Consider the following 72089-nt stretch of genomic DNA (forward strand, 5'->3'; position numbering starts at 1 on the left):
ATCCAATTTATAAGAATCTGGCTGATATTCCAGCCACAGCTTGATAATGGTTTATTTTAGACAGGGGAATGGATACAGCTGCACTGAAACAAAAATGGGCCATTTTGTCCTAGGTCGTCTCATGCACACTCCCACTATGCTAATACCAGGCCTGTTAATTTTCTACTGTATTTTTCATATCTGTTATTTTGCTCTACTTACATACAATAAGTCTTAGTAAAACTGCTGCAGTTTAAAGTGTCTTTATTTTTGGTGTTTTTAGAAAGAGGATATTGAGAAAATCAATTTCCCATGATGTGGCTATAAATATATAAGCAACTTTTGTATAAGAAATGAAGCAGAGAATGAACAAAACTGCTTCTAATATTTTTTTTTAGATTTTTTAGATTACTGCTTTTAAAACCCGGATTATAGAATATCCTTATAATTTGTTTTTCCTCAATGACAGAGGGAGTTAGAACATAAATCATTTAAGTTGTAAGGATATATGTTTTTGGATTTTCACACCCAGTCAAAGTATTTATATTTATAGGTCAATTATTTTAAATCCTTTTTTGCATATGGTGTCTCTTTAATTCTTACCTTAAACCCCTGAAGGTGACTGGTCTTACCAATCAAGCCTTCAAAGAGAATCTTGAAGCTCAGTCAGTGAACATTTGTCTCAAATACACAGCTAGTGTACAGAAGACCCAGTTGCTAAGATTAGTTTTCTGTATCTAAATCCAGTGCTCTTTTGAGTTTTAACACACTGCTTTCCCCTATTGAATGAGGTAGTCAGTCCTATGAATAAGTAAAGCATTATAATGATTATTCTTATAAGCATCACTATGGTAATTTTTAATGTAACAGTACTGAAACTGTGTTTTAGAAATATTTTCTTTTTGTAGAAAAATTGCATCCCAGGAACTGTCTGGTTCAGGCCAGTATACAGAGGATAACGTCACATGGTAAACACCATTTTACTCAGTTACAAAGGTGAAGAAGGTGGAAGATGAGAGTATGTACTCTGGCATCAAATTACCTTGGAATCTACCTTGGCTCTGCCAGTTACTACATGTCTGATGTGAGGCAATTACATAATCCCTCTGTGCCACAATTTCCTCAACTGGAAAAGAAGAAGTTTCTATGTCGTAGCATTTGTAATGAAGACTAAGCTAGCTAATCTATATAAAGTGCTTAAAACACTGCCTGACACATAATAGATGCTCAAAAAAGCATGTGACTGAAAATATAGATGAGACTGATTGCGTGCTTTCAATTAAAAAATCTAAAAAGACTTTCAGCCTATTATTTGCTTGTGTAACTGAAAATGAGTTCACATTTGGCTCATTGAGATCATAATAGAACTAAGTCCTCTATTCTGTTTGTTGCTATTACACAATACATGAATATGTACTCAATCTTGAAAGGCGGCATTAATCAGAATAGTAATTACTCTGAGAAGGCTATAAAAACAAGAGTTCATCTTTCTTTTATCAAGGAATAGCACAACTCTCAGACATTTTGAGGTCTGCCTCAACTTTACTGAAGTAACAATATCAGCAATGAAGATACTTTGTATTTTCCTGACCTTTGTCTTCACTGTGTCTTGTGGTCCATCAGGTAATATTTGTTAATATGAAAAAGGAGGGAAGAACAAAATGTTTTTTATAAATGCTTTACTCTGGAAAAAGTCAAACAATTAAATTGTTGTTAGGAGACTCCACATGAACCTATAATGCAATTCACTCTATTTTACATGAAAGAAGAAATGAATTGGACTGATAGTTGAGAAAATAAAGGGGGAAAAAAAATTCCCAGGATGTAGAATTAAATCTGTTTGTTATTTTGTTTGATGAGACTATGACTTCTTACATACTTCCTACTGCCTTCTCTTTTTAAATGTGACTTAATGAACTGATACTCTAGCTGTTGTCAAAATTAAGCTTTCTACAACTGGTCCAGTAATTTTGTGGGGAGAGGGGTGTTAGAGGTAGATGGTTATTTAGAACACAAAACAGGTAGACATTTTTTCCACATTTTTTTCTCTTTACTTTTGAGGAAGCATGCACAGATTAGATACTTAATGATATTCAATTTAAAAAAAAAGCTAGTGGCAAAGGAAATATTGTTGGATAAATAAGTATTTATATTGTCACAATTTGTAGGGGATAAAATGTGAACTTTTTAATACAATTGCCTGGACATGATTTTAGAAACTAAATGGTTTACCTCTATACTTTAAACAACTTTATATGCTTGTCTGTCTATCTATTACCTATCCACCTATTTATGCAAGGGGATTAGATCTGGATTTATGATCATAGATACTTTTTCTTAGTTTCACAGAAAAAAACAAAAGAAGATGTAGAGAGAAAAAGAGAATGTTATCTTGTTCGTGGTGCTTGCAAGACTTCATGCAACAGTTGGGAGTACATATATAATTACTGCAGTACTGAGCCCTGCTGTGTTGTACGGGAATACCAAAAGCCAGTCCCTAAACCCATCAATACCACAGGGGATATACTGTAAATTATAGGTCTACCATACTCCATAACACTAACTTGTAACATTACTATTAATAAAAATGAACTTTCTACTTTTTATCCATCTATTTTCATGTGGGTGTCCTCTGGCCTTCTCAATTACACAACTATATTATGGAGGCTAGTGAGTTCAATGCTGGGTTAGGTACAAGAGATGTAAAGAAGAGTGGTAGCTTATTTATTAAACTGGCAGAAGTTCTCCTCTACCCACATGACAAACACCTTTCATCTTTAATGCTTCCCTCTACCTCTGGCCTGTTTATTTGCCCTGTACAGTAGCCTTGTTATTTTCATATGATCTTTTAGGCATCAGTCATCAATCATGGTTTATTCTACCTTTCCATAATTTCAGCAAAATGTGCTTGAGTCTTAGACACAAAGTCATAAACACCTTAATCACATAATAAAACACTATTGGTGATGTATTTATAAGAACAATCAAACAAAACTCAACAGGGAGTAAAATGTGATGAGAATAAAAGCAAGTTAAAAACACTTTTAAAGGATTTTTTTTTTCTTATTATAAAGTATAAGAAAATTTGGAAGAATACAAAATATCCAAAGATAACAAAGAAAAGTCATTTCTAATTCTAAAGCTAACCTTTTATCATAATTAATTCTGAACATAGGCAGCCAGTCCAAGGGTCTTCTCTTCAGGTCCTTAAGAATTTTATTTAACTTCTTCATATATAATTCAGCGTTTAATACTTCTGTCCTTGTCCCTATCTTCAATGAACTCATTGTGTTTCCAATTTTCCACATTCCACATTAATTCTACCATAATATTGAATTAATATTGACATGACTTTCTTATGAATTATAAATTTTTCTATCAGCAAATACTTGATGTGTAGAATTTAAAGTCTCCACTGAGTATATTTTTTACCTATAGCTACAGCACAGATCTGGAAGATACAAAAATTTAGGTGAGAATTCTGATCTAGAGAAAATGTAAGAAGTTCAGTGAATTTGAGGTTTAAGAGGAAATGATAATTCCAAGTTTTCTTACTTGAATAAAATACTGAACACTGCAATCATTCACTAGGAAATATAGCAAGAGACATAGATTTTTGGAAAGGAACATTTATGGCATGTTGAGTTTAGACTTTTTAGCTGTATACAGGTGTGAAGCTTGGGACAGAAAAATGTGCTTCAAATATAGATTTCAGGAGCCATTAACAGAAGCGATGGGATAAAATCACCCAAAAGACTACTACAGATTGATGAGAAGGAAAAAAATGTCCAAAATTCTAAGGAGTAACATTTAAAGTATGTTAAGAAAAATTAGACTCCATAAAGGAGGGTAAGAAGGAGAAGCTAACCAATGGGAACTCACTCCCAGTCTTCATGTCTTCCCAGATGAGGTCTCAGACATAGAAGAAAAGAGGCAACCTATTGCTATTATGCTCTGTGTTAGTTTAGGGTTTTTTTTTAAGATTTTATTTATTTATTTGACAGAGAGAGACACAGCAAGAGAGGTAACACAAGCAGGGGGAGTGGGAGAGGGAGAAGCAGGCTTCCCACCGAGCAGGGAGCCCAATGTGGGGCTCGATCCCAGGACCCTGGGACCATGACCTGAGCCGAAGGCAGACACTTAACAACTGAGCCACCCAGGTGCCCCTCTGTGTTAGTTTTGACCCATACAATCAATGAGCATAATAAAATTGTTTTTGTTTTAAACCATCAAGTTTCAGGGTAGTCTGTGGCAAAGCAATATTAGCCAGAAGTGTATATAACTTCCAAACTATAAAAGTTTTTAAAAAAGAAAAAAGAAACAACACATAATGAATCATAGGCAAGTCTCCTGAAATGATGGAAAAAAGAGATCCAGAATTCTGTCCCTTCATAAAAGCAGCAAAATAGTGGCAAGAAATTGTCAAAATCAAATTTTCAAGAGTTCTCCAAATTAACCACAGATTTGCAGAAATCCAAGGAGCATTTATTGATTTAAAAAACAAAACAAAACAAAACAATGCTGAATCTCAATAAGAACAGCGAACTTTGTGGCAGTTCAACTGCCCCATTATTGTTCAACTCTTGCCTCACCAAGTAGCCTTGACAACCAGCAGCCGTCCAACCAAGGTAGCTGTGAATATACAAATAATATCGATAACTCAATAATAAAAACACACTAACCCAATTATAAAATGGACAATGGAGTTGAATAGACATTTCTCCAAAGAGGATATATGAATGTTCAGTAAGCACATAGAAAGGTATTTAATCTCAATAGCCATCAAGGAAATGCAAATCAGCACCACAGTGAGTTACCACTTCCCACCCTCTAACAGAGTTATTTATAATGAACATAAGACACATTAACAAATGTTGGTTAGGATATGAAGAAATTGGAACTCTCATATGCTGCTAGTGAGAATGTAAACTGGTGGAAACACTTGGGAAAATAGAGTTCCAGTTCCCGAAAAAGTTAAGCCTGGAATTTTCATTTGATTCTGCAATCCCACTCATAGGCATATATGCAAAAAAATTGAAAAATGGGTCAATGCAAAAACTTGCTCACAAATGTCCATAGCAGAATGATTCATAATAGCCAAAACAACCCAAATGGAAACAACCCAAATGTTTATAAACTGATGGATAGATAAACATTATGTGGCATACCCATACAATAGAATATTATTTTGGCAATAAAATGGAATAAAGTACAAACTCATGCTACAACATGGATAAAGGTCAGCAGACCTTTCTTGAGAAATATACAAAAATTTCCAGTAGAAGGAAAACTATAAAAGATAGAAATTTGGGGGCGCCTAGGTGGCTCAGTTGTTAAGCGTCTGCCTTCGGCTCAGGTCATGATCCCAGGGTCCTGGGATCGAGCCCCGCATCAGGCTCCCTCCTCAGCGGGGATCCTGCTTCTCCGTCTCACTCTGCCTCTCCCATACGCTTGCTCTCTCTCTCTCAATAAAATCTTAAAAAAAAAAGATAGAAATTTGGACCTTCACAAAGGAATAAATTGAGTTACAATTTGTAAGTTTGTGGGTAAATGTAAAATATTCTTTTCCCAGTTTTTAATCTCTGTAAAAGACAATTCACTGCTTAAAACAAAAGTAAAATATATTGTGTGGTTTATTGCATTGCAGAAAGACATGAATGAAAATAGCCCAAACTATGGGAAAGGGAAAATATTAGTATAGGATTGTAAGAGTTATACATGAAAGTTAAAGAGCTGTATTATAAACCCTACAGCAAGAACAAAAAAAAAAAATGTGTATAACCAATGGGGTAGATAAAATGTGATAATAAAAAATGTACATATAGGAGAGGAAGGAAAGGGGAACAAAGGAAAGGAGAACAAATAGAAAACAAATAACAAGGTGGCAGTTTTAAACAAAACCATATTATAATTTCATTAAGTGTAAATATTAAATGTACACATACCAGTTAAAAGATAGAGAATGTAAGGCAGGATATTATATTAATTCTTTTTTTTTAACAAATTATTCCAAGAAGTAACAGCTTTAAAAACCTTTATTTTCTCATAGATGCTGTGGAAAGCATTCCAGAAGCAGCTTAGCTTGGTGCTTCTGTCTCAAGGTCTCTGATGAGATTGCACTAAAGCAGGTGACTGGAGCTATAGACCTCTTGATACTCAACGAGGGTCAAAGGATCTGCTTCTAAGCCTGCTCATTTGGTTGTTGTCAGGCTTTGTTCTTGAGAGCTATTGGACATAGAGCTCCAATTCTTTATAACTTATTAAATAGAGGGTCATGGATTCTAACCAGACAATCTGGGCCACTCCATAGGAATTTTCACAACATGGTACCTTGATTCCCCCAGTACAAGTGATGAGAGAGAGAGAGAAAGGGAGAGAGGGAGGAAACAAGAGACAGATAGAGAGAGTGACACACACAAAAACAAAGAGACACAGACAAAAAGAGAGCCCAAGACTATAACCACAGTATTTTTAAGTGATTATAATAAAAAATAAGAGGGGCGCCTGGCCTGCTACGTCAATTGAGCACCTGAGTCTTGGTTTCAGTTCAGGTCATGATCTCAGGGTCGGGAGATCCAGCCCCTCGTTGGGCTCCTCGTTCAGCACAGGTCTGGTTGAGATTCTTTCCCCCTCCCTCTCCCTTCTCCTTTGCTCTCCCCCCCAGCCCCCCTTGAATGCATACAAAGGCATGCATGCTCTCTCTCTCAAATAAATAAATAAATAAATAAATAAATAAATAAATAAATAAATAAAATCTTTTAAAAATATAAGAAAATAAAATAAATAAAATCTTTAAAAATAAAATAAAATAAATCTTTAAAAAATATAAGAAATCTTTCAAACCAATGATTTAAGCCTCCATTTTAAGAACTTAGAAAAAGAAGAAAAAAGAATTTAGAAAAAGAAAGGCAAAATAAACCTCATTTTAGAAACTATATACCTCAATGAAGCCTTTATTTTTACTAGGCAGAAGGAAGGAAATAATAAAATAAGATCAGCAATTAATTAAATATGAAATGAAAAACAATAGGAAAAAATCAACAAAAATAAAAGCTGTTTTTTTAAAGGTAAAATATTGATTTTCAGAAATATCTAACCAGATTGATTAAAAAAAAAAGAGAAAGAGAAAGAAAGCACAAATGACCAATATTAGGAATGAATAGGAGAAAAGACAACAGATATAAAAAATACTAAAAGAACAGTAAGAGAATACAATAATCAATGATATACCTATACTTTGATAACTGTTATGAAAAGGAAAAATTCCTCAAATGATGTAAACCACCAAGATTCACACAAGAAAACATTTGCAACTTGTATAATTCTATATCCTTTTTAAATAATGTCTATTTACAAATCTTCCCACATAGAAAATACCAGGTATAGATGGCTTCATTGCTGAATTTTTCTAAATATTTAATAATGAAAGCATATTCATTATACACAGAACCCTTTGTATAATAGAATAAGAAAGAATATTTCCCAAATGATATTAGGAGGCCAGCATTATCCATAACAAAACTCAAAAAATGAAATTTCAAGGAGGGGCACCTGGATGGCTCAGTCAGTTAAGCATCTGCCTTAGACTCAGGTCAAGATCCCAGGGTCCTGGGATTGAGCCCTGCATGGACTCTCACTCAGTGGAGAGTCTGCTTCTCCCTCTCCCTCTGCACCTCCCCGGCTCCTGCTTTTTCTCTCCCTCCCCCCCTCTCTCTCTCTCTCAAATAAGTAAGTAAAATTAAAAAAAAAATTGTTTGGAAATTTACAAGCCCAAAAATAGCCATGATAAATTGAAGAATTGAGAACTAAGTTGTAAAGCTGACACTACTTGATTCCAGATTTTACTATAATGTTTCAATAACTAAGAGAATTTGGTATGGCCATAAAATAGAGATTGATCAACGAATCAGAACATAAAGTCTTGAAACAGATGCCAATATGTGTAGTCAATTGATTTTTTACAAAGTTGTCAAAGATACTCATTTGGATTATATCTTCATTTTTGGAGTTTCTACTCTAATAAAAACATTTCTACACACAGGAGATTCACTGTCAAACAAGAGAAATACTGTTCTTCCCGAACGGAGTTTTTAGTTTTGTTTAAATAAAACCACAACCCAGTTGAAGAAATCATGTGGAAAGGTCTAAGAGTTCTGGTACAGGAACTTGTGTCCCAGAAGAGTTCTAACCCCTCTGCTCACTTTATTTTTTTTTAAATTTTTTTATTAACATGTAATGTATTATTTGTTTCTGTGATTCATCAGTCTTACACAATTCACAGCGTTCATCATAGCACATACCCTCCCCAATGTCCGTCACCCAGACACCCCAACCCTCCCACCCCCTTCCACTCCAGCAACCCTCAGTTTGTTTCCTGAGATTAAGAGTGTCTTATGGTTTGTCTCCCTCTCTGGTTTTGTCTTGTTTCATTTTTCCCTCCCTTCCCCTATCAGTGATATCATATGATAATTGTCTTTTTTCACTTAGCATAATACCCTCTAGTTCCATCCACACCATTGCAAATGGCAAGATTTCAATTTTTGAGGGCTGCATAATATTCCATTGTAAATATACATACACATCTTCTTTATCCATTCATCAGTTGATGGACACTTAGGCTCTTTCCATAGTTTAGCTATTGTGGACATTGCGGCTATAAAGATTGGGGTGCACATGCCCCTTCCGATTACTACATTTGTATCTTTGGGGTAAATACCCAGTAGTGCAATTGCTAGGTCATAGGGTAGCTCTATTTTCAACTTTTTGAGGAACCTCCATAGTTTTTTCCAGGGTGGCTGCACCAGCTTGCATTCCCACCAACAGTGTAAGAGGGATCCCCTTTCTCTACATCCTCGCCAAAATCTATTGTTTCCTGACTTGTTAATTTTAGCCATTCTGACTGGTGTGAGGTGGTATCTCATTGAGGTTTTGATTTGGATTTCCCTGATGCCGAGAAATATTGAGCACTTTTTCATGTGTCTGTTGGCCATTTGGATGTCTTCTTTGGAAAAATGTCTGTTCATGTCTTCTGCCCATTTCTTGATTGGATTCTTTGTTCTTTGGGTGTTGAATTTGATAAGTTCTTTATAGATTTTGGATACTAGCCTTTTATCTGATATGTCATTTGCAAATATCTTCTCTCATTTGTTGGTTGTCTCTTGGTTTTGTTGACTGTTTCCTTTGCTGTGCAAAAGCTTTTTATCTTGATGAAGTCCCAATAGTTCATTATTGCCCTTGCTTCCCTTGCCCTTGGTAATGTTTCTAGGAAGAAGTTACTGTGGCTGAGGTCGAAGAGGTTGCTGCCTGTGTTCCCCTCTAGGATTTTGATGCATTCTTGTCTCTCATTGAGGTCTTTCATCCATTTCTGTTTATCTTTGTGTAAGAAAATAGTCCAGTTTCATTCTTCTACATGTGGCTGTCCAATTTTCCCAACACCATTTGTTGAAGAGACTGTCTTTTTTTCCATTGGACATTCTTTCCTGCTTTGTTGAAGATGAGTTGACCATAGAGTTGAGAGTCCATTTCTGGGCTCTCTAGTCTGTTCCAGTGATCTATGTGTCTGTTTTTGTGCCAGTACCATACTGTCTTGATGATGACAGCTTTGTAATAGAGCTGGAAGTCCGGAATTGTGATGCCACAAGCTTTGCTTTTCTTTTCAACATTCCTCTGGCTATTCGGGGTCTTTTCTGGTTCCATACAAATTTTAGGATTATTTGTTCCATTTCTTTGAAAAAATTGGATGGTATTTTGATGGGGATTGCATTGAATGTGTAGATTGCTCTAGGTAGCATTGACATCTTCACAATATTTGGTCTTCCAATCTATGAGCATGGAATGTTCTTCCATTTCTTTGTGTCTTCCTCAATTTCTTTCATGAGCATTTTATAGTTTTCTGAGTACAGATGCTTTGCCTCTTTGGTTAGATTTATTCCTAGGTATCTTATGGTTTTGGGTGCAATTGTAAATGGGATCACATCCTAGGTCATAAATCAGGTCTCAACCGGTACCAAAAGATTGGAATGCCACTGATTTCTGTGCATTGATTTTATATCCTGCCACTTTACTGAATTCCTGTATGAGCTGTAGCAGTTTTGGGGTGGAGTCTTTTGGGTTTTCCACATAAAATATCATATCATCTGCAGAGAGTGAGAGTTTGACTTCTTCTTTGCCGATTTGGATGCCTTTTATTTCTTTTTGTTGTCTGATTGCTGAGGCCAGGACTTCTAGTACTATGTTGAATAGAAGTGGTGATAGTGGACATCCCTGCCGTGTTCCTGACCTTAGGGGAAAAGCTCTCAGTATTTCTCCATTGAGAATAATATTCGCTGTGGATTTTTCATAGATGGCTTTTATGATAAGTTTAAAGAAGCCCATTCAACCTACATCCACAGACCTTACTATGAGAATTCCCCGAAGCAGAGGCTTTGGGGTAAAGACAAGGAAATCCCCCTGAGGTATTTAATTCTTCATCTTAGAACCAGTGCTTTTACAACAATATGTAAAAGCAAAGGCATGAATAAGTAAGATAACACCACCAAACAGAACACTAGATCCTGAGAAAACAGTTCAAGGAAAACAGAGTTTAATATGAACAAAACTCTCAAATATATTTGCAGAGGGATTCAAGAAGATCTTATATCTACAAAACAAAAACACTGCGCCATGGCAAAAGAATAATCAGAGAACAGATAAGGGCGCTTACATCCTAAATATGTTTGCTTAAAAAAATTAGAAAAACTGAAAAGTGAGGGGCACTTGGGTGGCTCAGTCATTAAGTGTCTGCCTTTGGCTTGGGTCATGTTCCCAGGATCCTGGGATGGAGTCCCACATTGGGCTCCTTGTTCAGCAGGAAGCTTGCTTCTCCCTCTCCCACTCCCCCTGCTTGTGTTCCCTCTCTCTCTGTCTCTCTCTATCTCTGTCAAATAAATAAATAAAAGAAAAAAAAAGAAAAAGTGAAAGATATTTAAATCATAAAGTAAGTAGATATAAAAATAAGATTTTTTTATAAAAATAAAAAAAGAAGAAAGAAGAAAATTTCAACGTCTGACTAAAAGAAATCCCCCAAAGAGGGAAGATAAATATACACATAATGAGGAAAAGGCTTTATCAGAGAAAGAAATAGAAAAAGAGAAGAGAACACAACATCTTCCCAGATTTGAAGATAGAAGCTCACCTGTGCCAGACAGAACTCATAAAAAAGAAGTTTACACCAGGAAATGTGTGAATCATGAGATTTGGCTACAAATTATGAAGAGAATGTCCTATAAGTATCTAGAGAGAGGAAAAATCAAACCATTTAAAAGGACCTAGCCTAGCATTGGAATTCTCATCAAGAAAACTGAATGGTAGAAATTAGTAGAGTAATGACTTCATAAATGATTTTGAGCCTAGATTTTACATCCAAACAAGCAGGTATGAGGGCAGAATAAAAATGTTTTCCAGCATTGAAATTCTTGTATTTCCTCTCTTTTTTGAGAACATTTCTGGATGGAGGGAAAAAAAAAGAGAGAGAGAGAGGAGACGTGAGATCCAAATCACAGTAGATTCAGTGTAGTTGAACAGGTTCAGAAACTCTTAGAATGAAGCAGGGACAGGTATAGCCTATGGTACTAGGGTAAACTTAAGGATGAGGAATGACCATTATTTATATTTTTCATCCACATCCAGAAGATAATTATAGGAAAAAATATTTTTCAAAAACATCATAACCAAAAATGAAACAACTAAAACCAAAAGACTTGAAAACATTTGAGAAAAAAAAAAACTAAGAAAGAAGAGAGAAAATAAAATAATAATAGTAAAATAATAGTAATAATTCACTTGACTTTGAAACTAGTATTTGTTTTTGGTTAGCACATCAGACACATTAAAAAGGCAATAGAGTTCATACTATTATTGTATTACAGGATTTCAATATAAAGCTTCAACGTCTCAATTCTGAGTGCAAATATTATCCTAGACAAGATAAAAGGAAATGTATGACAACAAGTGAATGAGATGTACAAAGTGGGGAGGAATGTTGGAGGGAATGGCAAGGGGACTAATGTCTTCATTTTAAATAGAGAAAGTTTAATGTTGTGACTAATGTTGGTGGGGAAAAAAACGAGGTATTTAAGTGTTTAAAGATAGCCTACAGAATTTTTGAAAATTAATATAACTTTCTAATATTTGAGGAGCAGAACAGCACAGGAGTGTAAGTGATCTGAATCCACATTTTTCTTTCTTTCTTTTTTTTTTCCAAATAATTGACTTTTATTTTTAAGGTTGACAAATTCTAGAGCACAACACTAAAGGGGGCCTCTTAAGGAAAAAGGAGGGCAGGAGACATTGAATTCTCAGGTGTCAGCAAGTGGTACTACTGACCAACAACTTTTGGTTTATTCTTCTCATGTAACAAGAAATCCAGAGGTTGGCAGTCCTTGGCTGGTGCAGCAGCTCCTCGAGGCGTGCTATCAGGATCCAAGTGCCTTGAGTCTTTCTACGGTACCACCCAGAGAAAGGATCTGCCTTCCTTAGGCCAAAAAATGGCTCCAATACTCCTAGGTTTCATGTATGTGCTCTTGGATGTAGCAGGATGTAGCGAGAAGGACAAAGGTTCTTGCTTACCAGATCTGCTTTCTTGTATCAAACACCTGGTAGCTTTATTAAGCAGATTTCTACTTATCTCTCTTTTTTATAGAGTTATTAACTACAGTCTCCATGTTATACATTAGATCCTCTCTTCTATCAAGATCCCTTCTATTAGAAGCTCACTTGTACAAGATCCACTTTATCTCTAAAATTGCCAGAGCTGTTATATGGCCACCTTTAGCAGGAGCTGGGGAAGTATTCTTAAATAGGCACATTATCATCTTCCTCCAAAGTGGGCTTCTGCTAATGAAGAAGATGCAATAGGCAATCTGTTTAATGACAAAATCCTCTGTAGCAATTATGTTAATTTTTAAAATTTTACTGATCTGGAAAAATGCTCAGAATATAATGTCATGTGAAAAGCAGGACAGAAAACATATGCAATATAATCTCAATTTTGTTTAAAAAATACATACCCCACACGTGGGAGTTCCAAAATGTTAATGGTAGTTAATATCTTCAGAGTTAGCCTCATGTCAAAAGGGTATTGATAGACAAAATTTTTATCATACTAAATTTTTTCTGAATCTTTTATAATGAACTTGTATTATCTTTAAATAGAAAAAAAAAAAGTGTCACTTTAAAAAACACCCCATATATTCTTAAGGACGACTAAGTCCAAAATATTTACACTTACTCAGTTTCATCTTCATTGTCAAAAGAAAGGAGGCAACTGTTTTTGATTTGCTTTTGTGAGTTCTTTTTAACTGAGTCCTGCTTATTTATTTCATCTTCATTTGCCTTCCTCTTTCTTAAGCTTGCTGTTAAACCTGAATATTTTTCATCCAAGGAACGTTTGACTGGTTTTCCATACATGATTCTTCCATCAAGTATAGCCGGTTCTTCATCTGCTTTGGCAGCCTTTATTTCTGCTTTAATTTTCATGACTTCTTCAACTGACAGGTCTCCCCTTTTTTTTTTTAAGATTTTATTTATTTATTTATTTATTTGACAGAGAGAGAGATATAGTGAGAGAGGGAACACCAGCAGGAGGAGTGGGAGAGGAAGAAGCAGGCTTCCCGCGGAGCAGGGAGCCCGATGTGGGGCTTGATCCCAGGACTTTGGGATCATGACCTGAGCCGAAGGCAGACGCTGCACGACTGAGCCACCCAGGTGCCCCAGGTCTCCCTTTTTTAAAACCACCACTTGGGGCTGTTCATCTTCTTTGTCACTGGGGTCACCATCTTCATCTGGGAGCTGAGGCTGGATTCTCTTGGTTTCCACCGTAGGCCCTTCCCTGTAGCCAACCTGTTCCTTGAAGCGAGCCAGGAACGTTGGTTCAGCTGGCCGCACGTACGAAACCTGGTTCCGCTTGCTCATAGCTGCTCCCAGTAAAAACAGGTTCCAGGGGCCGCCTGGAGATGGTACATTGGCGACAGCCTGAATCCACATTTTTCTTAGTGGAAACCAAAAGATACATTTTGTGGTTGCCACACAAGGACAAAATATTAAGCTAGATCCTAATTCTTATGCAATAATAAAGAGAAGACCTAAACATAGATTGAAAGAGGAAATTATTTCTATTCATTAAAGGTCTTTTTTCAATATTTATTGTGTGCCTATATTATTCTGATAAAAAAATTAAAATAAATGGAGACTAATTGGCCTTTTCTAGGAAAAAGCAGAGCTCCGTAAATATTCAAGTTGCATCTGAAAATAATTCAGTAAAAATTAATGACAAAAGTAAGGCTTACTCTCTGTCCTTTGGTAAATGAGTAATTTGGGGAAATCAATGGGATTACTGGATATAAGTAAGAATTGGGGATATATGGACATATTGATGAATTTGCATACCAAATTCGTGACTAGAGTATATTTTGAAAAGTAACCAGGAGTTTAACTGACAGAGTAATGTTCAATTGTTTCACATCTAAAATGGTAAATATTTCTCTTAAACCCACTCCATGCATGCCCATTGCATCAATGTTTAATTGATCACCATTGATATAATGGTGTCATGTGGGCAGCTATCTTCCACATAAAGTTTCCTCTCTAAAGATCAATAATTTCAAGTATTTTCAATTTGGGCAATTCTGCCCACAGCCCTAGTCAATGGTGCAAAGACAAGTACATCAGATTAAAACAATTTCCGGATAAAGAGTTTTTCTTCCATTAGAAAACTATAAATAGTAAATGTCTCCTGGCTTTTTGGAAAGTGTGCTACTCTCTAGATTTTGTTACCAAATCTTCCAGCAGCTTCTTTCTGCAGAATGAAGATATTTTATCATCTCCTCCATTTTCTGTGTTATGTGACCTTCATCCTACCAGGTAAAATAAATGCTTGTTTATAGAGCTTCTAGCTAAAAATAGAAACACCAGATTATAAAATAACACAATCAAATCAATTAAAGAAGTCTCTTGATTGTGTTGAATCTGTTTCCTCATTAGAATAGTGTTATACTAATGTACTCAACTCGTTTTCTTTTCTTTTCTTTTTTTTTTAGGATTTTGTTTATTTATTTGACAGAGAGAGAGATAGCGAGAGCAGGAACACAAGCAGGGGGAGTGGGAGAGGGAGAAGCAGGCTTCCCACCAAGCAGGGAGCCCAATGCAGGCTTGATCCCAGGACTCCAGGATCATGACCTGAGCCGAAGGCAGATGCTTAATGACTGAGCCACCCAGGCGCCCTCTCAACTCATTTTATTTTAAAGATTTTAATTTATTTAAGAGAGGGAAAGAGAGAGAGAGAGAGCAGGAGCAGGGGGAGAGGCAGAGGGACAAGCAGACTCCCTGCTGAGCGCAAAGCCAGAGCCCACACAGGGGTTGATCCCAGGACCCTGAGCCGAAATTAAGAGGTGGATGCTTAACCAACTGAGCCACCCAGGCCCCTTCAACTCATTTTGAAAATTAATATGGTCAAGGTAGATCCTCTGGTTATTTTAGGTCTTGATTGTTTCAGATACTTAAATTATTTTTAAAAATATAAATTAAAAAATTTATTTCTAAAATTCAGAAATGAAGATTGCATAATAAATTGGGTCTAGTAGGGGCACCTGGGTGGCTTAGTCAGTTAAGCATCCAGCTCTTGATTTTGCCTCAGGACATGATCTCAGTGTCCTGGGATCTAGCCCCCATGTTGAGCTCTGAGCTCAGTAAGGAGTCTGCTTCTCCCTCTCCCTCTGCCTCTCCCCCTGCTGCTTGCGTGCTCTCCTCTCTCTCTCTCAAATAATTTTTAAAAATAAATAAACAAACAAACAAATAAGGCCCGGGGAAGATGAATGATTGAGAATAACAGTAAATATCTCCTGAGATATCAATAATAGAATCTATAAAATGATTCAGGATATAGTATCAAAATATGCTGGGCAATGAGATACAGTAGGAATAAAATGGCAAATAAAGAAATATCATCACAAAAAATCCTTGTTGAATTAGTTAATACATTAGTAAAGAAATTCAGCAAAGGCTTTATGAATCAATTAAAAGCTTTTGTTTTGTTTTGTTTTGTTTTAGATTTTATTTATTTGCGAGACAGAGAATGAGAGACAGAGAGCATGAGAGGGAGGAGGGTCAGAGGGAGAAGCAGACTCCCTGCCGAGCAGGGAGCCCGATGTGGGACTCGATCCAGGGACTCCAGGATCATGACCTGAGCCGAAGGCAGTCGCTTAACCAACTGAGCCACCCAGGCGCTCTTATGAATCAATTAAAAATAAATATTTAAAATACGTACTGCAATGAAGTGCATGTTGGAGATTTTATGATATTCTTGAGAGGTCTGTCCTCTGAGGGGATCCAGGCTCTCTAACAATGAAGATATAAATTGATATCCAAAAGTGTTCTAATTTGGACCTAGAAAGTTGGGAATTCAAGAGGTGCAACATGTAACAGAAAGAGAACTGAACTGAAACTTAGAAGATCTAGATTTTATTACTAGCTTCCTACTTAATAACTTCTGAACCTTGCCACTCAGAGAACTTAAGTGATTTGCCAAAGTCTTTAACAATTAAAAAAAAAAAAGAAAATACAAGCAGAATCAATAACAACCACAATCTTAAATAAAAAGTCTGATATAAAATATTGTGCTTGCTAATTATATGCACCTCAAAAGACTGCAGTTAGGATTTAGCGTAATAATGTACCAGTAAGTAGCCCTACAAACTGAAAATTAGTCTACCAATTTAGATACTATTATAATTATTATAGTTGCTGATGTTATAGTTATTATGATTATCATTTTTTAAAGGTTTATTTATTTTAGAGAGAGAGAGACAAAGAGGGAGAGCGTGCATGTGGGGCAGGGGGGTTGCCAGTGGGAGAGGGAGAGAAAGTCTTAAGCAGACTTCGTGATGATGACCCTGAGATCATGACCTGGGCTGAAACCAATAGTCGGAGGCTTAACTGACTGCTCCACCCAGGCGCCCCAGATATTATAGTTATTAATAATGAAGGGGAACTGAGGAAGTGGGGACCTCAAAGATGATTAGGGAGGATGTTGAGGCCCATGGTGCTAGTGTGTCAATCAATAACCATGTAATACTGAGTGGCTAGTGATCTACTGAGCACAATGCTGGACACTAAGGAAACAAAAATAAAAGAAAGACACAGTAATTCTCTAGGCATATTAAAAGCTAGTTGAATAAACTCAGATAAATCAATGAATTCCCTGAATTAGAAGGCTTATAAAAGTATGCTCTAAATAGTAAGAATGGTGGAATTATGGCATGGCAGTTGTGGAGGTTTGGGAAAATGTCCTGCATTCTCTGATGAAGAGCTTTGAAACTGGGGATAAGACACTTGTATTTAGACCTTGGAAGGTGAGAGAAAGAAAGGGAAGACAAGAAGTAAATATGCGTGTCTAGCATGTGCCAAACCCCATTTAGTAACTTCTCATGTAGATATCTAATCTGACCTTCCAGACAACACTCTGAGATACCTGTTATTGCCTCTTTTTATACAAGAGGAAAATGACATCAAAGGAGAGAGTTTTTCAAGGTCACACCTATTATATTGTGTGATAAGTGGAATATAAATATTGGAATACAAAATCCTAGCATATTTGTTCTTTATAGTTCATCGTGCTTTCTATAGAAGACACTGAGGATAAAGTACAAGATGAATAGATTATTTGGCCAAAAGCAGTGAAGTCACATGGGAATATAGGTGTGCTTCAGATGTGTGGGGACTATACCATTTGCTGAGCATTGCAGAAAACTTTAAATAATGTAATGAAGACACTTAGTGTATGAGTATGACCACAAACTTTCCTTTACCTTTTGATCATTCAAACAGATACTAAGTTATAATGTGTACTGAAATGGACAGAATGCTCTACATTTGGCCTTTGCTGGACCAAAAAAATAGGAAGGGTAATACAAGGTATCAGAGTGAGTGGCTTTGAAGGAGTTTATAGAGTAGTACATATCAATTACACAAAGGTGTGGTTTGTCTATTTATAGAACCTTAAAGTCATTAAAGAAGCAATAAAAAGTATTCAGTCTAAGTGGATACTTTGTGAAGATGTAAGATGAGTGATCCAAGCAGAGTGATACCATGCTGGAGGGAGAGTTATAGAAAATTGATAGAGAATAATACTGACGATGGTTAAAACATGACAGAATGAGCAGTATTTTAGTCAGTATTTTAGTACAAGCAAAAATAATCCATAGAGATAGTGAAAACAGCATACTAGTGGTTTATAGAGTGAGCTTGTCATCAAATAGATCAGAGTTTATATTAAGGACCTGAGGCTCCTTTGTAGTTGTGGAGAAGCTTTAATTCCTTTAACTGTACAATGGAAAGGTAATACCATTAATTTTATAAGATTTTGCAAAGATTCAGAGATAATGTAAGCAAAACATTTATCACATTCAATATCATATTGCAGTATTTCAAGAAATGGAAAAATAGAAGTAGAAGTAGAAAACAGAAAAAGAGGAGAGGAAGTAGTTGAGAAAGAATACAAGGTACTGTCTCAGTATAGCCACTTGTTAAGATGTCTCAGAATGGACCTTAAATGACAGAAACATGGTGGCCTTAGAAACTTTAAGATGTATTGCTTGGTGCATGGGAGGCTGAGTCTAAAATAGTGGAGGAGAGACCTTCACCTGTGTTGAATTGTTGGTGGAAAGACAGTAATGGTCCCGGTGCTCTAGATTTTATTAAATTTAAAATCAAGTTGATTTGGTTACAAATGAGAATTACCAATAAAATGTTGGGAGAAAAGTGGAGCTCATAAAAATAAATAACCTCTTCCCATAGGCCAGGATTTCACTGACTAGCTAAGTAACTTCTCAACCAATCCAGAAAGATGCTATATGACAAATGAATACCATGTTAGTGCCTCTCTTGCGGCAATGATTTGTTTTTATTATTTTGTACTTGTTAAGGTAATTTGCAAATTAGTCTTAATATTTTTCTGTATGTTCATCCACCTGACTTAAAGAATTATACCTTCTTCAATATCCTTGAATAAGCTAAGGAAAAATAAAACACAAATATTAATATTTTAGAGCATTTTATGACTTTTACATGATGGTACTATTAATTGATAGGAAGTGTCTTCAATAGTAGAGATCCAGGTGCCAACCATAAGATAAGAGACAAGTGCAACCCTTACCAGACTGACAATATTTGAGAAATAGAAAAGAAAAAAAGAAAAAAAGGATTTAATTCTAAGCTCTGAATAAGAGGTCGGTAAGAGATGGGGAACAGAAGGTGACCTTAAATTCTCAGTTATCCAACTTTGAGTTAAGACATCAAAGTCAAGGGAACTGACAAATAATTCTACATAAAGGAGCTAAAATTATTTTATTTAAATTTGTCTAAAGTAAAATTTTTCTTACGTTCAGGCTGCAGAAAGGAAACCCACTTATTAAGCATATATAGAGTATATTAAGTATGTATTACTATTGATTCTTTGTATGGATAAACATATTCATCTTAATAAAATTCTATTTTGTCATTCAGTGCTCAACTTCTGATTTTCACATCTTCAGGTTCCTCCATAGTCATAAAATACTTAAAGGTCCTAGAGACAACGAGCTACCATAAGCAATATCAAATTTGAGACAATATCCAGATCTGTTGAGTGTTTGTCATATGTCACTTTCCAACTTTTTCAATGTAGAGGCCATGGATTACATATTTAAAATGCAAATTCTGGTTTGGAACAATTTAAGATTGAACCCTGGGTTAAGCATGTATTAGTTTTGCAACCTTGGGCAAATTATTTGGTCACTCAAAGCCTCAGGTTTTTTATCTGAACAGCACCAACCTCAAAGTTTTATGGCAGTTAAATGAGATAATGTATGCAAAATATTCAAAACAATACCTGACATACAGTAGGTTTTCAATGAAGGAAATCTATTTGTGTTATTATTGGTTTTTGAACTTAAACATATCATATGCTCTTTCAACTCTAGGATGAGAATCATACTACTTGTCTGACTGGTTCTTGTTCTTTTTATACTCCTCCTGTGCATTTGAATAACACTTGCTCATTTTTAAGGTTAAATTTTCATATCACTCTTCCATGATACAACACCATGACATTAAGCAAACACTTAATCTGTTCACACATTAGACCTAATATATTTCTCTATCATAAGTATCTGTACTTAATTAGCCTCTCTCTCTCTCTCACTCTCACTTTGGCTCAGTGTTTTGCTTTACCTCCAGAAAAAGCCCACCACCTGGTCTAAAAGTTGGAGTCAATAAGGATTTAATTTAAACTATAGTCTTTTTATTCACCATTAATTAATAACAGTTCTTAATCTGTGAGAAACTATTATGTTCCAGACACTATTGTACACCTGTTTATATGTTAATTCATCATGTTTCATAGAGACTCTGTGAATGAGATACCATTTTCTCCATTTTACACATGAAGCAACTGAGGCTCGTAGGGCTTACCCAAAGTTACTTAGCTAGCAAATAACAGCATTAAACTTCAAGCTTAAAGTCCATGGCTGTAAACTCTGCAGTTAGAAAAACTATCAATCTGTACCATACAAAGATTTTGAAAAATCAGTGATTTGTTGTTGACCTCTGAAAGTCGGGGACCTCGGGCTGTTTGCTCGGGGTCCCCTGTGCCTCGCTACACTGTCGTCTCTTTTTGGGGCGGTGAAGGAACTGAGAAAAAGAGACGACAGTAAAGCAAGGCACAGGGGACCCCGAGCGAACAGCCTGAGGTCCACGACTCTCTGAGGTCGACAATTTGTTTGCTCTACTTGATGTTAAAACTTTACAATAAAAATTATAGTAGTCTTGGGCGCCTGGGTGGCTCAGTTGGTTAAGCAACTGCCTTCGGCTCAGGTCATGATCCTGGAGTCCCGGGATCGAGTTCCGCATCGGGCTCCCTGCTCAGCAGGGAGTCTGCTTCTCTGACCCTCCCCTCTCTCATGCTCTCTCTATCTCATTCTCTCTCAAATAAATGAATAAAATCTTTAAAAAAAAATTATAGTAGTCTGTTTCGCATAGCAGCAACCTGATATTAAAACATAATATAAAATTGTAAGTTTTTTTCATATAGCCTCTCCCATGCACTGAGGGGGATATATGGACAAAAAAACAAAACAACAAAACAAAAAACACGAAACAATTGCTTAAAGGCATTACAGAGTAAATGGGTCAATTAAAAGTTACAGTGAAAAGATCAAGTTGAGATCAACTTCTGAGGCTAGAAGCATTCTTCTCCCTAGAAGCATCTGACTATTCTTAAAGACACAGGAAAGAAGATGAAAAACAGAAATCTGATAGCCTTATGCTACCACTGGGGCAAAAATTGTAATTCAGAGCCTGCAAAGGAAGGAGAACTATGGGAATACTGGTGTGCTTTGGCTGAGGATCCCAAAAAACTACAAACTAGGTTAAAAGGACATTAGTCCAGCCATCCAGCCGTCCCAGGAACTAATACCCACTTTTACATTATCTCAAGTTCTATAAATGGTTTAAGATTATCCAGGAAGGTTAGTTGGTAGCCTTAGCCATCAACAAGGAACAATAATAAATCATTCTGGAGAAAGATAACATCATTCTAGACCTCAAGTTATTTCTTCAATCTTTCATTAAAAATGTATGTGACAAAAATAATCAGGAACAAATGAAAACAGAACTATCCTATCAAAAATCAAAACCAGCATACAAGGGAAGAGATTAACAAGGAATCCAGATAATGAAGTTACCAGACCTAGACTTTAAAATAACTGTGCTTAACTTGTTTAAATAAAGAAAAACAAAAGTAAAAACTTGGCATAGATGTGAAGACTACAACAAAGAGCAAAAATAAAATTCCAGAACTGAAAAATTCATAAAGCAAAATTAAATACATATTGAATGTGTTAAATAGTTGCTTTTACATAATCAGTGAGATATTTAATGATGATGAAAGATGAATCAGAAGAAAATATCTGGAATGAAACAAGAGAAAATTAGAGGTTGAAAAATAAGAAAAAAGGTGAAGGAGGGCAGGAAGGATGAAGGAAAGAAGCAAGGTAGGAAAGAGGAAAAGAAGGAAGGGGGAAGAAAGAAAGAAATGAAGGAAGGAAGGAAGAAAAAGCATAGCAAATTGCTAAAAAACAAAACAAAACAATAAAGCAAAGCAAAAGTTGAAGAAAACAACATATCATTTTCAAAGGGTCAGATATTAAACTGAAAGTTGACTTCTCAAAAAACAACAAAGAAGTCAGAAGACAAGGTAGTGATATCTTCAGAGTCCTGAAAGAAAACAACTATAATCTAGAATTCTGTATCAAATGAAAATACCCTCTAGGAGTGAAGATAACATAAGGATATTCCCAAATAAAAACAGAGAGTTCAACATCAGAGCTCCCGTATTAAGGGAAATTCTTAAAAGATTGTTTGGCCAGAAGGAGAATGATTTTCTATGTGGAAGCTCAGAAACACAGGAAAAAACAAAAAACCAAACAAAAAAAAACAAACAAGCAATGATTTTTAATAAGACTTTGGTAAGTTGAAACTTCTAGCATAAACACAAAAAAAGAGTAAAAGATAATATAACTACACAATGGTAAATTATATGATGGGATTATAAAAAATAACCAATATATAGAAAAGAAGATAAGAAAAAAAATAACAGGATATATTTCATCCAATATATATTACTATTATAAATATTAGTGTAAAGTTAAAAAAATAAGAGTGAATCTTTTGAATGTAGTGAATATAGTTTTGAATGTACTGAATAGTTTATATGAGAAATATCTAATATATGAGAAAAGAGAAATTATAAAATCTAAAGGTTAAGAAAGGATATAAAACCCCAACAAAAGCATGGTGAAGTAGTTATATTAGTATTATATAAAGTAGACAGTAAGAAAAAAATGCATTACTAGAGACAAAGAATGATTATTCATAGTAATAAAAGATTCAATTCAACAGGATAATATTGCAACCATAAATTTAAAGCAACAAATAACTTAGTCTTGAAATATGTAAAGACAAAAAAAAGAAAGACAAAAAGAGTAGAGAACACCATAATAATGGGTGATGATAACACACCTTCCTCAGTTACACAGAAAACAGAGAAAAACAAACAACATAAATGTAAGAATAAGAAGATATAAATATGAAGATTAACGAAACTCAACCTAATTCAAAGAAGAAATATCAGTGAGTATTAGAAAATATCATCATCTGAACGGTAATAAAAATGAGAGCACAAAGCTCATAGAACACAGCTACAGTAGAGTTTACAGGGAAATCCATACCATTATATTCATATATCTGAACAGAATAGTGTGGTACTGGTCAAAGAGTAAACAAATAGATCAATAGAACAGGACAGAGATCTCAGAAATAGATCCCTATAAATATAGTCAACTGATACTTGACAAAAGAGCAAAGGCAATATAATGAAGAAAAGACAGTCTCTTCAACAGCCGATGTTGGAACAAGTGGACATCCACATGTGAAAAAAGTGAATCTAGACTAGTGAATAGGCTTGAAATGGCTCATAGATCCAGATGTAAAATGCAAAATTATAAAACTCCTAGAACATAACATAGAAGAAACCTAGATGTCCTTGGGGATGGCAATGACTTTCTGGATACAGCACCAAAGGCACGATCCACGAAAGAAAGAGTTGATAAGCTGGACTTCATTAAAACTAAAGACTTCTGCCCTGAGAAATATAACAAGATAATGAGATGACAAGCCACAAACTGGGAGAAATATTCGCAATAGACACATGCGATAAAGGACCATTATCCAAAACATACAAAGAACATTTAAAACTCAACAATAAGGAAACAAAACAAAATAAAAACAAAAGGACCAAAAAACTTAACAGACATCTCATCAAAGAAGTTATACAAATGGCAAGTAAGCATATGAAAGGATGTTCCACGTCATATGTCATCAGGGAAATGTAAATTGAAATGAAGTAACATTTTATACCTATTAAAACAGCTAAAATTTGGAATACTGGCAAAACCAAATTGTGGTGAGTATATGGAGCAACAGGAACTCTCATATACTGCTGATGGGATTGCAAAATGATATAGCTACTTTGGAACACAGTTTGGCAGTTTCTTATAAAACTAAAGATACTGGGGGTGTCTGGATGGCTCAGTGGGTGAAGGGTCTGCCTTCGGCTCAGGTCATGATCCCAGGGTCCTGGGATCGAGTCCCCCATCGGGCTCCTTGCTCAGCGGGGAGCCTGCTTCTCCCTCTCTCTGTCCCTCTCCCTACTCATTTTCTCTCTCAAATAAATAAATAAAATATTTATTTTATTTATTAATATTTATTTTATTTATATTTATTAATATTATTAATAATTATTTATTAATTTAAAAAAACTAACCATACTTCTTTGTTGTTTTTTGAGAAGTCACTCTTATTTTTTTAACTTTACACTAAAAAAACTAACCATATGGTTAGTTTTCTTTACATATTTCTTTACATAACCATCTTACATAAACCATTTCTTTACATAATCATCTTTACATATGTCTTTACATAACCATATCTATGGTTAGATATGGTACCATATCACAGCAATTATGCTCCTTGGTATTTACCCAAAGCAGCTGAAAACTTCTGCCCACACAAAAACCTGCCCATGAATGTTTATAAACAGCTGTATTCCTAATTTCCAAAGCTTCGAATTATCCAGGATATTTTTCAGTAGGTAAATGGATAGATCAACTGTAATAAATCCAGACAACGGAATGTTAATTAATGCTAAAAAAAATGAGCTATCAAATCATGAAAAGACATGTAAGAACTTTAAATTCACATTACTAAGTGGAAGAAGCTAGTCTAAAAATGCTGTGTACGATATGATTTCTACTATAGAACATTCTTGGGAAGGCAAAACTATGAAGGCAGTAAAAAAGACAATAGTTGGCAGAGGAGGGAGGGGAGAGATGAATAAGCAGAGCCCAGAAGATGTTTAGGGCACTGAAAATACTTTGTATAATATTATAATAATGGATATATTTAATTATACATTTGCCCAAACCCATAGAATGCACAACACGAAGAATGAACCATAGTGAAAACTATGGACTTGGGGTGGTTATGATGTGTCAATGTAGCTTCGTCCTTGGTAAAAAATGTACCCTTCTGGTGGATGATGTTGATAATGGGGAAGGTTATGCATATTTAGGGGCAGGGAATATATAGGAATGTGCCTTTCTTTCAATATGTGCCTTTCTTTCAATTTTTTTGTAAACCTAAAACTGCTCTAAAAATAAAGCCTTTAAAAAATTTTTAAAGAGAACTCATGAATTCTTTTAAAAAATTATATAATAACATAATAAGGAAAGTATATGAACTATTAAAGAAAAAAGAAGAATTGTTCGGAACAAATACTAACAGCATAAAAATTAAAACTGCAGTGGACACCATTTTATTTGGGGGCAAAAGTTACATATATTGCTGGTGCAATATATAAATTAATAACCCTGGGATCTAACTCTTCCACAATTATCTTAAATATGGCTCATGTAAATATTAAAATATGTACTACAAATTTGCTTATTATAATCTTAAAATATTAAAATTTTAAATACGACCTAATGGAAAAAATGGACAAACTGTCATATATTTCAAGGGAATATTATGTAGCTCTAAAAAATTTTTGAATCTTATTGAGGAGAATAATGTATGGCATAAAAATGTAATATATATTAATTTAAAACATGTTCAAACTTTGTATATATATATATATGGAAGTATGTAATATTTTAGTGTCTTCTTATTTTTTGGCATTTTATAAGTTCATTACAATGTATACATAGTACTTTTTGTCATCAGAAATAATGTGTTCTTAAGTAAGAGATTAGTAATGTCGGTTACTCTTCTTTTACTATAGCCACATGTACCTTGGTGGATCCTGATCGGTGCACAAAATATTTCGGTTACTGTAGAAGACACTGCTTTAAATATGAAAAGCAAATTGATATATGTCTCTCACCAAGTAAAATTTGCTGCATTGAGAGGTTATTTGAAGAAGATTAATTTTGAAAAGGAAGATGTACCTGTGATCAAAGAAGTTTGTACACCAGAGCAGAGAGGTATAGGAATAAATTAGACTTTCTGTAATAAATAAAGACATATGCCAATACTGATATCTTCCTCTGTAGATATTAATTATGCATTCAGTGGAATGAGCTAAGACCTTTCTTATATTCTCAAGTTAGAGGTTTTATGATAGAGGTATATCTTTCATTAATTTCCTATCCTATGGATATCACCTTTGCTTCAGTTTAGAACCACTTTTGATCTGTCATGGTTTACCTAAACTTACACAATTGAACATTTGCCAACTTAACCATGACCTTATTAGAAATGTGATTGATGAAAATTAATAGCCATAGACTTATCAGTTATCTAATTGTCATCATTATGTTATTGACATTGAGAAACAGGAAACCTCAGTACAAGATGAGGACATAAGCTACAGTACAGCATGACGATATTCACTGGCCATTCCTTTCTTCTCTCCGAGTTCTGTTCATGCAAGAAGGCATATTAATTGAATATTATTTAATACTAATACTATTAAACTGGGTTTAAATACAATCTGAACTTTGGCCAGAGTCTAGACTCAAAACATTATCTTGGCAGTTTTGTACTTAGTTCTGAAGGGATGGAAAAATGCATAAGTTCTGTTGTTTCATTCTCAGTGTAAATACTAGACAGCACAAATAGTCTCTGTAATGATAAAAGTTAAGGGAAAAACATAGAGACTAGAATTTTTTTCCAGCTAAAAACAAAGGACCAATCAACCATTTATCAATATTTTACCAAGTTCCCAAACATTTTTACTACTGTTTTTTTTTTTAAACTAACTTAACAACTGGCCCAAGATTACTGCTTTTTTTTTTTTTAATTTTTAAATTTTTGGTTTTTTTCACTAGAGATCTAGTGAACCTCATGATAATATCTAGTTTAAATAGCTTGTTCCAGGACAGGCATCATATTGCCTCTGGGGATTTAAGTGATGTGTACCTAAAAAACAAAAACAAACAAAAAAAATATGTTTAATTCAAGTACAATGTCTAAGTTAGAGGCAAGAAGGGTAACCAAAGTCTGTACTTCTGCAGGATCAACAATCAGATATGAGGATCAAATTCAAGAATCTGAAAAGAGAAGAAAAAAAATGTGGGGCGCCTACGTGGCTCAGTCTTTGAGCGTCTGCCTTCGGCTCAGGTCGTCATCCCAGGTCCTGGGATTGAGCCCCGCATCGGGCTCCCTGGTCAGCAGGAAGCCTGCTTCTCCCTCTCCCACTCCCCCTGCCTGTGCTCCCTCTCTCACTGTGTCTCTGTCAAATAAATAAATAAAATCTTTTAAAAAAATGCACAAAGAGCTCCAGGGATGGAGAACAAGTTGTAAATGTTAAATGCAATAAAAAATGAGACAAAATAATTCATGATTTGCATTAAATCTTTCTGGAAAGGGATTTTGGAGGATGGTGGCAGCAACATAGTTATTTAGAATAGAATGACTATGGGCTAAACCCAAAACTCCTGGAAAAATTTACATCAAACAGACAAGATAGCCCTGCATACCTTATCATATAAGTTAGTGGAGAAAAAAAAAATACCAACGGTTTCAAGTCCTCTATGGAATCTGTACTTGTGTGGGAGAAATCAGATGGAAGAAAAACAGTTTTTTGCTGGGTTTGAGAAGACACCCAGAGTGCCAACAGCATTTGTTGGGAAAGACAGCAAACCAGTTTATTGACAACAGCTATAACTACTTCTTTCTTGGAGCCACCACTAGATTTCAAGTAAATTGTGAGGGTTTAAGAAATATTATATTCTTTTCCTTTGTGTCTCCTCAAACCTGTAATAGGCTCATAACCATACTATGTATTCATTAATAAATGTTGGAAAATAATAAAATATTTAACCTAGACATTCCAACTTATTTCTTGTCTGTCTTAAGCAGACAGCATTTTATTCTAAATTTTATAGTTTAAAATTTCATTTCTGGAAAACACTGAGATTTCTGGAAGAAGGCATTTCTGGTTGTTATCCTAGGGGATTTGCTATTGATTCATGTAATCTTGGACAAGTTACTAAACTAGCTCTCAGTTTGCTCATCTGTAAATGATAATGATAATATATTATAATTAAATAAATATAAAATTATAACTATGATCTGTATTATCTGGTCCTCCAAATGGGAATTTCAATTTTTATCCATATATCCTCCAACAGTTTAAGGTGGTCCTTCTATGCAGTTTATAGCAACACATTAAAATCTTCTTTCTTCTCTTAATTTCTATCATTCTGATACCCCTGGGAGTCTTCCTCTACATGGTGGTAAAAGTGGGTATGATAAGAAATAATCAAATTCTTAATGCATTCGGAAGTCTACCTAGCCAAATGATCTGCTGGGAACAGAAAGTGAGGATGTGACTTGCATCCTTGCACACTAGGGATGACCCAAGGCTTTGTGTTTGGGTAATTGTAAAAATACAATTGCCATTAAATGAGTTGGGAAAACTGTGGGAGGTGCAAGTTTGGTAAGAGTGTACATGTCAGAAGCTCAGTTTGGACATCTTAGGTTCGATATTTAATTGGAAAGACCGATTAGGCAATTGAATGTTTGTTTAATGTTAAAGAGAGAGGGTTCAGGCTAGAGATAAAAACTTGGAATCGTCAACTTCTAGATGCCATTTAAAGCCATAAGATTGAATGAGATCACCTTGGAAATAAGTAGAGGTAAAATTTCTGGGATTAATCTTTATATCTGGGATGTCAAAATCCAAAGATTGATGAGATGAGAAACCAGTGTACAAGACTAATAAGAAGTGACAAGAAAGTTAGGAGACAACTAGGTAATATGATGTCCTAAAACGCCTCTTAAAAGAATGAATCAATTATTTCTAAAAAGCCAATTAAAATAAAAACAAGAAATAGCCAATGATTTAGCACATGCTAAGTCTTTGAGGTCTTTGAGGACCGGAATTCCTAGAGCCATTTCAGGAGAGCAGAAGAGGCAAAAACCTGGTTCAAGAGAGAATGAGAGGATAGAAATTTAAGAGAAAATATAGAAAATTATTTTAGGGGCACCTGGGTGGCTCAGTCAGTTAAGTGTCTGCCTTCAGCTCAGGTCATGATCCCAGGGTTCTAGGATGGAGCCCCACATCGGGCTCCCTGCTCAGTGGGGAGCCTGCTTCTCTCTCTGCCTGCTGTTCCCACTGCTTGTGCTCTCTCTCTCTCTCTCTCTCTGGTAAATAAATAAAATCTTTAAAATAAGAAAATTATTTTAAAGAGTTTGGAAATAAATTGAACAAAGGAAATGATGTGGTAGTTAGAGGTCAAAATAGGGTCAAGAGTTTTTTTTCAAGATTTATAATTGGAAATATTTTTTAAACACTACAGAAGAATCTAATAGAGATCAACAAAATGAAAAGGCAATGTATGGAATGAGAAAAAATATTTGCAAACCATCTATGTAAGGGGTTAATATCCAAAATACTTAAGGAATGTGTGCAACTCAATTGCAAAAAACAACTTAATTAAAAATTGGGCAGAGACACCAAATAGATATTCTCTCAAAAAAGACATGCAAATGGCCAGCAGGTACATGAAAAGAGATGCTCAACATCACTAATCATCAGGGTAAGTCAAATCAAAACCACAATGAGATTTCACCGTACACTCTATGGAATAGCTAGTATCAAAAAGACAAGTGATAATGAGTCTTGGCAAGGATGTGGAGAAGAGAACCCTGTGCATTGCTGATGGGTATGAGAATTGGTACAGACACTATGAAAAACAGTGTGGAGTTTCCTCAAAAAAATTAAAGTAGAACTACCATATGACCCAGAAATCCCACTTCTGGGTATATAGCCAAAGGAAATAAAAATAGGATCTCAAAGAGGTATCTGCACCCCATGTTCATTGCACTTTTCACAATAGCGAAGCTATAGAAGCAATCTGTGTTCATCTATCAATAAAAGGATAAAGAAGATAGATAAAGGCTGTGTATGTGTGTATTTATTTATTTGTTTGTTCGTTTATTTATATTAGACCCTGTGCTGGGGGCTGAGGACCCTGTGTGGGTTTTACAGCCTCACAGGGAGTAAAGGCATCGACCACTTACTTGTAGCAGGAGCATGAGGGCTAGAAACTGAGAAACTGGAGAGTGAAGCTGATGCATCATGGGGTTCTTATCTGAACAGGAGGGACAGTGGGGACAGAGATAGCCCCTGGGACAAAGGGAGGCCTGAAAGATGAGAAGAAATTCTCCATAGTCTCGGGGCGCCAGGGTCCCAGTTGGTTAAGCACCAGACTCTTGGTTTCAGCTCAGGTCATGATCTCTAGGTAGTAGGATCCAGCCTCACGTCGGCTCTGGGCTCAGCACTGGGTCTGCTTACCCCTCTCCCTCTGTCCCTCGCCCCACTCATGTGCTCACTCTCTCAAATAAAACCTTAAAAATTAATTAATTAATTAATTAATTAATTAATTCTCCATAGCCTCATTGTGGCAAGTGGCTACTCTACAGGCAGTGTAGCTCTCAGTCTCCTCCATTACTGATTTCTGCTAAACTTGCTAGGTTGCTTTTTCATTCGTTCACTCAGTATAATTGTTGAACACTAATTGTGACAGCTCCTTTTGATTTTTCTCAATGGGGTCTTCATAGTGGTGTAACAGAGAAGACACAAATGGCTTTGAAAGTGTAGAGACTTCAATTTGCTGCTCAAGAGTTGTGCTAAATTGGATAGCCAATTGGTCTCCAAGGACTTCAGCTTTGTTAGCTGTGAAAATATGAAAAACCATATTCTCTGGAGAGTTCTGTAGGGAGGGGACTTCTAAATGTACTAAAAAGCCCTCTGCAGATTATCTGACATGTAGTAGTGGCTTGTAAGTATGAGTTTCCTTCCCTCTATAATTTGTTTTATTTTTATTTTCTTTTTTTTAAAGATTTTATTTATTTATTTGACAGAGAGAGAGAGACAGCGAGAGAGGGAGCACAAGCAGGGGGAATGGGAGAGGGAGAAGCAGGCTTCCCGCTGAGCAGGGAGCCTGATGCGGGTCTCGATCCCAGGACCCTGGGATCATGACCTGAGCCGAAGGCAGATGCTTAACGACTGAACCACCCAGGCACCCTATAGTTCGTTTTAAACATGAATTTGTAACCACTGTTCAGGACTCAACACAAAGATCCTTCCAGTTTTGTAACATGTGATTTATCTTAGATTGAAAAATTCTCTTACAACGAAAACCTACAATCCTTGTCCCACATTCTCTACCAATGTAATCACATTCCTTTAACGTCATGCAACTTAGCTATTACTCTTGATGCTATTTTTCAAAGTATTAAGAAAAAAATTAGTTGTATTCAATTGTCTTTTATATGTCATTATTTTCATGTTATATTTGATTCATTTGATATTTCCTAGGTCTTCTTTATGACTTAAAAATTTTTTTTTCCTTTTTTTGGTTTGTGTGAATTATTTCTTCACATATTTTGACAGGTTTTTTTTTCCTCTATCAACATTTTCCCTTATAATCCAGCACTCTACCCATAAATGTTCCCCTAAATTTTAATTCTTGATCCTCTGTGCTTTCTTTAGTTCAGTTCATAAAAATCCTCAAATCCTACTCTCTCCAATGCTTTCCATAATCTTTTTGTAGCTTCCTTTTGAAAAATTCTACTTGAAAATTCTGCTTTCAATCCAAACTCAAAATATCTAAAAGAATTTTGAGAACGTAGGAGATGAGCAGGAGGATTTTAGTATTTATCTAATGCCCTGTAATCACCCCAAACTTAGTGGCTTAAAAACAAATAATTATCAATTATTTTTCATGGCTTCTATAGGTCAGGAGTTCAAAAGTTGCTTGACTGAGATAATCTGGTTCAGGCATTCTCTGAGACTGCAGTGTATATTTGTTTGGGCTGTAGTCATCTGAAGGCTTGAGTAGGACTGGAGAACGCAGGAGGTAACTCATGTTTTGGCAAGTTGTCGTTAGCTATTGGAAGGGGATCTCAGATCCTCTCCCTGGGAGCCTCTCCAATTGACCTGTGCTTGCTTACAATGTAGTGGTGGAGTTCTAAAGCCAGGCAGAGTCCATATCCTTTCTTGAACTAACCTTAGAAGTCAACTGCACCACTTTGTACTGCATTGGTAATGATAGACCTACACACTCACCTAAATTTGTGGAAAACCACACAGACTCCAACTCTCAGTAGGAGGAATGTCAGTCACATTGCAAGAAAAGCATATCAGATAGGATCAACATATAGATGTGGTTACCTCTGGAAATTATAATTTGTCCCTGGTGTCTGAGCCCTTTCTAATTGTTTCCCACTATGTTTACAAAAATGGTAAACTTGAAGGCAAGGCAGGTTCTGAGCATTAGAAAACTGCAGAAGAATTTTAAAAAATATCTGTTAAATATTTTTTTATTTAAAATCAATTAGTTAACATATAGTGTGTTAATAGTTTTAGAGGTAGAGTTTAGTGATTCATCAGTTGCATACAACAGGCAGTGCTCATCACGTCATGTGCCCTCCTTAATGCCCAACACCCAGTTACCCCATCCCCCACCCACCTCTCCTCTAGCAATTGTGTTTATATATATATTTAAACAAACACACAATCCTTAAGACTAGGAAAGATGTGGGATGCCTGGGTGGCTCAGCCAGTTAAGTGGCTGCCTTGGGCTGAGGTCATGATCCCAAGGTCCTGGAATTGAGTTCCGCATCAGGCTCCTTGCTCAGCGGGGAGCATGCTTCTCCCTCTGCTGCCACTCCCCCTTCTTGGGCTCACTCTCTCTCTTTGATTTAAAAAAAATTAAAAAAAAACTAGGAAAGATGGACTCCTCAAAGAGATCATAACACCAAAAAAAGTATATGCAGATAAATCTAAGTATCAATTGATTATATAATTAATAATAGTAATATCTAATAGGCAAAGAAAACAAGAAAGAATTAAAACAACTAACAGAAATGATATATAGTTAGGGAAGAATCTTGTGAGTATTAAAATTATAAGAACAGAAGTGAAAGAAATAGAGAAAAGTACAAGAAAAAAATTAACGGAACTAGAAGAATTCTTTGAAAAATCCAATAGAGTTGTCAAACTTCTAGTAAAACATGAAAAGAGAATGAAAGAAGACACAAATCATAGTCCATCCCCAAAATATAAAAGTGGCATTAATGCTGTTTCTGCAGATATTAAAAATAAGATATTGTAAATAACCACGTTAATAAATTTGAAAATTTATACAATTGACATATTTAAAACAAAAATGCAACATAAAATTGAGGGAAGAGATGAAAACAATTAAAAAGTGTAATCCTATAAGCATTAAACTGATGGAATCATAGTTAAATTTTTTTCTCAAAAAGAAACTTCATGACTAGATAGCTTTATTGGTGAGTTCTACAAAATGTTCAAAAATTAAAATTTCTAATATTGGACAAAATAATTAAGGAAATATAAAGAAAATGAAAGAGTATGATCTCTTACTCAAGTAAGGAAGCTAGAATTTTGTAAGAATGAATAAATGTGAGGGATGCCTGGGTGGCTCATTCGATTAAGCGGCTGCCTTTGCCTCAGGTCATGATCCCAGGGTCCTGGGATTGACTCTCCCATGGGGTTCCTTGCTACGTGGGGAGCCTGCTTCTCCCTCTGCCTGTCCCTGCTTGTGTTTACTCTCTGTCTCTCTCTTCTTCTCTCTCTGACAAATAAAAAAAAAAAAGAATGAATAAATTTGATGTTCTTGGAACAACAATTTCTTGAATGTTTTAGGGGCCTCAACCACTGCATTCCTAGAATCTGATCTCTTTCATTGCTGACCATTCCTTTGCCTTCCATGCATTGTTGTTACACTGAAGGATAGAAGAGCCTGTGGTCAGAGCAAGAATGATCTTATTGAGTAGGGAGTGCTATTCCTCCTCTGGCATAGCTTAAGACCAACCAGGAAGAATATAGTATTATTACATCCATTAAAAGTGAGAAAGGGGGCACCTAGGTGGCTCAGTTGGTTAAGCATCTACCTTTGGCTCAGGTCATGATCCCGGAGTCCCGGGATCAATCCCCACATCAGGCTCCCTGCTCAGTGGGGAGTCTGTTTCTTCCTCTGCCCCTCACCCTGCTCCTGCTCTCTGTCTCTTGCTCTCTCTCCCAAATAAACAAAATCTTAAAAAAAAAAAAAAACAAGAAAAGACATTTACTGATCCAAAGGGACCATTAGCATTTCAAAATGAGGAGCAACAATTTGGAAAATTCTGAGAAGATAGGCTTACTTATCCTCAGGAACATTTGATAGCTGGTACTCCTGTGGAGAGAGGTGGGGAGTAAAGTGACCGCCCTAAGTAGCGGCAGATAGAGGAGAAGAGTGGGGTAGTGGTACACAAAGCAAGATAATCTATCACCATTCCTGTTGCCCTTGGGTGCTATAGACTGGAGATGGAATTTCTATGGAAATACAGAAGGGGAAGAAATCCCTACCCCATAGCACAAGCTCAGTTCTAAGGGCGGCACTGAACCATAGGTAGCTCTAAGCTCTGAATTTCTTCAGCGTCCCATCTGAATGAGAACTGCCCAATATTAAGGTGTCAAAACTATTCTAGCAGCCCAATTTGTCCTTTTCCTACAAAAGAAATATCTTGTCAACCAGCAGAATCAATCCACCTGTCAGGCCTTTCACTTAACCAGAGACTCATATGGGGGTGCTAGGATGACTTTTAGGCATGAAATCCAGAGCTCCCTAAGACATCTGGTGAACACCAGACATTGTGGGGGATTCTGGCGAGCCAAAATACTGCCTGAAGGAAAGAAACAGCACCAGGGCCTACTCCAGTCCAGCCAGGGCATAGGGCACCTCACTCAGATGGCTCTGCCATCCATGAATGGTCAAGGGACTCAGAAAAATTCTAGGAAGCTATTCCAAGGTACAGAAACAGTGAGGGAGTGCCCTGTATAGCAGGGTCCAGAGCAAGGTCTTCCCTCAACAGAGTATCAATGTGTCCTACAAATTACTGCAATGAAATATGACAGAAGAAACTTGTCATCTCCTATGTTTACACCTATCTTCGCCATATCTGGGTATGTCAACTCCCATTAAATACATTTACCTATTCTTTCTTTATATTCTGTACAATCACTACTTGCAGGGGAGCATCTGAGATCTTAAAGAAAAGCAAGGAGCACCTTTTTATTTTATTTTATTTTATTTTATTTTATTTTATTGTTATGTTAATCACCATACATTACATCATTAGTTTTTGATGTAGTGATCCATGATTCATTGTTTGCGTATTTTATTTTATTTTATTGTTATGTTAATCACCATACATTACATCATAGTTTTTGACGTAACAAACATGATTCATTGTTTGCGTATAACACCCAATGTGTATAGCATTGTTATTGCACTTTTCAGTATGTGCCCTCTTTAATATCCATCACCAGACTAACCCATCCCCTCACCCCCTCCCCTCTAGAACCCTCAGTTTGTTTCTCAGAGTCCATAGTCTCTCATGGTTCGTCTCCCCCTCTGATTTCCCCCCCTTCATTTTTTCCCTTAAGCAAGGAGCACATGTTAAAAACCCTTTGTATTTTTCAACATCAGTTTTGAGCTGCTGAGAAGGTAAGCATGTATGTGGAAAGCCTGGAAACGCAAAAGTAGGGAAGAGATAGTCTAAATATCCCCTGGTGCATGTGGTGGCCATGTTGTGGAGACAGAGATGTAAAAATTTATGAAAGGCTTCAATTTACTTTGATATGCCCAAGTTCACAAACTATGGAGATATTACAAATGATTCTCTCTATATATACACATTCATTTTTCTTTTAATGGCTTCGTAGTTCGTCATGGCATGAAGCCATCATAAGTTTATTAATGCTGACTTCCACTTCTTTCAATTTCTTGTTGTTGAATCGGACATCTGTGTATGTAGAATTTCATGCACAGTTTTATGCACACTATACGCAGAAGGAATGTGAAGTTTAATAATACCTGGGTCAAAGTATATGTGACTTCTTTTTTTTTTTTTTAAAGATTTTATTTATTTATTTGAGACAGAGAGAATGAGAGAGACAGAGAGCACATGAGAGGGGGAGGGTCCGAGGGAGAAGCAGGCTCCCCGCCGAGCAGGGAGCCCGATGCGGGACTCGATCCCGGGACTCCAGGATCATGACCTGAGCCGAAGGCAGTCGCTTAACCAACTGAGCCACCCAGGCGCCCCAAAGTATATGTGACTTCTTAATGTTTACACATAGTCAGGCTTTCCTGCGTTTTCCCACAACGGGCCCACAATTCATGGTTGCTTTTTAAAGTATAACAACAAAAATGCAACATATGATTATTTTTAAAAATTGTAATTGTATTCATTTATATCTTCTTAATTCCCAGTGAGTTAAATATTTTGGGTGTGTTTATTATACTTTGTAGTTCTTCTCCTGTGACTTGCTTTTTCATAACCATCTCTCATTTTTCTTTAGTACTATCAGTATTTTTTTTAAATAATTTTGCACTTGTTCTTTATGTATATATTTCTATCAACCCTTTAGCTATCATATGCTGCAAATATTTTGTTCAAAATTTGCATGTTTTTCATTCATAAGGAAATCACAAATTTGTGTATAGTTAAATTGTATTATATTTTGTGTAGCTAAGTTTTTTCTTGTTTATAAGGGCCTTCCCTGTGACAAGATTATAGAATGATTCTATATATACATTGATATATTTTAAATTTTATTTTTTTAAGACTTATTTATTTATTTTAGAGAAAGAGAGCATGAGTGGGGGGGAGGGGCAGAGAGAGAGGCAGACCAGCAGACTCCCTGCTTAGTGGGGAGCCCAATGTGCAGTTCGATCCCAGGACCCTGACATAATGATCTAAGCTAAAACCAAGAGTGGGCACTTAACTGATTGCGCCACCCAGGTGCCCTGATATATTTTATATATATGTATATGTATGTATATACATATACACACACAGAAACATATACTTCACATTTGATTATTTTTGCTTTAAGTAAAATAAATAAATAATAAGTAAAAAAATTGCACTAGAGGTACATAATTTAATTTATCTAAAATTAATTTGCTGTATGTTAGGGGACATGGGTTTCTATACATTTTTTCTGATAGTTTGCTAATATCCTTTGTGAATTGCTATATTTTCTACATTGACTTGAGATGTTATATTTATGAAAAACTAAACTTATGAATATATATGTGGGCCTATTGATCAATATACCTATAATTTTAAGAAATACCATCTTATTTTTATTGCTATACCTTTGTAGTATAAAGTACATCCTTCTTTACGCTACTTTTTAGGTTACTTTATCTTTACAAGATGCCCTTGATCTTATCTGTTCTACTATCAGAAATCAATGCTACAACTCTGATATCACACAGAGTCTCAATCCCCTGGGTTCTTAAAGAAGTTTCTTCTTTTGAAGAACAAAGAGACTTTGTTATTGCACTTTTATTCAGTACATTTGATGGACTAGTAATTAAATGATTTGATGAGTGCAATGTTTTACCTTATGAATACTAGCTTAAGTGATGTGTGGTATGATTACTTAAGATATTCAATGATCTCAACAAATTTATTCTAGAAATTATAAAATTATTTTTTGAAAACCATATTAGCAGGATTATCTATCTTGATTTCATAATAGTAATATCACATATAATTTTCTAGAATTTTACATTTACAAGCATTTTTTTCTTTTTTTATTTTATGTATGTCTCATATCATGAGCAATGAAATATATCAGAGCAAAAGAATGTTTTTACTGGGGAGATTTCAAGATAATTTTATGACACACACACCCTTTACTAAACATAAACAGGTCAAGAGATGGGACTCTGGTATATAGCATCCTGAGTTCAGTTCCTCTCACTACCATTTATTAACTGTACCAAACTGTTGCAGAGCAAATTATATGATTTCTTATGTCTTAGCTTTTACATCTGTTAGTTGGAAATAATTTTCCCTACATTCCCATAGGATGCTGTAAGGATTAAATGAGTTAACATTTATGAAGTGTTCAAGAGAGTGCCTACACTGTAAATGATCACAAATGTTAATCCTTATTATTCAGTGATAATGAATGTGAAGCCCAGATAGATGAATTGGCCAAAATGTTTCTTAAGAAGTCAGTAGCATAGCATAATAAAATTAAATTTAAAAAAGTCGTAGCATATAGAAAAGAACTGAGTTACCGTAACTTCTAGACAAGTTCTCTTCCCAGATGCATAAGAGGCTAGAGTCCATGAAAGGAGTCTGCAGAAGGGGGAGATATCAAAAAGACAGGGCTTTTTTTTTTTTTAACATATAATGTATTATTTGTTTCAGAGGTACAGATCTGTGATTGATCAGTCTTACACAATTCACAGTGCTCACCAGGTGATTAACATAATAAAATTAAATTAAAAAAAAAAGACAGGGCTTTTCATTTTCATGGGAGTTTCTCCTTTTATCTGTTTCTGTAATCCTTCAGAGCAGCATAAGCAGCCTTCTCAATAACTAGTATGCTGAGAATGAGAAATATGTCCTAAAAACACTGGGCTTGAATAAGCACCAGAGTTTTTAATAGCATTCTTTGGACTAAAAGTCACATGGAATCTGAAACTAACCACTTTCACTTTGAAAAATTATTAAGGCTTTGAATCTACCCTAAGAGTAAGGATAGTTCAGAGGACCCAATTCCATTTTTGCCCAAACTTGTTGCACACAGAGACTGGTTCTGGGAAATCAATATTTTCTTATAGCTTATATAACAGCCACTGGGTAATCTTGCAGTGTTCCAAGTTTCTTGGTTCAGCAATTAAGTATAATGAGGTTATTACATTTTTTATCTTCTATAGAGAAACCTTCCTTTCTCTCTAAGAGCAGATAAATTATATGTTGGCTAATTGAATTTAAATAAAAAATCAAAAAAATAAGAGTAGATAAATCTGATGCCTCAAAGTAGGCATTTTATTATTACTGCTTGCTAATGGATCATGGTAACCACCATTTCCAATAATCCTGTTGCTTCTAAATCTTAAAAAAAGAACACCCAAAGCAAAGCAAAATTTGATTTGGATCTTTTGATAAACTTCCTCTTTATATAACCATAACTAAAATATCTCCTTATAGACATCATCCAAATAACTTATTCTCATTAAAATGACTTACTATTTACTAGTGGTGTCATTATTTGGCACTTTGCAAACATTATTTGGCTGTGTATGTGTGTGTGCGTGTATGTATTCATTATGAAATTCTCTTATACTTACTGTGTCCTTAAGATCTGCATTGCATATAACAGACAGCAAAGATTTTGGTAATGATGAAGAAGTAATGATGAAGAGGTAATGATGAAAATAATAAAGACCATAGATCACAGGGGAAAGGGAAAAGTAATAAATTAGGAGACAGTAATTTCTGCTACTTTTAAAAATCAGTAGTTTATTTACTTTGCATAGCTCTTTAAGAAACAAAAACAGGAAAACAAAGACTAAATTCTCATATTTGGGGGTGCCTGGGTGGCTCAGTCATTAAGCGTCTGCCTTCTGCTCAGGTCATGATCCCAGGGTCCTGGAATGGAGCCCTGCACAGGGCTCCCTGCTTGGCGGGAAGCCTGCTTCTCCCTCTCCCACTCCCCCTGCTTGTGTTCCCTCTCTCTGTGTCTCTCTCTCTGAATTAAATAAATAAAATCTTTAAAAAAATAAATTCTCATATTTATTCTTTTCAGTTCTCTTATAGGAAATTGTCCACCTCTGAGAGTCGGGGACCTGGGGTAGCGAAGGAACTTCTACAGCGATATAGACCTATAATGGTTTACAGCAGGGGCGTTGTAAGGCACATTCCTCCATGTATGCAGGATTAGTCAAGCATGTAAGAATCTTTAAAAACAGAATAAAGGAACAGAGGGGAGTGCCCAGTGTGCTGTTTACAGGACAAGGGAACAAACAGGGGAGTGCACAGTGTGCTGTTTACAGCTGGCTTCCTATCTACTAAACCTCTTCTGCTGCATACTTTAGAACTGACCACACACGTTCCAAGGGCATTTCACTCTGATCCTTTCGGGTTATTTTTAATCCTGCAATCTAGAGTTTTCTCAGAGATCTCGGAGTCTGAACGAACATGCACCAGTGGTCCTTGTGGCGTTCTGTTTCCCACAGGAAATTCTTGGTGATAGGGAATTTCTTAGACAACTAGTTATTTAAAAATCATAAGAATCTGCTGGGAATGTCATAAGCCCTTTACATTCCCAAGATAAAAGAAAAGCAATGTCCAGCATTTTTGCCCCAAGCAGCACCAAACTGGAACGTTAACTTTTGATAAACATAAATGACTAAATTTAAATCACTGCAGGGAGAGAAATAGAAGAAGACACACTCTCTACCTTCATCTTCCTGAAAGACTCCAGAGATGCTGATGTGACTGACTCTCTTGAGTCACAGATTCCTGTCCTCTTTATTTCTTTTTTCTTTCTGGACTCACTGACACTAGGTAAAGTAGAAGTGTTAATTGATGGAGTGAAATATCTTCTGGAGAGAGAAGTTTTGGTTTACGTCAACTGGAGATAAAGAAGTGACTGGATTGACAAGAGCGGGGTTTATGATGGTTCCAGGAGTGAATCACAAAGAAGGGACTTGTGATTTTACTAAAAAGTAAGGCTCCTAGTTAGTCATATTATTATGGGACATAGTTTAAGGACTTGACCAAATGCTTTGCTCTCAGTGTGGGTTGGCTGTCCAGAAAGCCAAGTTAGATAGGATATTCATGTATAATCATCTGGATCCTTGAGAAATAATGAGGCACTGTGTAAACCTAACAGTGGGCTTTCACTAACTTATAACAAATGATAGATTTGGCTATATTATGGTGCATGTTTTACTTTGAGAATTCTCAATTTAAAAAGTTATGACTTAGAGTCTAAAAACAATTCATTGGCTCTATTACCCCAGGTCCAATTAGATAACAACTGATTAATTAATCAGATGATGAAATGACCACAGCCTCTGGAATTACTGATATCTACATTCAGATTTGGTTTCTGCCACCTATTGGTTATATAAATCTATCAGGTTGTTTAAACTCCTTCAGCCTCAATTTCTGCTCTGTAAATTAAGTATAGTAATAAAGCCTACCTCTTAGTATTATCATGAGAATTAAATAATATAAATATGCAAAGTACCTAATATAGTCTATGGTATATATTATGTTATTCTTAAATATTATGATTACTTTTACATGTATTGAAACAGAAAGTAACCTCTTGGTGTCTCATTTTGGAGGAAGAAATTTTTCTCTGACAACTACTGTAAAAAACAATGGAGGCAATATTTACCCTGTTGGATTTCATGGGCTTGGGTTGTGTACCCTTCTTTGTAAACCATTGCACTCATCACTCTTAGGTTGGATTAGCAGCCAAATGGATGTGACTTGATATAGATCATTGAAAGTGTTGCTTTGACACATTTCAGACTACTTGAGCTGGGAAAAGCATTTAAGAACACTGTAAAAACACACATCCCAAGAAAATAATTACACTCACCTTAAAAACAAAACAAACAGGGATACGTGGGTGGCTCAGTCAATTAAGCATCTGCCTTAGGCTCAGGTCATGATCCCAGGGTCCTGGGATTGAGCCCCAGGTCGGGCTCTTTGCTCAGTGGGGAGCCTGCTTCTCTCTCTCTCCCCTTGCCCCTCCACCCCACTGTGCTTTCCCTCTCACTCACTATCAAATAAATAAATAAAATCTTTAACAAACAAACAAACATCTAGAAATTTCTGATTTAGGAGTGGCCTAGACCTTCAATAGATTACTATTTGAACTCTAACTCTATCCCACAGAACTCAGATGAAACCAAGCACTCTAGCAATAAGTCTAGCTTAGAGTAAATTCAAAAACTCAAACACCTAAGTATTTCGGATAAAAGATTCAAATGGCTTGAATTCTTTTATAATTAAATTACATTTTCTCAGAAAAAAATAATGAGGATTATTATTGTGTTACAACCTCCTAAACTCAGGACTTAAACCAGGTTTTATTTTTACTAACCCAAACCAGGGTTTTCTCAAAATAGAGAAGACTAGTATATAGGACAACAACATTTGGATAATAAAATATTACCTCCAGTTATGTTATTGTGATTTACATGTGTCCTTCATGTCACTTGCTTTTGAAAAAAAAAAATGTGAAAATCTTCATGACATTTTCAATATCTTCAGAAACCTGAGACTTGTATGTGTGCATGGTTTCAAAAAAAGGTTGAAACATTTGCCATTTCTTCTTATGAATTCATATTCATAAAATATGAATTTTATGTGATGCAATGGCTATTATTTAGTGAGAAGCTATTTGTTGTTTTTGTTACTAGTGGGAAAATGCTAATTTAGAATTCTGACTTAAATAATGCTATTCTTTTTTCATACTGATGCTTGACAGCTGTCATATTCTGTTATTTGTAAATTCCAATTAAGTCGACATACATGCTTCACACCCCTCATGTAGGACAGTGTAATTTGAGGATGCATTTTTAAATTGGTGAGATAATGTCTTTTCCCTCTGGCATCAAAGGCAATAAATAACATCTCTCTAGATAATATAAATAAGGAGACATTATTAATTTATACAGTGGAATAGTGATATCACATGGTCTAAAATATATGGAAAAAATCAATATAATATGGTTTTGAGTATTTTCCCATAAAGCATAATTACTCAAAGGAACAGAGAAATTATATGCTAATATAATTTCACTGGTATCAGAGGGCATCAATATATTGGGTTATCAGTACCATCAATTTTATCATAGCTGGATCCTACATGATAAGATTTTAGGGAAAAATGGAAGAACAGTGTTCACATACCTTCTCTGCTGATGCCTGATAATTTGCCTTTATGTTTAATGCTTTTACTTTGGGAGTCTCTTTCCCATAGGGACCCATTTAAAAATACAAACATTTCTTGAATAGGTGAAATGTTCAGTCTTATACCCATGATATGAATAAGTTCTTTTTTGGTATATGTTGCAATAATGTTGGCTTGAGTACTTTATAGAGAAGGGGACTCTGAGAAAAGGAAACATGAGGAGATGCTGACCAATATCACCCCTCTTTACCGTGTGTTTAAAGTTAGTCATGGAGCACCACTAGTGCTCCCAGCAACACTTTCTTTCCTGATTAGCCTCAGATTTTTGTGTGTGTTTTCAAAGAATTCCTCTTATCTCAGTGTCTGCTAGAGTTCTCTTCATTCTCCCCATAAAAGAGAGTCCTAAATATAAAAACAAAATAGCAATTTGTACAACAGGAGTTGACTTCTCCATTTTTGAATCCAAAAGCCCAAAATAATTTAAGTGCTTAATTTCTTTTGACTAAAAAGAAAAAACAACTAGGTGGGTAGATAACCATAGGTATATATAATGTCTGTTCCAAAGATATTCTGGGTCCAACAATATCTATTTAGAATTCTCATGAAAAACGAAGCATTAGCCACTAGTGGATCAAGCAAAAAATGACTACTTAAATCCCTACTCCAGGGAGAAAACTTAGCATATGCAGATGCTTTAATGATTTTCATGTCACCAATTGATTTATACCAAGTTTGGGGCCCTAAAACACATATAATGACTCAATGGTTTATGTGCTTTGTCAAGAGATGGAAATGTAGACATGAGTGTCATGATTTTGAAAAAAACAGTTGATTTCTGCACAAAACTAAATGCCAAATGTTGTACATAGAAGTCTTAAATAAAAATCAGCATCCCTGAAAAATAAAGCACAATGAGTATAAGGATTAGTAATAAATGAAACTGAATTAACCACCATTTTTGCCCAGTATTGGTTGCCTTCTTGGTTATATGGCATCATTTGAAGAACTAGGTTTTCTCCTAAGGATCTAACAATAGCAAGAGATATCCAGTGTATAGTGTGATTCTATAGAAACAGGTCATCATTTTGGATATCAATCCATTATTAGTTGGCAGAAGAATGCTAAATAATGAAAAAATATTTATTATCAAAAATATTTAATTCAAAGGTATCCAAACTGATAGGAACAATTCTACAAATGAAAGAAGAGTTAGGAGAGACAAAAGAAATGGAATAAATAGGATCTCCATCAGGTCATGGATCAAGAAACCTGATTCACTGCAAGCAAAGAGCCCTAACATCAGCTCAATCCTTAAATCAATCCTTTGTTTCTCTTAATATGGGATGGAGTCTTCTTAACCCCATGGGGTGGAGAATGCTTAGAAAGTATGTACGTAGGGAAAGCTGGTGGAAGAATATTGAAATGACCCAGATATACAGAGACAAAGACTTGCTCTAACTGTGGTGGTCGACCAGGTTTGAGACATTCTAGCAAATGTTTTATTTCCAAATTATAGTCCAGATATCAAATAAAACAAATACTAGTAAGATTTCAAGAGAAACTCTCATGGTATATTAGACTATGTTCATACTTTTCAGTGTTAACTTAGGAGTATATAAATAAGAAGATATCTTCTTTATAGTGTGAAAGAGAGAAGAGCTTATTGTTCTGCTTCTTTTTATCAATACGTTCTACTTTATAGGACTACAGCCACAGCAGGTTGCTTTTTGTGTGGACTTGGCCAATTTGAGAACTAATGGGATATAAAACAAGTGCTAAAATCTTACTTAAAACCTTCCGCAAGTTCTCCAACACCCTTCCTCACAAGGATAAAGGCCAGACTCCTTAACCAGCCAGAGAATGAACAGACTGAGGTGTCTAATCAAGATATGAATATTATTGTTTTGTTCCTGGCATATCTTCTCTGTATGTAGAATGCAACCATGTCTGGAAATGAAAATACCTATCATGAAAGGTAGAAAAAAATTTAACTTGATAATAAAGTATGGTTCCTTCTGACATTCTTCTGATCTTAGTTCATGTTCATTCTCAGCATTTTAATGAATAAAATTAAACCAAGAGTGAAACTTTGCTGTCCCTGTACCTATCTGACTTAAGCATTGAATGAGGAAACAATACTTTCATTTTGTTTCCAAAATGGTGGAAAGTAGTGATTAAGAAGCTAGAGGTTCCTCTAGGACTAAGAAATTTAGGTCGGTGAAGAAAGTGGGCAGAAGAGTATATCATAATGATGAAGTCTTCATGTTTTGAAGTTAGATTACCAAAGTTTGAGCCCCAGCTTCACTGTGTTCTTAGCTACGTGATTTGAACAAAAACCATTACCAGGGGCGCCTGGGTGGCTCAGTTGGTTAAGCGACTGCCTTCGGCTCAGGTCATGATCCTGGAGTCCCGGGATCGAGTCCCGCATCGGGCTCCCTGCTCGGCAGGGAGTCTGCTTCTCCCTCTGACCCTCCCCCCTCTCATGTGCTCTCTGTCTCTCTCATTCTCTCTGTCTCAAATAAATAAATAAAATCTTAAACAAAATTAAAAAATAAAAAAAACAAAAACAAAAACCATTACCAGCTCTCTAAGGCTCAATATCCTTATCTCTAAAATAAGAATAATAATAGCACCAACTGAATTAAGTTTGACATGAGGTTTAAATGAGATAATCCAAGTACAACTCACAATCATAATGCTAAAAATAATGATCATTATTATGACTTTAATCATTTCAATAATACTATAACTGTTTAATGTTCCAAACTTGCTATCGCATATATGGTGTATATATGTACAGAGATCACAATGCAATTATCAGAAACCTATCCACATGTAAAAAGGTGAAAGATAGAAATGTGGGTGGGTTTGAGAAATCTCAAGAAAGAATTCCTTTTTTTAAAGATTTTGTTTATTCATTTGAGACAGATTATCTATCTATCTATCTATCTATCTATCTATCTATCTATCTATCATCTATCTATCTATCTATATCTGTAGAGAGAGAAAGAGAGGCAGAGGGAGAAGGAGAAACAGACTTCCCGCTGAGCCGGGAGCCCGAAGGGGGCTGGATCCCAGGACCTGGGGGATCATGACCCAAGCCAAAGGCAAACACAACCATCTGAGCCACCCAGGCGCCCCTCAAGAAAGAATTCCTGAGGCAAGGAGACAGCCCTGGAATAATTCAACATTTCAGTTTCTGTTTTGTTTCTTGTCTATGACCCAGGTAAAGAGGAAAGCTAAGACTAGTACAAACTGTTCATATGACCCAGAAGTATTAGCCAACTTGACATGGTAATAAAAATTTTATGGGTTCTATAGCAAGACCAGAATAACCTACTGATAAAGCTCAAAGATACACAGCTTAAGTTTTACTACATGGTACTATGTATTTCCAAAATCACAATTTATTTGTCTCTTTTTGGAGAATTAAGAAAGACCAGCAAACCGAAAAGACAAACTATTACAGTAGCTATATTTATATTTTAAAACCTTTAAATTCAAAATGCTTTTGTGAAGTCAAGCTTTTAGGTAAATATAGTAATAATTATGAAGAATATTTAAAAGTTTCAAAAATAAGTTCTCTTCTTATTTCCTATATTTTTATTCCCAAACATAATTAAACTCTGTTGTCCTGATGTGTCACAACAGAAAACACTTCCAAGGTTCCCAGAAGTACATGTTCAGTCCCTTTTTCTAAATAATCCTCTGAGCAATCATATCTACAGCCACTATTTCAAGCACATGAAATGATTCCCAAATTTATATCTCTGTCTTTTTTTTTCTTTAGCTCAAGATGCAAATATGCCTAATGGATATGTCTTATGGAAATTCTGTAGATTCCCTAAACTCAACACTATCAGCATAATTCCCTCTTCTCTTTCTTCATCCCCCATCAACTGTCTTCTATATTGCTTATGATCATTGTTAGCATCACATTCCACCTAAAGGACAGGGCTACTTCTTTACCTTTTCTCTTTATAAGTACACTTACTCCAGTTCATTAGTACTTCTTGAAAATGAGCTTTTGATTCTTGCCTGCATCGGCTTGGTCAAGCCCTTACTGTTAGCCTTGTCGGCCCAATGTTCATGACATTTGCCTACCATGATGATTGCCTTTAAGGCTAGTCCCCACTCAAGTTACAGAAAGGGTCAATGAGGAACTAAATCAGTTACTATGTGCTAGGCACTAGGGGTGTAATGCTGAATGTAAGGGAAGATAGTTTCCATGAGATCTCTAATTGTTAAGTATTTATTAGTACAACATATGCTAAAATGGTGGAAATCTAGGTTCTAAACTTTCCTTGAAGTAAGAGAAAGACTGCATTAAGAAAATGGCATGTAGGGGCACCTGGGTAGCTCAGTCGGTTAAGTGTCTGCCTTTGGCTTAGGTCATGATTCCAAGGTCCTGGGATCGAGTCCCATGTCGGGCTCTCTGCTCAGTGGGGAGTCTGCCTCTCCCTCTCACTCTCCTTCTGTGTTCTCCCTCTCTCTCTCTCTCTCAAAGAAATAAATAAAATCTTTAAAAAAAGAAAATGGCATTTAAACTAAGATCTGAGATATGGGGAAAAGATAGGTAGGATATTATTGTATAGTTGGGAAGGGGGATAGGTTAGAGGGTTAATTGTGGATGTTACTGGTAAATATAGCAGGTAAATGTGTAAAGGGAGAGAAGAGTGAAGACATAAGCAACAGAGAAACTCAATATGGTTGGAGAGGAAAACAAGACTAATAGTAAAAGTAGCTGAAGGTGGAAGTTTGGATGAACCAAAGTCATGAATGGTCATGCTAAGTATATGAGACTTTAAAGGGAAAATATGGGAAGCTAAACCAAAGGAATCTCTGTAACTGTGTGGAGGATGGAAGATCAAGGATGTCTGACTTCTAGATAAATCAAAAGGCTATCGGAGCAAAACAGATTAGAAATGATGTTAACTTAGAGAAGAGTCCTTCAATGGAAATGAGAAGAACTGGATGAAGTTAGCTCCAACTGGATGGTAAAATCTATAGGAGCTGGGGATGGATGTTATATGGAAATTAAGAGCAAATAGTCCAAAAGTACTCACAGGTAGTATAATAGTCTCTCCTGCTCTCCACCAGGTGAGAGCCAGCTTGCTCACATTAGGCTTTAATGTTGCTTAGGGAACTATTTAGGATTCTAAAAAGCCATGAAAATGTCAGATTGAAGATTGACTGTCAAACTCTACTTTGGGTGGATAGTTTATTTAAAGTGACCTTATAGTGAAGTCATGAACACGAGTCTTAACCCCAATCCCAAGGTAATCTCAACCTCAGCCCCCTTCTCTCACACAATACCTGCCAGAGCTGTCATTTAAGATTGGGTCTTCTTTTGTGCTCTTTCTAAAATCACCTTACATAAGTCTTGGTAATTAACAATCAACCCTCACCTGTTGCCTAAAATTACAGATAATTGTATTTTTCATGTCCTAGAACTTCAGAACAATATTCCTTCCCTTCATGACAACTTTGGTTTTTGAATTTGGAATCCAGACATATGCTGGATTTACCATATTTTTTGGTTTTTAAATTTGGATCACAGAGGTCCATATGTTCTAAGTGGCAAGGTGAATCGTCGGGAGCCCCCTTTCTCTTTAGTGTCATCTGGTCAGCAGCACAGAATTTATAATATTTGTCATCCTTGATTGGCTATATTGTAATAGTCTGTTATTTGCTTCTCTTTGCTCTCAGTTTTCCTATTAAAAAAAATTGTCACTTTACAACTTTACCAGGCTAATCTTTAGAAAAGAAAATTTCTAAAGTCATTCTCATTCTTAAGCATCTTATTCATCACTTCTATAGAATATTACCCCTGTCAGTTATTCTTCCTAATCTTAGTGCCAATACCTACTTCTAGTGACATTCATAACTCCAAGACTGATCTTGCTGAGTTGTACTTTTGAAAATATCCTTCTTTGTTTTCAATCTGTAAAAGTCTTTATTCTTCAAAACACATGATGATTCTTCATGTCTTCCATGAAGCTTTTCTTACTCTTCCATCTCTGGGTTACAATGTCCATAAGAGATAATAAAACCTTTAAAAATCTTTTTTAAAAAGACTTATTTACTTATTTTAGAGAGAGAGAAAGCATGAGTGAGTTGGGGGGGGTACAGAGAGAATCTTTCAAGCAGACTCCCTCTGAGTACAGACCCAACGCAATGCTCAATCTCAGGACCCATGAGATCATAACCTGAGCCAAACCCAAGAGTCAGATGCTCAACCGACTGAGCAACCCAGGCACCCCAGATAATAAAATACTTATAAATCAGTTTGTTTTCCCAGATGAAATAATGCTTGTGTTATGGTCCCTGTGGTTATAACATGGAAAAATACTTCAATTATATCTTGCATTCCAAAATTAAAATTTTCTAATTGTGGCATCAAAAATAGTACAGCCGCACAAGAAATCTTTAATCAAAAGGATTTAATGATTAAAATTTTATTACATTTGGTTATATTGTACACCTGGAAGTAATATAACATAATATATAAATTATACTTTAATAAAAATTAAGAATTAAAAAATTAAAAATAAAAATAAAATAATAAAATACCAAGCTAAAAAAAAATCATTATGTTTATGAGATTCCTGGAAAATCTTGAGTAACTTGAATTCTGTTATACAAAACTTTAGGAAATTTATATATGTATATATTTATTTTGAAGCAGATTTATATACTGCCTTCTATGTGCAACCCTAGCAACATGTATATACATCATTTTTGACCAGGAAAAATAATTATTTTCAGAGTAATTTCCTTACATGTCTTTCTCTGGCACAGACTACAAGCTCCTTTGGAAGAGAGATCATGTCTAAATCATTTTACTATTCCTCCATATTTTATTATTAAGTGATTGCTGAATAAATTAATAAAAGCACTGCAATATTCATCATAAGGCTACAATCTAAGCCAAAAAAATGCATTGCATGCACCTATATCTTTGCTTTGTAAGACCTATTTGGTTGGGACACTACTGATAAGTATGCTAGGCTACATATTTATATCAAGTTTTGGAAAATTGGCTCGGCAGACATGTGTGAGATATATCACCTTTCCCATATTTGGGTTGTGGAAGAGGATTGTAGGGGAAAGGTGATACCTCTAGAACATGTCTTTTATTCAACCAACAAATTTTATCCATGTTGATAGAAAAGACACCATTTTTAACCTATCATTCTAAAATCTCATCAAAAGCCATTCTATGACTTGATTCTACGTTCCCAGTCTACCAGCATGGGTCAAATAAAAAAAAAAAAGTTATAGTTACCAGCTTTCTCATATCGCATCATCACTTATGAAAAACTATGACTAGGGGCGCCTGGGTGGCTCAGTCGTTAAGCGTCTGCCTTCAGCTCAGGTCATGATCCCAGAGTCCTGGGATGGAGCCCCGCATCAGGCTCCCTGCTCAGCGGGAAGCCTGCTTCTCCCTCTCCCACTCCCCCTGCTTGTGTTCCCTCTCTCGCTGTGTCTCTCTGTCAAATAAATAAATAAAATCTTAAAAAAAAAAAAGAAAAGAAAAGAAAAGAAAAACTATGTCTAAGTCCACAGAGAGTCATTGGGATTTCCTCTCTAGACAAAAATTGAGAAATATCATGATGACACAATCAAGACATTATTATTTTACCTCCTTATCATGTGCCTTCTTGTTGGGATTCCAAGAATTGTGTCCTCTGTACCTCTTCCAACTCTTTCATCTATCATTTTTCCTTATAAGTGAGGTATAGATTCAATAAAAACAATTATAACTTTATCATAATATAGATATGTTTGTGAACATATGACCCTTGACTCCTGAATATCAGTGGCTCATACCTCTCACTGGCTTTAGAATAAATGTCACTGGTCACTGCCAAGGCTCCAGGGGAGTCTTGGAATAATATGACTTATCCACGAAACTACACTCTCCTATTCTTCTAGGTCAGGTGTCACTGTTTCTCTTTATGTCTCTGCTGCCTGTACTCTCTGACAATGCTGACCACCAAGCATGTCCATCTACAGCTAGAGGCTTCCTTTACCCTCAGGGAACTGAAACTGCTATCTGTCCTGTAGGGAAGTAATTTGAATCTCTCACTCTCTCATTCACTTGTGCCTTCTTCCCTAAACCCTTTCTTGTGTGTTGGTCTGAAGTAGTGTTGATTTACTCCCTAGGTAGCATAGTTGAATATTAGTCTTTAATCAATGCATTTTCACAGCTACTTGACTTACTTTTCTCATAAGGCCTTAAAAACAGTCCATCTTACTGATTGGCAGATTAAAGTCACCAAGCCATTCCTCACTGGTGACATAACTATATTGTTATTTAAACCTAAATACAAAGCTTCTATGTATAAAATTTATCTAAAGAGATATGTCCTCAAGAATTATAGTCTACTAGTCCTTCATTTGGCCAAAGTCAAAATTGCATATTTACCTAGTTGGAACATCCTTCTTTATTACTTCTTAGAAAGTAGAGTGGCATCTATATTTTTTAAGATTGCTTTTTTTCCCATCTATTTAAGTACCCCTTGAATTCTATGAACTCTCTGGAGCCAGGATTAAAAACCTCTGAGGTGACATATAATACTCACCAGGTAATCTGAAAGGATCAGCCTCTATTCCAAAGAATCTGAGAAGTCCAGGGGCTGCACAGAAGTGCACAGGCTGGTGTTAAATTCAAGCGGCCCAAGGTAGTGGTGAGGGGAAATGGGGAGATTAATTCAAGTAGGTATTACCAACCTCAGTTCATGGAATAACTTGAGGTCATCAACAGTGGAATTTTCAATAAGTTGAATTACATTCACACAATAGAATTATATTCACAGCAATGAGAATAAATGATCTTTACTACATATAACAATTTTGTTTACTATTTTTATTGTCTATTTTGATATGTTTACTGATAAATCTCACAAAAATATTGCATGAAAGAAGTTTGATACAAAGGAATTCATGATGTATAAAAATGTTCATTGTGTCATCAATAAATAATTTAATCATCATTAATTGAAATGAATGTCTACATCATTGAGTATTTAGGTTAAATAATTAGCATAATATATGCTATAGCATTTATGTAAATTACAAAAGCAGGCAAAACTGATCTATATGGCTAGAAATCAGAATAATTGTTATTTTTGTGTATTGAGGCAGATATATGAGTGGTGTTGATAATGCTCTGCTTCTGAGTAGTGGTTATATAGGTTTGTTCAATTTGTGAAAACTTAAATATACATTTACTAACCTACTTTTTATGTATACTTTTTAAAACTGTTTTTGAAAGATGTAAAAATATACTGAAAAAAATGGAAAGTTTCCCTTTCATCAAATATATCTTAAATTCTCTCTTCTCTCTAGAGCAAATTGATAAAATATTTTTTGCATATTCTTCCAGGCCTTCTTTTTTTATGTATAAACATATAAACATACCTGTATCAATATTAAAACACATATATCCATATCATATGCACATGACAATTTGCACTAGGCTTACAAAAAAAAAATATGCATCTCTCTTTCAATTAGACAGTCAGCAAATTCACATTGGTAGCTTGAAATGGGGCATGGTGGGAATATTCGCACCACAGAAAATTCTTTTTTTCTGAAAGTTAGATGATGATTTTTCTAAATTTTTGCTCTTACAAAGGATGTTGCATTAAACATAAATAACATACAGATTGACTATATTGCTCCAATGTCTCTTTGTTATCGAGAGTTGCCAGAGAAAAGTCTGAGGTTCAAACAATTCTTGATATTTGTAGAAAAAATTCTTATTCCCACTCTTTCGCTCTCTCTGACATTAAAATTTTCTCTGTATCCTTGGGGTTTGGGAATTTTATCATCATCTGTCTAGGTGAGATCCAACTTCTGGTAGAATAATCTCAGGGGTAAGTACCCTAGTGAGGAGTTCTTTAAATTAGATGTCCAAGTACCCAGAAATCACAACAGGTGACAGCCTACATAGTTAATTTCTATATCCAGCTTTTCTCCCGAAGGCAAATACATCCAAAAAATCTTGAACATCCCTAGGTGAAGAGGTCTTATTTGCCTGGGAAGACTAAAATTATATAATTGCCAAGACTGAGAAGAGTGAGTATTGCCATAAAAGCAGCAAAATAGAACAGATTTTAGTCATAGAAACATAGGTTAAGATGGTGGCACTACCACTTATTAGCTGTGTATTTAACTTTTGCCAAATAATATAATTCATTTGAACCTGTTTCCTTGATTAAGAAATGCAGAAAAAGTATGTTCATACATTTTTGTTTTGTTATTGAGAATTAAATAGCATAAATATAAAGAAATGTAGTGCTTAGAACATAGTAAATACTAAAAATGTTAGCTTCTTCACTAATTTATTCCTTCTTTAATACCCAAAACACTGTCCTATTTTCCACTGAGGGTTATCGGTTAAACTGTTCTTCCTTTATCCTGTATACTCCTACTCTCACTTAGAACTGTTTGGAGCTAAGGATATGGGCTACCCTGGAGTACAGGAGCACTTTACTCTGCTATTAAGATGCACCTATTAACCAATTGCTCTGTTATCTTAAAAAGTTCAGACCCGGGGCACCTGGGTGGCTCAGTCGTTAAGCGTCTGCCTTCAGCTCAGGTCATGATCCCAGGGTCCTGGGATCGAGCCCCGCGTCGGGCTCCCTGCTCGGCGGGAAGCCTGCTTCTCCCTCTCCCACTCCCCCTGCTTGTGTTCCCTCTCTCACTGTCTCTCTCTCTGTCAAATAAATAAATAAAAAAAATCTAAAAAAAAAAAAAAAGTTCAGACCCTGTCTTTGGTATCTCAGGTTTCTCATCTCTCAAACAAGTGGGTTGACTGGATAATCCCTACTGTTTACCAGACCCAGACTTCAGTGACATTATAAATAAATTTGCACATCTCTCTATGTAAAGGCAGGAAGTGAGAGTCAAGGAATGGATGTGTAGAGGTTTTAAGTGAAGTAGGAAGTCCATCCTTTTCAAAAGAAGGTGGGATGGTCACAAACAACAGAATAGGTGAAAACAATGTGGTCGATTGGTGGGTTTTTTTGGGGGGGGCGGTTTCTGATGGACCAGAGCAAGAATAATTTAATGAGAGAATATAAGGGTAGATGTGACAGTAAGTTTGAACAAGAATATAATAGCTAGTGGTGAATGAATAAACACACACAATATGCTAAAAGCTATGTCCATATCTCACTTAGTCCTCACTATGAATTTGGTTCTATTATTATCTTCCACAAATATGGAAACCAAAACTTAAGAAAGTAGTAATTTGACTAAGATAAAATAGCTAACAGATGACCAAGCTTGGATTAAAAACTTTGTCTAGGGTGAAGTAAAAAAGTAAGATGTTTGGAGTGTAGAAATATGTAGAGAGAAAAGGAGAAAAAGGCAAAAAAGAAAGAGGAATAAGGTAAACCCCTTGAGTTAAGAAATTGCATCTGTAAAACTCTGTATACTGATTAATACCAATAAAATGTGCTATAGATCAGGTACTCAAAAAATAGTTGTCAATTAGCTGTTTCTAAAACACACACACACACACACACACACACACACAAGCTCAGAAAGAAGAGCCAAATAATATTTAAATTTATTTATAACTGATGACTCTAGTACCAACCACAGAATTCATTCTGGAGATCCAAGTGTTCCAATATGCTTAGTTCAATGGCTGTACAAAATGCATCTTTCATGTTCTTTGGGCTTTGACATATAAATAGACTAATCAGTCACAAACCATTCTTTGTGTGGGGTAATAGTCCAGGTTTCATGCTCATTTATTTTCCAAATGGAATATAAGATTAAAAGATAAAAAAATAATCCTATGTTTTTAGTCCAGCTTCCATTTGATGTGTGAATTCTTTCCAACATGTTCCCACCAAGTAGTTACCCAACTTGTTCTTGAATAACCCTAAGACAGTACATTTACAACTTCCCAGAGTAACTGATTCTACTTTTAGATAGCTGATCTCAAAGTTTTAAAAACTATCTTCTCCATTATCAGCCTTCCCTGTAACATTCATATAAAGTTGTATATTTCGAGATCATATTTAACAAGTTTAGCCACCTTCCCATGTCCATCTTTCAAATATCTGAAGATATCTTGATAGTCTCCCCTTGAATTTTGTATTGCTTTTGCTAAACATTCTCTTTCTTTCTTATATAATGTGGTTTCCCATTCTCATATCATTCTGGCACTGCTATCTAGAAACTGCTCCAGGATTTCTATTGTATTCCATTTTCTTTCCTAGAATCAAAGGCAAGGTTCTAGGTAGTGTTTGACTAGTGATGAAACACCTCCCCTGTTTGGAATTACAGTCAACCATTGAACAATGCAGAGTTTAAAGAGCACAGACAACTCACCCCCATCCCATACTGTCTAATATCTGCATATAACTTTTGACTTCCCCAAAACTTAGCTACTAATACCCTACTGTAGACTGGAAGTCTCACCAGTTACATAAACAGTCAGTTAACATGTATTTTTATGTTATATGTATTATATGCTATATTCTTAGAGTAAGCTAAGGAAAGGAAAATGTTATTAAGAAAATCATAAGGAAGAGAGAATACATACAGTACTATACTGTCTTCATCAAGAAAAATCCACATGTAAGTGGACCCGTGGACATCAAACCCATGTTGTTCAAGGGCAACTATGTTTTTATCTATTAATGCAGTCTAACCTAATTATTACAATCAAAAGCATGCCTCTATAGAGAAATAGCTAATTACTCTTTTACTAGGTTAACAAAGCTAATGTTTTCTTTTTCATTTTTCTTCCAGACATCATTTAACATACAGAACACAAAGCTAAGGCAAACTGATAGTAACTTTTCTCAAAAGTACATCTATCTCAGAAATAAATGTTGCTCATCTATCTTTTGTGAATGATTTCCCTAAAATTACATAAATTATATAATATAATATCCATATTATATATAATGCATATATGTGTGTGTGTGTATATATATTTCATGTGTAAATCCTGTGTGTATTACAATATTACAGTGAAGTATATTTTGGAACTTTGCAAGTTTTCTAATGTCCTGTTATTCTGTGTGTTTAGTAAAGTGTGTTAATTCAGATCCTTGCTGCCTACAATTAACTGGTAATTGCAACATTCTAAGAAGTTCAAGGTGCTCCTGCCCTGCACTGATGTGAACCCTGTACTCTTGATGACTGCTTTGACCAAGGTTATATTACTAGGATATCTTTCTTCTATCAACTTGAGCTTCCTGTCTTTATCATCCTCATCTTTCCTCCTTCCTTTCTGGCTTGTTGATAGCTATCAATACTGCACAAGAGAGAGAGAAGCGAAACTGCCATGGAGCAGAGGGGCTTTGTATATATAACTGATTGACTTCAGGGAAGACTGGAGGGCAACTCACCTCCCTTGGGTTGGACTTGGTAAGGAACTGGAATGAGTGTGTTTGGGGGAGTCATTCCCCAATCTACATCAGAGGCTTAACTAGGCTCATACATCATATTGTACAGTAGTAGACATGGGATCCTACATTTTTCAGTGATTTTAAAAGTGTTTTTTTTTAATTTTTTTTAAATTTCCATGCCAGAATAATGTAGGATGCAACCTTTGTAGAAATTATCTTTATCTTTTTCCTCGTGTATTATTTGCCATGCCTAACAGTACTATATTTGCCTAGCTCTCTAAAGAAGCAAACTTGTCATGGCTTTAGGGTCACACTGAAACTTAGATTGAAGTGTAATTGCAGAGAAAATAAAATAGTGTCTGGTATAAGGAGTCACAGAAAGGATAAAATAGAGAGCTAGAAAAGTTCAAATGCTGATCATATGGTCTCATCCATTTGTAAAAGAAAAGGTGGCAGAAGACTTAGGGCTCCCTCAGTGTAATTTTCTGTGATTTCTCAACTCTTCTACAGAGAAGGGAGATGAAGCAAAAAAGAAAGGAAAAATAAACTTGGGCTTTAAGGAATTTTCTTTCATAAACCAAGTGCATAACCATTGGCTGGGGACAGGCCATTTAGCCACTGTGGTTTTCAGTCTTCCCATCTGTGACACAAACATTAAATTGAGTGACTGGATAGTTTTTCCAATTCGAAAGCTTATAATTTTAAGAAAGCCATTTCAGAACATAATTCTGGAACAACTCTGACATACATTTTAATCTCTGAAGATACTGAGATGTGTGTTTCTATGGATGCCTAGCTTGTGTTAGCCCTAGATACTAGTCCATGTGCTGGAAGTGACTTGCCTCTAGAAAACTGCTATAAGGGATTGTTTCCTAGAGCAGAAGAAATAATATTATGAAAATTAAATTGAATTTGTCCTTGCCTTTAGCTTCTCTCTTATCTTAATTATAGCCATGAGAAGTGGACAAATGAAGGAAGAAGGTTCAGGGGACCTGGGTTTTTGAAGCATCCTGAATATCTGTGTACTCTGTCAAATATTGGCACAGATTTCAGGGGCAGTATGCCACTCCTGTAACCTCATCTGTCCTGGAAAAGTGACAATTTGCAGATTACTTTGCTGGCCACCAAGCTACGAATAGTACCCAGTTGTACTCTGGGGAAGTCATTATTATAAACATTTCGGAGAGCTCAAATAAATCTTGTCTAAACATATTAAGAAGGCATGAGTGTTAGCCAAGGATATCATGGCCATTGTTGCAGAACAGCAAAAGTACGAAGTGGTATTGCCTTCTATACTATCAGCAGTGTATTCCTGAATTCTTAGCTCCTTGCTCAGCAGGGAGCCTGCTTCTCCCTCTGCCTGCCACTCCTTCTGCTTGTGCTCTCTCTCCCTCCCTCTCTCCCACTGACAAATAAAGGAAAACAAAAGTAAAAGCCTAGTCCTTACAATTGCCTCCAATGTCCCCTATATTATCTGGCCCCATTACATAATGACTTCATAACTTACTACTCTCCCCCCTTGCTACCTCATTTCTAGCCATGCTGGTTCCTTGCTATTCTTTGAGCAAGTCAAGCATAATTTGCATTAGTGATTTTTTTTTTCCAGTTGTTTGTTCTGTCTGGAAAGTTTATCTTCAGAAGATTGGATAATATCCCAAATCTTTGCTCAGATTTCAGCTTCTCAGTTAGGCCTACCTTGGCCACCCTATTTAATATTGGTATCTGTTTCCCACCCTTTATCTTCAAAATACTATATAATTTACTATTTATTATACTTATTTATTTGCTGACTCCTTCCCTAATATATAAACTCCTTGAGAGAGGGGATATTTATCTATTTTGCTCTGTTTTTTAAAAAATATTTTATTTATTTATTCGAGAGAGAGAGAGAGAGAGAGAGCACGTGTTGGGGGAGGGGGAGAGGGAGAGGGAGAAGCAGGCTCTCTGCTCAGCAGGCACTCTATCCCAGGACCCTGGGATCATGACCTGAGCCAAAGACAGATGCTTAAATGACTGAGCCACCCAGGTGCCCCTATTTTGTTTATTAATATTCTCAAAAAAGTATTTTTAATGAATTAAAGTAGAAGAATTTAATTTCAAAATTTAATCAATGAAGTGGAAACATATAGGGCATAAAAGCAACCTCAAGAAATCTCAATGAATTACCCACCTTACCTCCACCTAGATGATTGTAAAAATTAGCTGAATTCTATGAAAACCAAGCAAATATTTTATACAAACTTTAGAAAAGGGTAAGAGAGCCACATTTTGTAGAGATTCAGATGCTAGGTAATTATGAAAGCAGCAATTATCCAGTAAATCTAGAAATGTAAGGATGCTATAACATTAGAAAATCTATTACTATTTGTAGTCTATTTGTAATTTATATCAACAAAACAAAGGAGCATAACCATTCTATTTATTGTCTTCCTAACTGCACACTTGATCACTACAACCACTCCCTTCTTCAGTCTTTTCTGTATAACCTTGGTAGATTAATCTTCAGAAAATTACTAGTATTGTTTGGTTTCATCTTTCTGAACTAGCACGACATTGCATGATCCTAATTCTTTATTCTTCCTTTTTACTCTTCTTCACTGACTATGTCCCATGGGCCCTTAACCTCTTCTAAGGATGTTTGTGATCATTAGAATGTCATGTGTTTAACATCTGGTTATTTCTCTTTGTTCACTTCTTCAACTATGGACTAGAAACCATTTCCTCAAGTTCCAGGTCTATTTTCCCTGAGATATTTTGAAGAAAAATACACCTTGACTTGGGATCAGACTAGATAAAAGAGATGAAAAAAAGGAAGGATCAAAGTTAGCTCCATGTTTCCCAGCATGAGAGACTGAATAAGTGATGAGATGAAGTATAGCCCTGGAGAAGATCTGAAGGAGAACCTTCTTTGGAAGGAACGTGATGATACCATTTTAGATAAATTATTCAAGTTATAGATTCTTACATTAGAAATGTGAGATAGTCAAGTCTTTGGAGTCGTCTTGTAATAGGATACGTATATCAGGCAAGAAGTTATGGATGTGAATAAAATTTGGAGGTCATCTATAAAGAGGTAATAAAGATATGAAGTTTCTACTTCATTAGAAATAGAAACTGTAGATATTCAGTAATAAGAAACCAAACCACTTTGTTTGAAGCTGGATTTTCCTAGATATGTATGTCTTATTCGAGAGGTTAGGAAATAAAAGTGCTGAAGTCACAAAGTGACAGAGTAAGGGATTGTGTAATTAAAATCATGTATTTTTAAATGTTTGAGTATAATTAATAGTATGTATGTTGACTTAAGTTATTGTTTTTAAAAAAAGGGAAATGCTGCATTAAGAAAATAGGTACCTTGGGGCATCTGGGTGGCTCAGTTAATTACGTGTCCAACTCAGGTCATGATCTCATGGTCCTGGGATCTAGCCCCGTGGACCAGCTCCCTGCTCTGCGGGGAGTCTGCTTGAGGATTTTCTCACTCCCTCTCCCTTTGCCTCTTCCCCCCTCCTCGCTCTCTTTCAAATAAATAAATAAATCTCCAAAAAGAAGAAAGAAAGAAAGAAAAAGAAAAAAAGAAAGAAAGAAAGAAAGAAAGAAAAAAAGAAAGAAAGAAAGAAAGAAGAAAGAAAGAAAGAAGAAAGAAAACAGGTAACTTTACTATAATCTTTGTGGTTGGAGAATAGAAAACTAAGAATATAATTGGTATCAATTCTCTTTATTCCTCTCAATCCAATCTTGTTTTTTGTTGTCTAATTACTCTAGGAAAACAAAATCCAATTTTTTTCTTTCTAAATATCCACTCTGGTTAGCAGAGGATGAAAAGATATAAGAATGAGTGAATAACTCATTGGTTCTTCCTGCTCACTTTAGACTATTTAGAAAATTATAGAAATTGTTAAAAATCTAAATCACTTAGATTCCTTCCACCTTGAAACCAATTAATTTATTGCACTCTGTTATGTTCCATTGAGCATTGTTCTATACCCTGAAATATCATTGTAAAGCATTAAATTTAATGACACCAGAATGAGAAAAATGAATAAACATAAAGAAAAAATTATACACATATATGAAAGAGAATACCATCATAAACTCATCAGCTATGCCATGAGCAGTTCAGAGGGACACTCAGAAGCAGGGCAAAGGAAAGAAGAAGAGTCAGTAAAGGGGAAAAAGGACTAGAGGAGTGCAGTCATGGATACCAATGCAGTCAATTTTCGAAGAACTACTGTGCATATGAACACCAACCCAGGCAGGGAGTTTCAAGAAAGATTTTTAAAAGACACCATTAAGATGATAACTGAGAAGAGAACTTTGAATTTATAGAAAAGCAGTAATTGGCCTTTTGCAAGAAAGGATTAAACCATTGTATTTCAGGATAAAGGCATGTCACTTTTTCAGACTAGGTAACTGAGGCCTGAACATATTAAATGATTTATTCAAGTCATACAGTTAGTGGAACAATTGGAACAAGAAATCAGAGCTGAAACTAAGTCAAAGATTCTTATTCCGCTTTGATTTTATTTTTCTAACCAGCAAAAAAACAGGTCATACAATGCATTAAAAATTTTTTTTCTGATCTGTTAATTTATTGATAGAAATTACATGTATCTGGAAATCAAATCACTTTTGTATTTTCTTTGACTTATTAAATGCAAAGCAGGAATTATTTTGAGGAGGAATATATAGGAATAAATTAGAAAAAACTACTTTTTTTTACTGTAACATCTCTGGATATTATTTTTACTATTGCTTTTAAAACATAATCTCATAAAATCTAAGTTGTATTATTTAAAAAGAACCTGTAAGTTAGAAGAGCAAGCAACAGGTTTTTCCAATTCTTTTCATTTAAAAAACACTGATAAATCTCAACCTTATAATTTTTCCCTTCTTTTTAGTCACTTGAGTTTCAGTTAAAGAGATTTTACTGAAACTTTTTTTATTATTTCAAAAAGATTAAAATGAACACTTTTCTCTATAATGCATATAATAAGTCATTTATAAGACTTCTCCTTTTTTATTATATATTTTAAGAAAAAAGAAAATTGGATTCAAAAAAATTACCAAAGAAGAAATAGTTTTGCATTATTTCCAGTGACACAAGATTGTCTTTTATATCCAAAACAGCAAGATTGAATGGCCTACAGAACTGAATGAACAAGCAATCTTCTAGAGTCCATTCTGAAAGGTTAGAGCCCAGAGGTACAGGCTGATAGTACAAACAAAATTCCAGCTGTGGAGCATTTTGAATGAGAAACTCCTCTTGCCTCTCCACTACTATAGGCTTGGCAGAGATGTAACCAGAGCTCCGTCTGGTGTCACGGGGAAGGCTCACAGAAGCAGCATTGCTGTTCCCCAATCCAGCAGTCTAGGGACCTGTGACTCATACATAAGTCATAATGAGTCTTCAGATCACAATGATAGTGTCTGTACATAGATGTGTATACATGCATGCTCACATACATACACATTCTGTCACTACAGTTAAAAAGACTGCAAGTTAAAAGTTGATTCATTTACATATATAAAAAATTATATGAAAACATATTTTTATTTTATTTTTTTGCTCCCCTGCCCTGAGTTGAAAACATATTTTTAAATAGTGGAAAAAGCCCTATATGATTCTTATTACATCTTGCTTTAAAATAGTCATATTTTATAGAAAATGGCAATGGTCAACACATTCTTTGTTAAATAGTTTTGATTTTTGCCATATCATCTATATTTTATGATTAAATATAACTTCTAGGCTTCATGTCAAACAATGTTATATCTTTATTTATGATAGACCTAGGTTGCCTTTTTCAACAAAGGAAAGATACATCATAAATATTCCATCCCAATTCATTTCCAGTGCAGCCCTGTTACCATTGGTGATAAATTTCAACTGCTTTCTTACCAACATTTTCAACTTCTTTGCTGAACTCACCCTGAGAACCTCTAACTTGGGATTGATCCAACCTCCAGTCTTTTATACGTTGTTGCTGTGTGCTCCTGGAGCAAATGGATGGTCCCTGATCACCTTCTAGCCATCATTTAAATCTTCTATGTTCAGCAACTTTCCTCACTATCCAAAATGGGACCTCCATACCCTCCCGCACTTGTCAGGGCCTCAGTCCCCTCCTGCCACCCTGCGGCTCATCTACCACTTGCCAAGAAAAAATAGTCAACCAAGCCTGAGCTATTCTGACTCTCTCTCTGTCCTCTTAGTACTGCCTCCCTCCTGTCTCAGTGAGGGTCTTCTCCTGTCTGAGACTAATCCACTACCTCTAAATCCATGCCCTGGTTTCCTTCTGACATCTCAATGATTTTCCCTTTCTCTCTACTTTGACCTCTTCCTTTTACCCTATGAACCCAAGTAAATTACTCCTGTTTTCTAAAACCTCTCCCTTAATCCTAAATTTTCATCTAAATCTTCTCCGCCTTTCTCATCAGAATAGAGCATCCTTAAATTTTATCCGGATAAGGAATTCACTTCCTTCACTTTCACTTTCACTTCCTTCCTTCCCTGGCACTACTGTCACTTGGTTCTCTTCCTGACACTGATTTTGTTGACTTCTTTCCTGAATTTCCTTCCTCTACATATTACTAAAAAAAATGATGATTTATAAACTTTTTGCTCTATATCCTTAGTAGACAAGATAAGCACTCATTACTGTGCAGGACATTGCTAAGTAGACTTATTTCTTCATCTCAGGTGACTTCTTCTTCTCATTGAGCAGCCAGACTAACTGTGTCTCAGGAAGGTGCTTCACAGGAAAGAAAGGAATGAACTTATTCACTGGTCAAAGTTTTTGTCTGTAATGTGTTCACTCTCCCAGATTTCTGGGTAACACATTCCTGGGCATTAAGAAGAGCCTGTGGCATTCTATGTCTCTTGTCAGAGAATTATCTGGGACAGGAGGCAAAGGGTTCAACTCAAAAAAATATCTAGGTGTGGGAATGTGGCACTTCCTTCTTAATACATATCACAGTTATAATTAAATGATGTTGTAATAGTTTATTTAACTCCCCCATTAGCTAAGCTCTTCTATATACCCTGTGCTTAACTCAATGCCCAGAAGACAGCGGGTGTCCAAGTACAGACTTATTGAGTGGATGAATGAGGTAAATGAAGTAGCATTTTTTACTTATTTAAAGAACTGGTTTGAAAATCTGACAGACATGATTTTGAGTTCTTACATTAGTCATATTGTGCGATCCTGGCAAGTTACTGTGCTCTTTAAGGTTTTCTTTTCATTATGTAGAGAAGACGAAAAGATAATACTCAGATTGCTTTGAGTTTTAGATGAGATAATGCATGCAAATCTTCTTTTCTGGAATTTGTATAATTGTTTTTAATACTAATTTTTGTTTTAATTTTGTGATTATTGGACTTGATTGTAATTTTTATTATTATCCGTGATAGATGTATATGTTCCTAAAAGATCAACTAGCATTTAGATTAAAAAAAAAAGAAAATAGCAATCCCTGACCCACCATTCCCCACCTCCAAATTCCACTCCTTAGTGCCTTTCCACTATTTGATCTATTTTTACTTCCCTATTTCTATATATTTATACTACCACTTTTGATTCAGTTTGAGAGGTTATTTATTAACTTTTTATAATGGACGAGGACTTAGCACTCAAAAAATCATTTCACTATCCATAACTTCTATCTCTTCTTATCCTCTCAGAACAATTACATTATTTTTAAATTTACACTCTCCAGTGTTTACATTATCATGTTTAAGTAACATTCTCAGATACTGAATAGCATACTGTGATTAATAATATACTGAGAAAAAATACTGCAATTATATACATATTCTTTGAGTTTAATTTAGAATAACAACCATTGATACTTATTTATAAATTTCTTATTTATCTATTACAAATTCTCAAAACTACCAAAACTCCTTCAATGTGTTCAAATATATGAGATGATCTGCCAGTTCAATTACATTTTTTTGAAACATCTTTCTTAGATGGTCTAATTTAATTCTCCTTCCCTAAACTACTGTACACCAATAGTCCTAGGAATCCTAGGATTTCCTTTCAATATTGGGAAATTTTTTAAGTCTCTCTCTCTCTCTCTCTTTTGTATCTCTTGATCCTTGGTCTCATTTCTTTCTCTTTCTTCTTCCTGTGTTATTACTTTTTTAATGGTGGATTATGCCCTCCATTAGCTTCTTGAAAGAGTGAATGGTAAATAGATTTTTTTTCCAAAATAATGAATATTTTATTTTTTATTTATTTTATTTTTTTAATTTAAATTCAATTAGCCAACTCATCGTACATCCTTAGTTTTTGATGTAATGCTCAATGATGCATCGGTTGTGTATAACACACAGTGCTCAGTGAATACTTTAAAAGCCCTTTGAAAAGACTAGGCTTTCTAGATGTCTTCTTTTTTTTATTTTATTTTATTATGTTATGCTAATCACCACACATTACATCATTAGTTTTTGATGCAGTGTTCCATGATTCCTTGTTTGTGTATAACACCCAGTGCTCCATGCAGAACGTGCCCTCTTTAATACCCATCACCAGGCTAACCCATCCCCCCACCCCCCTGACCTCTAGAACTCTCAGTTTGTTTCTCAGAGTCCATAGTCTCTAAATGAAGGGGGGGAAATCGGAGAGGTAAATAGATGTTTTTAAACCTTACATGCTGGTAAATGTCATTTATTTTAATATCACCCTTGATTTATAGCTTGGGTGGGTATAGAATTTTTACTAGGAAATTACTTTCAATTTTTTCTAATATCCTTTCAAGTTCTAAATTCTAGTTTTATATAAGTGGAAACAGCTAAGAATTTCAGTGCATGAGAATAGTAAATTAAATAATTATTGAGCATATGATCCTTCTGTTCTTGAAAGTCAAACCTAATTGAAACTTGAGGACTTTTAAAAACTGAAACCAATGGAAAATATGCCATTTAGGATGAATTCCATTTAGTATATTATCTTACATGATTTCACATAATATGTATTTTTTACTTTTTATTTTGAAAAAAAAATTCACCTTACAGAAAACTGCAAGATTACAGGTTCCCAGACGCCATCCCCTAGATGAGCTAATTGCAAACTCTTTACCACATATGTTCTTCCTCTCATTTCTCTTAAGAGATGTACAATGTATACATGTATATGTATTTTGTTTATTTATTTATTGAATGAATCATTTGACAGTAAGTTGCAGACCTAAAGATTTTCGCCTCTAAATATTTCAGCATATATCCTCGTTGAACAAAGAAATTAATTTACATAGTCACAGTATGCTTATAAAATTAAAGAAATTTAAATTGATGCAATACTATGTCAAATATAATGTCAAATATAAAATCCACATTCAAGTTCTGTCAAATTGTTTCAATAATATCTTTACAGCAATATACCCCAACAAGAATCCGCTATGAGATACACATTGTATTAGTTTCAGATCTCCTTTGTCTCCTTTAATCTGACACCATTCTTAAGCCAATCTTTGCCTTTCCTGACATAGATCTTTTTAAAGCACACTTCAAAATTATTTAGGAAGGAAGTTATAATGTATTCCTCAGTTTCTGCTGTCTTTTCCTGATGAATATCTGATACTTGATTCTTCAGTTTTGTGCAAGAATACTGCATCAAATGTCCTTCCTAAAGCATCTCATCAAGAGACACATAAATGGCAGTTTTCCTCATTTCTGATGTTAACTTTAATCATTTCATTAAGGGGATGTCTTCTAGTGTTAATCAGGATAAAGGACCTTTAAAAACAAAATCTTATTTAGAAACTCAGATTAAATGAGGAAGAGCAACAGGTGTAACTCAGATTGTCAGAAACCTAACTTTCAAGATAGTATTTCTTGATTGATTATGAATTCATACTAAATATTAAAGTCTTTTTCTGGGAGTGGAAATAAGAGAAACTCATTATAGTGAATCTAATGACATATGTGCCCAATTGCTTAATGTGGGGATTTCTTAAAGAAGTGTGTTCCCTGGGTTGTGAATAGTTATATGTTATAGCTTGTGTAGGCAAAAGGCTTTCATTTCAGTATGGTGTCTTCTATTTGTTGCTTAAAAAACAGGTATGACTTTTTCCTCCATAGCCCTGAGTGACAGACAGCGACTGACAGCTACTCTTAAAAGATGAGCACATATTTCTTTCTTAAGAGTCTCTTTTCAAGGAACTGCCACATAATTTTAATACAATTTAATCAGAAAAGGGCTATCTGGGTTGACTTCATTATACATTCACACATTCAATCACACCAACATCACTTTTCAAATATCATCTCTTACAAATGGATGCTGTTAACTTTCTCAACAGTAAAGGCATGGCATGTGATTTCCACCCATCAGTAGAGACTTAATAAATCACCCAACATATTACAGTTTCACGCCAAGTTAGCACCTTCATCAGGGAATGAAATTAGCAGAGCAAATCCTGGCTAATTGTGAAAGATGCTAATTACCCACTCACCCTGTAAAATAAGGCATGAGTGATGTGTGGTGCGCCCCGCACAAAGTCATGAACACTTGGAAATGCAACACTTAAATAAAGCCTAAAACTGCTTATGCAGAGCGAAATGGAGACCAGACAGATAGTAAAAATATACAGCCAGTAAAAGAAAAAAGAATTTGTAGGAATTTTTAAGATCTCATTTTTGAACTGTAGCAAGACTAGTGGGAACCGGGGTGACTCCAGGGTTGCATTATGGAGACTACCAGGTCCAATGTAAATCCTCATTCGATCGTTCCTGGCACAAGTCCTCACTGGTTAATAACTGTTCACAGCTGGGATATGGGATAGCGTGAAAGAAGTGACCTCAGTTCAACTACTCCTGATTGGGGAGGGTCCACCTCACAGGCTTGCAGTAATTAGCTCCCCTGCTGGTGGTCTCTGCAGAGAGGCAAGTTGCTGAACAGGCACAGGATGTGAATCATGAGCAGGCATTTCTGAGGCTGCCAGCTTCTGCTTGGCTGAGATGATCTGGTACCCCATCTCTGGATGGAAGACTCTTTCCCCAAAATTGCCAAATTTTTCACCTTTCACCAACACAAGACTCACATGAAGAAGGGAGACATGTTCTTTCCGAATAATGCTGTTTAGGTGTGTGACTTAAAAAAAAAAAATGTGCTACAACATGTACCATCTTTTTCTATTCTTTCCAGCTCCTCTGAAGATCTGAGCCATCACTTAAGATTTCAGTACTACCAAACCCAAATCAACAAACCAGTACTCCTATTTGTCAGTTTGTCTGTTAGGTCCCACACACAGAATTTGCCTATGAAAGACAATTCTCGCTTTACATTTAATTAAAATGATCCTGACTAATGACTTGTGCAAACCATTGAAACAATAAACCGTTTACAATTTGCAAAGGTAACCCACGGAAGGAAACTGTTTTGTGGTGAATTTGTGTAATGATGCAAAGGTGATAAATTATTAAATACCCGAAGAGACAATATGGAAATTCCCAAAGGATGAGCTTTGTGACACAATTTCAAGCATCATCATGACAAAAAAAGGAAAAGAAAAAAGAAAAAGAGAAAGAGAAAAGAAAAAGGGCAAATTAAATCCCCAACAGCTTCCAAATCATCTCTTTTAACAGAAAAGAATTAATAACAAAAATGTGTTATGTCAGCATTTATAGGACTTCTATATAATTTATTTAGCCACAGAAAAACCATAAAGTAGAAATATTTTTCCATTATTTATTTATTTTTTTTACTAGTCGTAAATAACAACAAAATTCATGATGAGATAAAGGCAACTACTCAGTGCATTCCCTGGCCACCGTTCCTGGAATGGCAGATGTATTCCATACTGAGTTCAAGTGCTTCAATACCAATTTCAAGCCTGAACATTTACTCCCCGGCAAAGAAAGAACATCACAAAGAAGATCTAGATAAAAAGTATTCTACATAAGAGATAACCTTATCCATTATTTTGTATGAAAAATAATAATTTGAGCCACTTAGGAATGTAGTAAAATTGTGACTTATTCTGTTTCACCAGTTTTTCTTTGTCAACAACCTGTTCCTCTAAAAACAAAAAATAAAGGCTTAAAATGATAATTCCTTTCAAATAAAGAAGAAGTTTTCTCTGCCTATCTCAATATTCAAAATAAGCCCCGCACAAATTCTGCATTCCAGAAAAACTGAATCTTCTCTCTAAAATGTCCTGAGTTTTACAAACTGTGTTACACTAGCAACATTTTCACTGCTCTAGAAATACCCTCTTCCCAAATTTTCCTCTTGTTGGAATCCTGCTATTCCGTTAAACCTACATCATGAAGCAGATTCTGAGTCTCCCCCAGCCTCAACTACTCTATTAAGGTCATTTTGACTTGTTCTGAAACTCCAGGAGAATTTACTTTTATAATTTAAATCAGATTTCAGTTGTTTCTATGTGCGTCTTCACCTCCTTCTAACAATTCTTAACTTAGAAGCTTAAACCCTGTCAAGACTTACCACAATACCTCATAAAGAGTGGGTGCTCAAAAGTTGTAGGATAAACATATCTTTACATTCAGTGATTTACTTGAGATTAATCTTATCTCAAAGAATGATTCAGCTATTCTTACGGATAATCTTCATAGAGATTAAGGACATAGAATCATGGATTTCATGATGAGAAAGTGGTTTGGTCATTTATTATGGTAACGTCGTTTTGTAAATGGGACAGTGAGGTTCAAAAAAAAAATAGAGGGTAAATGGCAAGCCCAGGATTTGAACCTTGAATTTTTATGTTCAAATCAGAAACCTTTTGACCACTCTCAAATGAAGAAATCATATATTACTTTAAAAAGTGAGAGGTCCTGGAGCAGAAACATATGATCAAAAGTTCATGGTCGTGGAACTCTGATTTTCAATGGGTGTGTTCATGACAAAGTTCTATGCACCCACACACATTCGTACACAGACTTATGCAGACACCCACTTCCTGCACAGATGCATCAAGACATTCAGAACTCAGTGCAAGTGACAGCCTTCTATCTTCGTGAAATGAGAAGTATTGCCAGTTTCTGGTTATAGCTTAAATGAGAATTTTCATTCTTACTTTTTTTTTTCATACAAACTCTAAGAAACTTGCTAACTATATATTTTTTCCCATTCCCTATTTGGCAAGGTCAGGGTAAAGTTTAATCTGTCATTCTTCATTTTTTATTCAATATCCTCCTGCAATGACTCTTTCTTCACTTTAGGGTCTGTTGCATCTACGTGAGATACAGATATCAAGCTGCCAGTTCTCAGCCAGATTTGTCTAAAGATAAGTAAGTGTAAATACAAGTTCTCAGACACTTTAATAAACCATTTCTCCCCCTTTCTTTCACTCCGCTATGTTTTACTTTATAAGTTTTTAGTCATTTACATACTAAATTCATTGACAAACTCTAGAAAAATGATGATTTTTGAGTCTTACTTTTATGGTATATCATAAAAATTGATAACATTTGGACTCAGTGCTTCAAACAGCATCTCAGTCACCTAAAGATATAGGAGGAGAAACCAATGTATATGTTTCGTATATGTATGTATGCATATATGTATATGTTTCCTTCCCTAATATGCCCAGAAATACAGAAAAAATATTTATAAGCTCACTTTTCCTTAATATAAGAAGAGATAATTATCTCAATGATCTAAATCTGGAGCATCTAAATGGGCTAAGATTCTACATCAGGCAATGCTAATGCTGAGGATCAGTGGACACCTTTGAGCAACAAGACCAGAAATTATAGATGACGACAATGTATGTGAGCCTTCCTCCAGAATCAGTACACCTTCTTGTACGCCTTCATGTACCTTTTGGTGTACTCTCCGTCAGCACATTATACCATTAATCTCATTTGCCATTAGAAAGAAATATAGCTGTGGAAGATAAATCATCGTATCTACCACGTTTAGTTGTAGTCTTTAGCCTGCCTCTGATCCCTCCTGTCTCACACAAACTGAGAACGTTTTGTATTTGTTTCCTAGAAGACACTGCAAGGCTGTTTCAAATAGACCTACTTGTGATTCCTTGTTCTGACAAGGACCAGAACAACAGCCGTGGTGTCCTTCTCATCATCAGTATCACTGTCAGGGAAAGAAGAGTGCCAGCACTGAGCAGGCTGCTCAGGCCTCTCTTGGCACCAGCAACAGTGGTGCTGACAGCTTCTTGGCTCACTGAACATTTCCAACATACCACACAATCCAGACCCCGAGGGCCTAAATGGGCTGTGCTTAATGTTTTTCTTTTTATTTAGCATTAGGTAAAGTCATATGCATAAAATGATTTAACAAATGTTCTGTAACCATTTAAGCTATTGCAATAAATACATTCTTTAATGAAAAATAGTACTCCAATGGTCATCTGTCAGCTGATTTTCTTTTCCTAGAAATATTTTCTAGTTGGAATAGTAGTGGGCCAGTTGGTATGGAGGGCCCCGCAGGTAATAATGGATGGTCTGAGTTAGGCAGAAGGCTAAGATGCATGGCCATTTCCAGTAGATGACTGTTGAGATCTTAGATATTAGGAAACCCAAGTACATGGCCATTTTACTTGACTTTGAAATAAATGCTTGAGATATATGCTGCTCTTTTTTCCTCCTAGCTCTGGTCTTCACAGAGCAGCTCATACCAGTGCAGGTGTTTTTTTTTTTTTTTTAATTATTTTCATTTAAAAATTTTATTAACATAGTGTATTATTAGTTTCAGAGGTAGAATTTAATGATTCATCAGTTGCATACACCCAGTGCATAACACTCAGTGCTCACTACATCAAGTGCCTTCCTTAATGCCCATCACCCAGTTTCTCCTGTCCCCACCTACCTCCCCTCCAGCAACCCTCAGTTTGTTTCCTATAGTTAAGAGTCTCTTATGGTTTGTCTTCCTCTCGGATTTCCTGTTATTTTATTTTTCCAGTGCAGACTTCTCAGAACATTGATACATTAAGGGCTGTTAGTCTGGATTGGGGGGAATTACTTCACTGACCCAGGAAATCTTGACATGTAATCTTAGTGCTTTATTTTTTTGTTCTACCAGGCAGAGTCAAGGCTTTATTGAGGGTGATTCAAATAGAGGGTTGTTTAGTGTATAATAACACTGTAAATCCCAGGCTCTTTCATGGCAAAATCAACTCCATCCATTCAATCTTGAATGAGCTGAAGATTCCTAATGCAAGTGAGGGATCATGCATTTCAGTGACTATATTTCCTTGTTTTTGAGATTACTAATGTGTTCTTTTTCAAATTTCCAACAGTTCTTGATACGTATCCAACTGTTTTTGTTTCATAGCCTTCTGTTTATTTTTAGAATGCTAGTCATATTTTTGAGAAGCTTATTTAGTTTTATTTTAATTCTTTTTTAAATTATTCTTTTATTTATGTTACCTCAGGAGTAATTTCTTATTGGGATCCTTTCCATTAAATTAATGTTTCTTATGACAGCCATATTTTGGAAAGGGATTTCTTGGCCGGCTTATTGTTTTCTCTCCACACTTACTCTTCCATGTTTGTTTGCTCTGCACTTGTTTTTGCAGGACCCCAGAATTCTTATATGAAAACCAGCTTTTATATTTCTGATTCTGTGGTGGTGTCTTATGGAAATATAAACAATGCATTTCCAAAGTTAGTATGTCATTTGGCCCACTTCTTGATTGTGGGATTGTCACTGCCCTTCTTTGACACTCCAGAGATACTGCTTATTTCCATCCTAACCAGAGTTAAAGCTATTTCCAGGCTCCATTTGCAAATCCATGCTCTGTTTCTCCACAATGGGTGGAATGTTGTTAGAGCTGCTTCTTGTGGGAGTTGAACACAAAGACGCTGCAAATTATTATGATGTCCTGTAAGCTTGCCTCTGAGTTGCTATTTT

At 35.5% G+C, this 72089-nt stretch overlaps 3 protein-coding genes across 3 annotated transcripts; 2 read left to right on the top strand and 1 right to left on the bottom strand.

Annotated features, from left to right (window-relative positions):
- The first annotated feature begins 1544 nt into the window (after window positions 1-1544).
- On the top strand, window positions 1545-2511 carry DEFB113 (defensin beta 113). The gene is made up of 2 exons (XM_021692115.1): window positions 1545-1602; window positions 2321-2511. Exons 1-2 carry the CDS (start codon window positions 1545-1547, stop codon window positions 2509-2511), a joined length of 249 nt encoding a protein of 82 aa, XP_021547790.1.
- A 10716-nt stretch (window positions 2512-13227) lies between these two features.
- On the bottom strand, window positions 13228-13929 carry LOC110582149 (uncharacterized protein KIAA1143 homolog). Its single transcript, XM_021692097.1, has 2 exons — window positions 13719-13929; window positions 13228-13514 (listed from the first exon to the last, which is right to left on the bottom strand). The coding sequence occupies exons 1-2, from the start codon at window positions 13927-13929 to the stop codon at window positions 13243-13245; spliced, it is 483 nt and encodes a 160-aa protein (XP_021547772.1). The 3' UTR covers window positions 13228-13242.
- An 11124-nt stretch (window positions 13930-25053) lies between these two features.
- On the top strand, window positions 25054-26031 carry DEFB114 (defensin beta 114). Its single transcript, XM_021691935.1, has 2 exons — window positions 25054-25162; window positions 25850-26031. Exons 1-2 carry the CDS (start codon window positions 25054-25056, stop codon window positions 26029-26031), a joined length of 291 nt encoding a protein of 96 aa, XP_021547610.1.
- Window positions 26032-72089: the final 46058 nt, after the last annotated feature.

The sequence above is a fragment of the Neomonachus schauinslandi genome, chromosome 8, assembly GCF_002201575.2.
Source record: "Neomonachus schauinslandi chromosome 8, ASM220157v2, whole genome shotgun sequence".
Classification (NCBI taxonomy): Eukaryota; Metazoa; Chordata; class Mammalia; order Carnivora; family Phocidae; genus Neomonachus; species Neomonachus schauinslandi.

Coding starts and splice junctions, on each gene's coding strand:
- DEFB113 (XM_021692115.1), top strand. CDS start 1,545: ATGAAGATACTTTGTATTTTCCTGACCTTTGTCTTCACTGTGTCTTGT. Junction 1,603..2,320: donor TGTGTCTTGTGGTCCATCAG/GTAATATTTGTT, acceptor ACTTTTTCTTAG/TTTCACAGAAAAAAACAAAA.
- LOC110582149 (XM_021692097.1), bottom strand. CDS start 13,929: ATGAGCAAGCGGAACCAGGTTTCGTACGTGCGGCCAGCTGAACCAACG. Junction 13,515..13,718: donor GGGAGACCTGGGGCACCTGG/GTGGCTCAGTCG, acceptor AAAAAAGGGGAG/ACCTGTCAGTTGAAGAAGTC.
- DEFB114 (XM_021691935.1), top strand. CDS start 25,054: ATGAACCATAGTGAAAACTATGGACTTGGGGTGGTTATGATGTGTCAA. Junction 25,163..25,849: donor TGATGTTGATAATGGGGAAG/GTTATGCATATT, acceptor TTCTTAAGTAAG/AGATTAGTAATGTCGGTTAC.